A 72,089-nucleotide genomic window follows, 5' to 3' on the forward strand; every position below is an offset into this window, starting at 1 on the left:
TTTCTAGGTAGAGAAATTGTCTGTTGCCTATATTTTCACAAACTCTGGGCTGAGCAGCTCAGCTGGGAAGGATTGCGCAATTTTCTCAGTGAAGCTTGCTTAGTAGAATTGTGCAATTCTGGGGTCGAGTAGGCTACCAGTTAGGATTGTGAAATTTATATAGGGAAGGCTATTTTCCCTCCAGATTTGTGCAAATTTTTGTAGGAGCTACTCAGCCTGTTGTTGGACTAAGTTCGGATGAACAACATGTGAGGGAAATGCATCAAGTTTTGATCGATAGGCTATCTTTATACAAGAAAATGGCTGGAGATTGTGTACTTGACGAAGCAAGACATGCTGGTGTGAAGGTTGGTAGGGAGGCTCCAAAATGAAGCTAAGATAAAATTTGGAGGGTGGTTGTAGCTGCTACAACACTTGGTGACACACTGGAAGAACTCCATCTCTCTGGATGGACCTTGTTCGTGAAAAGCAAGTTTAACAGCTCCGGAAGTATTGTTCAGTTCTCAAATTGTCTTGGTTTCACCATGTCTTGATTGTAAGATGTAGCATCCGCCAAGCTCTTGGTTGATTGACACACATTGCAAGCCATTTCAACACAGTTTTTTTGATTGGGGTTGAGGGGTATATTGATTCACAAGAATTATAGTCGTCAGAGTCTTATTTTCATCTCTGTTGTTGCTTTGCTGCTAGCATACCTGGAAATTACCCCAGTGGTCACATAGGAACACAAGCATGGATCCTCTACCAGCGAGCCTGGTTAATACCCCAATGGAGTTACTTGGATCACCTCTCTACACAGGAAGCCTTTCTCTTCTTTCACCTTATTCATTTTCATTTTTTCAAACTTTTTTCACTTTTCATCATTTTTTTTTTCATTTTTGATAACTGTGCATAGCACTTATTCATTTCAGAGGCAGAAGAGGGACCCTGACTTATCGAGAGTAGAAGAGGTTGTTCTAGTAGAGAATTAGTTTATTATATCTCTAACGTGCCTGTTAAGGTTTTCCCCCTCACCTTACTCTACTTTATTGAGATGACAAGGGTTAACCCAAAAACAACTGACTAGAGTAGGTGATACTAGTTAGCGTGCAAGCATTGTGTTTTCACCAAGGTTTACTTTGAACAGTACATATTTTCCTTCGACATATCATGGACTAAAAGTAACAAGTTCTTCATACATAGATAGGATGACAGATAACCAAGTAGTGATAGCTGGACAAGGCCTCTTGTACTTTACCAAGCTCGTTTCAAGAGTCATACATGGTTTCATTTGAAACTAACCTACGAACAAAACAAGCAAACTAACAAAAAACAAATCAAAGAAAAAGCAGAAGCAAAAGAAAAAGCAAAGCTAGTAGGCAAACAAGCAAGCAAGCAAGCAAGCAAACAAACAAACAAAACAAGTAAGAAAACAAACATGCAAGAAAAAAAGTGAAAGCAAACACTACTCCTACTCCTAAATTAATGGTGCATAAGCCTGATCATGTGAAGTGATATTTCCAATGCAGCTAGCAGCACATTGGTTGACCCATGTTGGTGAAGGCTTGGTCCGTGAGAACCCCAGTTGTGCAAACCAGCAAGCAAGAAATATATAGCAATGAAGACAAACACACTTCATGTTTCAAAGTGCCCACAAGACATGAGTGGGTACAAGTGTATGACAAGCAACCTGTGGACTTATCATGGTGATCTACGAAAAAGCATTCAACTTTGAAGCATATGCATGCTTTTGACTGTGACATACAAGAAAATGAAAAAAACAAAGACAACTTGTGTCATGCACGTGTCCTTGCAATGTAAGATTCCTCCAATGCATGAGCTATGGGATCGTGTAGTTTGTGTGGAGGAAGCATGATATGTGCATGAAGTTGATCTTCAATGCATACAGATGAGTGATGAGGAGCCTCGGGTGATTGAACAATTTATTGATCGAAAGTGAAACCAACCTCGAGACAGCAAGGGCTTGACATAACCATCAGCTTGAGCTGAGGTGCCTCGACAGTCTGGGGTGTTTCGACTTCATTGTCAGACAGATCATCAAAAACTAGTGGGTTCGAAAAATCAACCGTGATAGAATCATGATCGTGATCGAATATGGGAGTAAACAAATCACGACAACCATGATTAGAAAAATCAATGATTTCATTGTCATCCTCACGATCTGATAAATCAAACAGAGGGGTAAATGAAAAGCGAACAAAATCATCCTCTGTGTTTTCGGAAAAGACAAATGAAGGATCAAGTTGATTTTCAATGAATAGCTTATCCTCTCTATTGTTGAATGATGGACCAACATCTGGTGTATCCTACGAGTGATCAACAATGGGTGCATCCATGGATGAAGATACACATACGAAATCATGGATGGCAGGTTCACCAAAGATGTCATGAATGAACGGAAGGGGATCGGATAGAAGTTTTGATGTGGGCAGCTGAATATTTTTACGGCTACAACCATAAAAAAAATGTTCCTGAAGCAAGATCGCAAGGATAATAAATTATCACCAAAGTAATATGGTCCTTACAAGGTGTTACAAAATATTGGTACTATGGCATACAAATTGGAGCTTCCCGCATCTTCCTGAGTGCACCTAGTTTTCCATGTTTCATGCTTAAAGAAGGTTATAGGTGTCAGGCTCCTAGTTCAAACAATATTGCCAAAATTTTACGAGGAAGGGAAAATAATATTGGAACCTGAAGCAGTCACAGAAATAAGAACTCGATAGCTACGAAATTGATCAATTTTAGAGTATCACATCAAGTGGAAGAAGTTACCTGCTAAATATTGTTGGCATTATGATACAAGTGTTGTCCTTGATGGCAACTCACACAGATGACAGATCATAGTGCAGGAGGTCAGTAGCAAAGAATTGATGACCAGACTACAAAGAATGAAGAAAGAAAAGTATACACGCAGGCTCACTATATACAAAGGCGCGTATACACGTGGGAATGCTGATCAAAAGTCATGTATGTGTATGCACACACTTTCATGCACAGAAAAGCGCGTACATGTGGGAAAGCTTATTTTAGGGTCCGTGGTATTTAGACCTATGGTTTTGGACCTTGGTATTGCGTCCAAAGTATTGAACCCAGGTATTGGGTCCCTAGTATTGGTTCTCAATGGTTTTGGACCATGGTATTGAGTAAGGCCTAAGATTATAAAAGGAGAAGAAGATCATTAGGCAAAGGAAATCAAGAAAATCTTGAATAACTGATGAAGTATGAGATCTACGATGCAGGTTATGGGTTCATGATGATTTTCTTGATCTGAGCTGAGGAAGAATCTCAACAGTTGATGGAGAACAAGATCTAAAGATATATCAAGATCTAATGGCTTGGAATGAATCATCTCTATACAGTTTGATCATGCTTATTCTAGATCTGTATATTGAGGCATGTAATGTTCTGTAAATATTATGATCTGGGTATAACTCAAGTTTGGAATAGCTGCAAATCATGAATGAATATTTACAAAAGTATGCACTGGTTGACTTTGATAAAAGTGCGTACATATGCAGGTTAGATACATCTGAATAGCGTATACCATATAAACTATGATGTTTGAAGTTACAGGTGGTTCTGGTTGATGATGGAAAGTTTGAGTTCTGGTGACTGTTTACTGGTGTCATTATTATGCATATTTAGATTGGTTGAATGGGTTTAGCTTTAGTGTTGATGGAAGAGATCTAATCATAATGACTTATCTTTATGTGATATGATGAACTAGATCTGGTTGCTAACACACGTATTATCCTTGTATATGTAATGATCTGGGTATGTCTGAAGTCAGGAAGTGCAACGAAGTTATAAGTAAGTAATTGATGACATATACGCTGGTTCACTTTGGTGAAGTTGTGTATACACACTGGTTCGGCACTTCCAAGTAGCGTATGCACTCTGATGCATGATTCTTGATGATATAGTTGGTTCTGAATATTGTTGCAGAGTTTTGTGTTCTGCTCTGTGTTTTGGTGACTACATTTTGTTGATAGGGTTTCAATGATTCAATTTTGGGTGATTCAGAGATTGATGATGCTATTGTTGATTGATTATGTGCTTCAATGATATTGATGGGTCTAGTATGAAAATTGGATGAAATGTGGCCTTTCATATTATGGTGTTGTGCTTCAGGAGTATCCAGTCTGAACATTTATGAAACGTGGTACCTGGAGGAAGAAAGAGAAGGTTGTAGCCTTCTATAGGTCGGCACCTATGTACTAGTACATCAGCTAGTACAAGAGCTAAGGGAGTGGTAGCTCCCTTCCAATAGCAGTTGGAAAACGAATGAAGGATGGAGCATTTGGTAGGCAGACACCTATGTACTAGTAAAAGGAGCGGCTAGTACAAGAGCTAAGGGGGTTGTAGCTCCCTTCCAGGAGAAGCTGGAGAACAAGAGAAGGTTGTAGCCTTTTGCAGGTAGATGCCCGTGTACTGGTATAATACTGCACTAGTACATAAATATTGTAAAAAGAAGTTTCTTATTAAAAGAAGATAGAGACGACTTGCAGTAGGTGGTTTTCACCCACATTGGGTTTCCACCTTATATCATGGTGTTCATGTGTGCTTCTTGTGTGTGATGATCTATTCTGTTTTGCTACTCCTGTTTACTGTTCATATGGTTAATAATTTTCTGATGCACTCATTAAGGATCAACTAATAGAATCATAAGTTTACTGGATATATGCTTGTTGCATTAAAAACAATTGCGTATACATGCAGTTTGACTTAACTGAAGTAGCATATATGAATCTTAATATGGAAATGAAAAAGTTATGTTGATTTGATAATACTGATTCACCCCCCCCCCCACCCCCTTCTCAGTATTATTTCCAACAATTGGTATCAAAGTAGGTCCTTTGGTAGAAGCTTGATCGCTTGAAAGAGATCCATAGAACAATGGGAAAGAAGCTTAAGAAGAACGTGCCTAAGAAGAAGAATACATCTCAGAAGAGCTATGACAGTGGGAGAATCGATTGGGGAATATGTGGAAGAAGCACTTCAGATTCAGAATCACTTCAAAAAGAAGATGAATAAGCAAAAGAACTATCATGTATGAATTTTTTATCCTCTGGTGATACATTTATCTATCCATTTAAAGATTATGAAAGTGATAGCGAAACAATTGAATTTGCTTTTATGGGTGAGAAACAAAGATATCAAATAGAGGCAGAATTTAAAAGGCTTACAGACAAAATTAGAGATCAACAAGATCTATTGCACAAAAGGGAATGTATCTCCAAAGAAGAAGTTACCAAACTAAAATCTCAACTAGGGGAAGGAAACAAGGTAAGGAAGCCATTCAAGGAAAGGAAGATTAATGTCAAAAGTTGTAGGATGAAGTGACATCACTAAGAAGTGAAGTAAATGAAAGGAGCACAACAATCAAGAAACTCAGAGAAAGATCCAGTTACTATGAAAGTCTTGAAGCTACGATCCTCTCGCTAAAGGAAGATCTTGAAGAATCAAATAAGCAGAATAAAGAACTACTCCAAACTCTTGAAAAACAAGAAAAAAAAGTTCTTGAATTAAGAAACCAGTTGGAAAAAGGAAGAAAAGCTGAAGAAAACATGAAGAAGCAGTATCGTGGAAAGGAAGAGCAACTTCAGGTTGAGGTAAATATTCTAAAAGATAACTTAGAAGAAAAGGATAAGCTCTTACGATTTCAAGATAGTACTAAGATATTGGATGATATTCTTAGTAGTCAAAGGTCTCCTGCTATCAAAACTAGCCTTGGTTTTCATGAATCTGTTGCAGGTGAATCTAGTTCACAAAATAAGATAAGGAACTCTAATGCTTAATCTGAAATACTCAACAAGGAGATGAGAGGTCAATCCTATCAACAACCAAGGAAAGAATTTCTTCAAAGAAAATATTTTACTCCTTCGATGAATAATGTTGAATGTTATGTATTTCATAATCTTGGACATGTTGTAGCCAGATGCAGAAGCAGAATGGTTCAAGACCATCACACAGAAAGACCATCACGTTCCAGGTACTTTAAGGGATATTTCTTTGCTTGCAATATGTTCGGTCATAGAGCTGTTGATTTCTATAGAAGGAATATGAAACATGTGAGATGTTATGCATGTAACAAGCTTGGACATATAGCTAAGGATTGCAGGAACAAAGTACGGGCACCATACCAAAAGGAGAAAACATCATCACACTTGAAGATATGGAAGAAGAAGGAAGGACCGTCAGAAAGATGTGGCACAACACAATGTATAGACATAACAAACTCAGAGGAAGCTGAAAGTGTAAAATTTCAGTGTTCTCAGTCTCATACACAAGTTTCATAAAGAGAATTCGCGTATATACGCGAGTTAGACAGTGCATAGTCGCATATATGTCAGTTTGAGAAAAACAATGGGACATGCTCAGGAAAAGGGTCTGATATGATTCAGTCCATTACTTGCTCTGTTTGATAATGGTTGCAATCTGCTGATGATGTGTGGAAATGTCTTGATACTTGTAAAATGTTTAGAAGTGTTTTGATTCTAACTTGTTGATGATGATACCTTGATACTTCTTGCTGATATATGCATGACCAGATCTGACAGTAAAACAAGATGGCACAGGTTCAGCAGGAGCATATAATTTTAATAATGCATTGTTGGCATTATGGTTAGTAGTCCTTGGTGATGATGCTTATATGGCTAAATGATATGCCTTGCTATGATATGGTTATGAGTTTTCATGATAAAATCTCATATGATTCTTGGGGTTACATAGTTGGTGTTTAGATCGGATTTGTGGTTGATTCTCTGATGATGCATATATGGTGCTTACATAAGGATAAGGAGAAGAACAAAGCTTGAATACACAATTTCATTACTTGATGATGAGTCACTCATATGTTGTTGTCGACATATAATACAGTTATGATGCAGGATTCCTATAGTTCTTGGCATTCACATGGATGAGGATTGTTGCTATTGATGATATCAAGAAGTCTTGACAAAAGATCTTGAGCTGAAGATACATAGTGCTATATACAGTATGCTGGATACATGGATGATTACTCAAAGTTGCATTGTTGGAGACATGATGATGATTATTTCTTACCCATACGATGACAGGTTGATACTTACATATGTTGATTGATACAGATGAGGGATGTCCCTGAGTGATGATACATGGATGATATATAAGATCATGCAGATCTTGATGTTGATGAGATGGCTATGGTGTCTTTCGCATATGATATGATGTGAATGATTTTATAATGCTCAAGATCAAGAGGATGAATTGATATCTATATGCAGACATATATTGTCACAAGTTGATGCTATCTACACTAATGGACATATACAAGTTGTTGGTCTAGATGTTGTTGACAGATGCTTAAGGAGCAGATCATATACACTGTGTATGATAGTTGCTGATGACTATCATGGTCTTATTTAGATGTTTGGTCTCTGTTATAAATTTCATGTATATCATTCAATGTAAAGGTCATATCAAGACTCATGATTTAATAGTTTGTCTCTATCTATTGTAGTCATTTGATGAATCCCTTTTGGTCATATTTTGTAATTTGTACCCCCACTATGCATGGGAAGGATGATGTAATATTTCAGTCATGTATAAACAATTGGTATCTGGTATATCCCCACTTGGTTGGGAGATGGATGTATATATGAGTCTTTGGTGATAGGAAGGTCATTTATGATAGAGTCATGTTCTTCTTGTAGAACATATTTTTGCAGACCTTGCATACAGTCAGGGGGAGCATGAACAACACACTTCAACAGAGCAGAGATTTCAACATGTACTCAGAGGGAGCATGGACAAATTAGTACAACTTGGCATATACAAAGGGGGAGCTCAATAAGAGATTTCAACAGGTACTCAAGGGGAGTATGGACAGCGGAATGTATATCAAGGAAGAGAATATCTTGGTCTGTCCTTTGCCCTTGATGTCAAAGGGGGCGAGTGAATTGGTATGGTTGTTGCCATCAAGTCCAAAGGGGGAGATTGTTGGCATTATGATGCATGTGTTGTACTTGATGGAAACCCACTTGTAGAATAACAACTCACTTATATATAACTAGATGAATCTACATAAGAGATACCAGATGTGACAGAATACATGGGATGCAAGACAACTCAAAGGAATCAGTTTATATGTAATGAACAATGACAACTCGTTAAGATGACAGTTCTCAGTATGGTAAGTTAGCTTTCCCATCATGTCCAAAGGGGGAGATTGTTGGCATTATGATACAAGTGTTGTCCATGATGGCAACTCACACAGATGACATATCATAGTGCAGGAGGTCAGTAGCAAAGAATTGATGATCAAACTATAAAGAATGAAGAAAGAAAAGTATACACGCAGGTTCACTATATACAAAGGCAGGTATACACACGGGATTTCTGATCAAAAGTCACGTATGCGTATGCATGCACTTTCATGCATGGAAAAATGCGTACATGTGGAAAAGATTATTTTTCGGTCCATGGTATTTAGACCTATGGTTTTGGACCTTGGTATTGCATCTGAAGTATTGAACCCAAGTATTGGGTCCCTAGTATTGGTTCTAAATGGTTTTGGACCATGGTATTGAGTAAGGCCTAAGACTATAAAAGGAGAAGATGATCATTAGGCAAAGGAAATCAAGAAAATCTTGATATCTATGAAGTATGAGATCTAGGATGCAATTTATGGGTTCATGATGCTTTGCTTGATCTGAGCTAAGGAAGAATCTCAGCTATTGATGGAGAAAAAGATCTAAGGATAGATCGGGATCTAATGGCTTGGAATGAATCATATCTATACAGTTTGATCATGCTTATTCTATATCTGTATACTGAGGCATGTAATGTTCTGTAAATATTATGATCTGGGTATAACTCAAGTTTGGAATAGCTGCAAATCATGAATGAATATTTACAGAAGTATACGCTGGTTAACTTTGATAAAAGTGTGTACATACGCAGGTTAGATAAATCTGAATAGCATATACCATATAAACTATGATGTTTGAACTTATAGGTGGTTCTGGTTGATGATGCAAAGTCTGAGTTCTGGTGACTGTTTACTGGTGTCAGTATTATGCATATTTAGATTGGTTGAATGGGTTTAGATTCAGTGTTGATGGAAGAGATCTAATCATAACGACTTATCTTTATGTGATCTGATGAACTAGATTTGGTTGCTAACACACATATTATCCTTGTATATGTAATGATCTGGGTATGTCTGAAGTCAGGAAGTGCAACGAAGTTATAAGTAAGTAATTGATGACATATACGCTGGTTCAATTTGGTTAAGTTGCATATACATGCTGGTTTGGCACTTCCAAGTAGCGTATGCACTCTGATGCATGATTCTTGATGATACAGTTGGTTCTAAATATTGTTTTAGAGTTCTGTGTTCTGCTCTGTGTTCTGACGACTACATTTTGTTGATAGGGTTTCAGTGATTCAATATTGGGTGATTCAGAGATTGATGATGCTAGTGTTGATTGATTGTGTGCTTCAATGATATTGATGGGTCTAGTATGAAAATTGGATGAAACGTGGCCTTTCAGATTATGGTGTTGTGCTTCAGGAGTATCCAGTCTGAAAATTTATGAAACATGGTACCTGGAGGACGAAAGAGAAGATTGTAGCCTTCTGTAGGTCGGCACCTACATAATAGTACATAAGCTAGTACAAGAGCTAAGGGGGTGGTAGCTCCCTTCCAGTAGTAGCTAAAAAATGAGTGAAGGATGGAGCATTCAGTAGGCAGGCACCTACGTAGTAGTAAAAGGAGCGGCTAGTACAAGAGCTAAGGGGGTTGTAGCTCCCTTCCAGGAGAAGCTGGAGAATGAGAGAAGGTTGTAGCCTTCTGCAGGTAGAAGCCTGTGTACTAGTATAAGACTGCACCAATACAGAAATATTGTAAAAAGAAGTTTCTTATTAAAAGAAGATAGAGACAACTTGCAGTAGGTGGTTTTCACCTACATTGGGTTTCCACATTATATCATGGTGTTCATGTGTGCTTCTTGTGTGTGATGATTTGTTCTGTTTTACTGCTCTTGTTTACTGTTCATACGATTAATAATGTTCTGATGCACTCATTAAGGATCAACTAACTGAATCATAAGTTTACTGGATATACGCTTGTTGCATTAAACATAGTTGCGTATACACATGGTTTGACTTAACTGAAGTAGCGTATATGAATCTTAATATGGAAATGAAAAAGTTATGTTGATTTGATAATACTGATTCACTCCCCCCTCTCAGTATTATTTCCAACAAATATTCCACACGAGACGATGATAATTTTAGAGAGAAGCATCCATAACTACTTAAGCATTGTGGAAAACACTTTTTTGAATGAGAGGGGCATGTTAGGTCCCTATAATTCTAGTGTAGCCCCCTTATTTTTATTGTTGTGCCCATGTGGTCCATATATTGTTATTTTTGTGCACGATAGAAGCCCTCTATTGTTATTATTGTGCCCTTACATTATTATTTTTATGTAGGTTTTGATTATATTGTGACCCCTTAGACTCCTATATATAGAAAGGAGGTCTTGTCATTTGTATCATCCAATAATTTTTCATTTATGTAATGTAAAGGAGGTTTCCCGTTAAAAGAGGATAATTTTCAAGTCGTTGATATGTTTTTTTTTAAAGTTGGTTTCATAAAATTTTATATCTCATTCATGTTATGAGGTTAATTGTTACTTTTACCTTCTACAACAAATATGCTAATTTCTATATTCATGTTCACCTTTGTATAATATGAATTTTGAGCTTAATCTCTATCAGATTTTGTGACCTACATAGGAATTCATCCTTTAGATGACAATAATGGTAAGAGCAACCAAAATGAAATGAAATCCTCATGTAATCTGGTGCTTGTATGTGCTTTAGGCACCTATTTCTATCTCCATATTTCAAGCTGACCCATAATCCATATTTATCAATATCTTGGATAAATATCTTAACACTGAGGATTGTAATCTCTCATTGACATTGAGGAAGATAATAATATTGTCTACTATTTTCTTAATCATAAAGTGATTTCAAAGTTCCAAGTGCAATATTACTAATTTTACCCGAAAAGGTTGGTCTAATTTCTCTTGCATCTAAGAGTCTAAACAAGGAAATTAGTTTTTCAAGAAAGCATCATATTTCCCAATATCCACTTCCATTACTTAACTCTCTTAACATCCTTATAAGTTTTGAAAATAAAATCCAACCATCCTTCAGCCTATATATATTACAAAGGCATGCATCCGAATAGGATTTTCCCAAATATATACTAACCCACTCATTTAGTGATTTATGAAGAAAATACCAACAACCACTTTCTCAAACATGTGGAAGATTAGGTGCTTCAACATTTTCTCACTAAGAACCAACTAAATCCATTCTTTCAATTTGACACAATATCTCTTCATTTTTACCATGCAGACCACTACCTCTTTGTCTTGGCCTTTAAACTTCACACCACATAACAAATACCCATAATGTCTAATTTCCTACCTTTAATGGAAATTGACCTAGTACCTCCATCAACTATAGTCCTAACAACAATCAATACTCTTATACTTGAGGAGTTGTTCAAAATTTATCTATAGAAACCCTCAAAGCTTCCCTTCCTTGCAAAGCCCAAACTTGTATCTTCTATCACGAGTCTTGGAATTTCTAAAATACCACAAGTGAAGGACTAACATGGGATTTCCAAGCTGATAGTGCCATGATTACATGAGTTGATATATCTAAATATGCTCTTCGCATTGCTAACTTTACTACCTTATTTCATAAGAACTATAGAGTTCACTGCACATTTTCTCATATAGTTTGAGAACCACCCTTGTTTATATAAAAAAAATCCTTTTAGAATGAAGGCAATCTCAATGTTCCTTTACTTTTAATAAAACACCATAAAATTGAGGACCCCAATAAACCCTTAGTTTCTTAGTCATAGCGAAATAAGACTTTTAAAGACAGTCATTCCTCTTCTATGTTGTTAATAGTTCTTTCTGGGTTAGGAACATTAATGATCCTCCACATATTTACTTTCGCTCTTTCTTATAGTCTATATGCTCATAGTCTTCTTCCATATAAATAAGTCCTCACATTATGCTATATCTATATTAAAATGTCTTGAATGTTATTGTTTGCATTCCACTACTTATCATTTAAATTAAAAATTATGGTTCAATAATTTATGAGAATATTGTATATACATGTTACCTTTTATAATAATTACACAGATATGCTTGTCTATTTTGGAGTGTCTATTTGGGAATAGAGCTTCAAGAATTTTAATTTAATTATCAATAATTAGTGGATGGATGGTGGGATTTAACCTCCATCGAATATCTTAGAATATTCTTAGTAGTATACGCAAATCAAATATTGAGATTTATCTCCAGAGTAGTTATGTTTTTTATGCACTATTAATTAAATTGATTAATTAAGAAAATGTCATATGAACATGTATGATATGAGTTTCAGTTATGGTTTTTTGGGCTTGGGGTATTGATAAGCCATGGTATTAGCCCATAATATTGTAACAATGTCTATTCACAGATTAAGAGTCTACATGGACAAATGAGATGACTCTCTCTCTCTCTCTCTCTCTCTCTCTCTCTATATATATATATATATATATATATATATTAACAATGTCTATTCACAAATTAAGAATCTACATGGCTAAATCATATGACTTAATATAATACATTATTATCCTAATGAGATGAGATGACTCAAAAAAGAGTTTCAATTCTAACAAATCTCTATAATATTTTAGTGGTAAAATACTAATACATAAATTTAATAAAAATATTAAATACATGTTCATAGTCAATAATAATAAAAAATTGAAAAAGAATCTCAATTCTACCAAAACTCTATAATATTCTAGTGTCCAAATAATAATCCATAAATTTAATAAAAATATTAAATACAAATTCATAGTCAATAATAAATAAATACATAAAAAGAATCTCAGTTCTACCTAGTCTATAGAGGGAAAATATTAATTCATAAATTTAATAAAAATATTAAATATAAATTCATAGTCAATAATTTAAAAAAAATCTCAACTATACCTAATCTTTATAATATTCTAGTGGCTAAGTACTACTTCATGAATTTAATAAAAATATTTCTGTGATCTTCAAGGCTTGACCTGTGGCTTGAGGAGCTTATTCTAATGGCCAAATACTAATTCATAAATTTAATAAAAATATTTATATTTTTTTGTTTGTTGAGTTGTCTGTGATCTTCAAGGCAGGGTTGACATGTGACTTGAGGAGCTTATTCTAGTGGCCAAATACTAATTCATAAATTTAATAAAAATATTTATGTTTTTTTGTTTGTTGAGTTGTTTGTGATCTTCAAGGCTTGACCTGTGGCTTGAGGAGCCATGACCAAGGGGCAATCTAATATTTCAAAGTCACTCGAGGATTGCACTAGCCGTAGGCCACACCAACCCTTAGTTGACTATATTTTTTAGCATGTCTCCTCCCCCTAGCACATGGCACAATCACCCCATTAGGTTTGATCCTGGTTCAGTTCGCTGATGAGGCCCATCTTCAACCGATCGTGCCATTAGGATTTGACAAATTTGATAAAAATATTAAATACAAATTCATAATCAATTAAAAACAAATCTCAATTCTACTTAATATGTATATTCTAGTAGCAAAATATTAATTCATAAATTTAATAAAAATTTAAACATGAATTCATAGTCAATTAAAAAATATACATATTCTCAATTCAACCTAATCTCTATAATATTCTACGAACCAAATACTAATTCATAAATTTAATAAAAGTATTAATTACCAATTCATAGCCAATAATTAAAAAATAAAAAAAATAATCTCAATTCTACCTAATATATAATATAATAGTGATGAAATTCTAATTCATAAATTTAATAAAAATATTAAATACAAAATCATAACCAATAATACAAAGAAAATAAAAAATAATATCAATTTTACTTAATTTAATATTTAGGCAGTGGCGACCGAATACTAATTCATAAGCTTAATAAATAAATTAAATACTAATTCATACTCAATAAACTTATTAATATTACAATTAATAATAACCTCTATTTTACTTAATTTTAATAATTTTAATAATATTTAGGCAGTGGGGACCAAATACTAATTCATAAACTTAATAAATATATTAAATACTAATTCATACTCAATAAAATTATTAATATTACAATTAATAATAACCTCAACTATTAAAATTACAATTAGTAATAACCTCAACTATGATTTTAATAATTAAACTTTAAGATTTTGTTTGATTCATTCGGGATTTGTATGGTGCTTCAAGAATATAATTTAAATGATATGATTTTAATAGTTAAACTTTAAGATTTTGTTTGATTCATTCGGGATTGTATAGTGCTTCATGTGGAATCTAGAACCAGAAAGTGGGTATTTCAGTTACTTGAACAGTCACAATTCATATTCCGAAGAATTAGAAAATGTCAAATAACCACACCAATTTTAATGTTTCAATATGTATAATAATTTATTTAATATGTATATTTAATATTTATTTTTATATTAATATAAATTATAAATTAAACAATGGGTAAATATGGATAGATATTAATCTATAACAAGTGTTACAATGAATTTTAGTGCGTCACTCATATCAAAATTATGAAAATTAGTGTGTGACTCATATCAAAATTATATTTATAAGGAAAATTTCAAATTAATGTGTGAAGTGGAAAGGTTGATTGGGTACTAAGGGATAAATATTTGCATAAATTTTGGTTAGTGGTAAGAACCAGTAAGTTTGTACATTTGCATTTTTACTAATTCTTATTAAAATGTTGAAGAAACATAAATAATGGTGGGAAGTAACTCCTAGTATGTATATTTATTTATATCTTGTTTTTATCCATTTTTTATGCAAATATTTGCTCACATTATGGGTGACATTATGGTGAACAATAATTGATATTTTTGAAAGATTTTAATTTTTAATTATTTTCCTATAAAACTTAACAATAAAAAATCATTGTACAAATAAAATAAAAAAATCCATGTCATAAATAGTGCAACTAAACCAAAAAATTATGGCAAAAAAATTGGAGGTAATTATCCACATTACATTTTATTGTACAAAGACTATGATAAAGCCTTCAAGTTATGATGCAATGAAATGTTTGAAAAATAAAATTAATAATATTGAAAAATAAATATTTATTTTGTATAAATAGACATTTTAATTTGTATTATTCAATGTTAAATTAATAATAACTAAAATCATACCTTGAACTAATAAAAAAACACAACTTATTTATGAGATAAACTACTATTTTGTTCAATTTAATCATGGGAAGTTTTTTAACTTATAATGATGTAAAGTTAATTAAAACATCGAAAATTTAATGTTGACTTAAAACTACAATATTCTTTTTTAAACTCACAACATATATTAATACTATTTTCCAAACTTTAAGATAACATGATAACATTAAGGAAATTCTATTTCTTTTTTCAGACCATTCTTCTTCAAATACATAAATATTAATTACATTTACAAAGAGCATACAAATCACATATTGTTATATTGGTATGGCTCATGATCTAGCCGACCAAAAGCTTAGCAAACAACGAATTTAATATTAAAAAGTTCAATACTTCTGGGCATCTAAGCAAGTTTGAGTGCTCGTATATTCTATTAAGAAAAATTCAAAATTTCAACACAAATGATAATATTTGATTGCTCACGAGAAATATATTAGTGTTGTAAGGTTCAATTATAAAGCATGTGATCAACAAAAATGATCCAAGTGGATGTTGGTGGCCACCCACCTATCCCATTTGCACCCCTACAACTATCTCTTTCAGCTTTTTCAGTTTCCTAAATTGTAGCACAATTTACTATTTTTAGTAATTTTTCGGGTCCTTAACTTCCGAAGCCGTTTTGAGGCCCTAAACGACGTTTTTTTGGAAATCTGGGGCAACATCGGTCCATGTATTGCCTCCCAAAGTGGTAGTGCTCGGATATATCTTTCTAACGAGCTATTGTACATGTCAAACGGAGATCGTATACCAAAGTTACAACCCTGGGAAATTGATGTACCAATTTACCCAAACGGGGCCCACAATTTGGCATTTCATTTTCTAGGGTTAGGTTTTGGAATCTTAAGGGTTTTCCATTGTTTATCAATAATAAATAGGCCTTCGAGCCTCATTGTAACAGAGTTCTTAACAATTCAGAGGCATGTAGCCGCCACATCTCTTCTCAGAGATAAGCTACCATCGCCCTAGCTTATTTATTTCCATTTCTGTTTGTAAGCACATTTCAGTATTTTACAGTAATGAAATGAAGTATTATTTCCGCTGCATCTCAGTATTTATGGTTATCTCATCTCTGTATTTATGGTTATCTCTGTAATTTGTTGCGTTCCTGTTTAAATCCGGATCAAAAAATAATAGTGTTTATGAATTTTTTTTCTTTAAATATTAACACAAATTTGTGCTACAACATTTCACAATTTTTAACTAGGTATCTATGTAAATGTGTAACATTGAAATATTAGAAAACATGTTGTGTAGTAATTTATGTTTAAATTTAATCTAAATAACATATTGATAATAAGAATTTATTTAAATAATCCAATATTATGTAGATTATTATTAGGTTGTAATTTTAATTAAATTTAGTGAAACATACGTTGCCTTATACTATTGATAACTTTCCAACCTAACATTAAAAAATTTCCCTAAAATATTTATGCATGTATAAATATATCAAACACTTGCTAAATTTCCATTATATATTTTTGAAAGGGAAAATACCATGAATCATAAAGAAATATGGATGCAAAGCATTTATAACATGATCAATTGAATTAAATTAAAGTAAATTTGTACAAGAAATCTAGAACATGATCCATCATAAATTTGAATGAATTAGTACTTTACAAATCACATAATTTTGTTTTTTTTCAAAAAGTTATTCTTTCTTGCACAACAACTACCTTGGTATCTTTTCCAAATACAGTATATGAACATATGGTCGCTGATCATTTTTTCGGAAAACTATTTTTTTTTCTTCACCCAGTGTATCGGCTTTTAACATGATTTGCAAAAATTCACACAAAAAAATAAATACTTGAATTTACTTACCTTGGCTTGTAAAAAGGGATAAACTCGAAGAAAGTAATCATAACAAGGAAACCCACCCCAACATAGGGGCTCTTAGTGGGGCTCATTATGGTTGCCTGCAAATGAAATAAATCTTTGCCCAAGGGCCCTACATTACATGAACTGGGAAAAGAATTTTTGCATTACTAAGATCTTAAAACAAATTGCCGTAAACCCTTCTCATCTCTCACCCAAATCCAATGCATAAACAAAATGCCAATGACATGCCCAATATTATATATTTTATTAGGCCCAACACTTAAAACATGTATTTGATCTGCTTACTTGCACATCGTAGAGTTAAATCATAGTATTAATGGATCCTTAGGAATTTGATTTATCCTTGCTTATTATGTTCCTAATAATATTTGTTTTTATAGAATATTGAGTAAATTATGAATGAGATAGTATAGGGACTTTTTCTTTGCTACATGATGGACTAAGATTGGATAATAGATGAAAAATATATTATGAAATTATTGAATATATTCTAGAGCTCCAATGATTGAACAAATCTAGGAATGTGCTCCCTGTCATTTAGTGAAGATTCCTATTGTTGGGAACAAGATCCACAAGGAATTTTAAAGGGAAAAGTTGCCTCATTTCAAAGAGGATACTTCCCCATCAATTTTTATAAGTATCAAATCAAATTTTCCTCTAGGGGAAGGTATTTGTTACTCTTCTTGTGGACAAAACTTGTTATTTAGTAGCTCTACTTTCATTTCTAGTAGGGACATACTTGGATTGATTCAAATAATGAAGTTTGGTGTCATTTTAAGCTTCTAAGGCTTGGATCCTTCATAGGTCTCTGAGTATCCTTGGGCTTGGCTATCCCAGGAGCCTTAGATCCCTCTTGTACAATCTCTTTATATTCCTTGAACATCTTGTTCACTTGCAATTCTTATTCTTGCATTTTTCTCTAGTTAATATTGATGCTTCATTTCTTGTAGGTTATATTTTTTTATATTATTGAAGTAAGTTGTTTTGTAGGTCATTTATGCAGATACAAGCATGGTGCACCCTTATAAAAGCTTTGAAAATTTATATTCATCATTGAGCTACTCGATTTGGTTTATTGGTTCACAATTTAGGAATTTTTGGTAGAATCGTGTAGAAAAATAATAGTAATTTTCTGCTAAATTTCAGCACTTATTAATAAGATTATTTCGAGTGGACTCCACTTGTTTTCAATCTTAAAAACATCCAAATTAATAAAAAAATCTACCCCAAAACATTTTCACTTGATTAGCTTTGGAATTTGGGTACTTAGATACGATTACTAGTTCATTGCTATGAAATTTCTAGTTTTTAGTAGTAATTTTCCGGTAAATTTTAGCACATGAATCAAATCACATTTTAGGTTAACCCGATAATGCAATATAAATCAAAGCAGAATACTATAACCTACTTCTACTATCAATTTGCAGAAGCTTAAAGATCGAGCTGAACAATATAATTAGAAGAAGAATAATCAATGGTACAATACACATGAAAATACTTTGGGGAAATCCTCAGCTAAAAACCCCACACTATTGTACTATCATACATGGTGGAAATACATAGGAATTATACAAAGCCTTAGCTCCCACAGCTAGCCAGCTCTCAGTACAATCCTCACAGGTTCTCACAGGAAATCTTGGATTCTCTTCAGCCTTCCTCTCTGCCCTCCAAGCTCCTATTTCCTTGCATTGTTCCTTGTGGATGATTTCCTATTATCAAGTGCAAAACCTCCTTCAAAACTACGCAATCCTCAAGGAAAAATCCTTGACTACATGCATGAGATTTCTCCATGAGAAAACACATGCAATTGAATGCACACTGTCCTTGAACATTAATCTCAACTGAGTCTTTCTCAGAATAGACATGCATGAGTTGTTAAGGAGGGAATATTCATTTAACTGGAGTAGCACTAGTTGAGTGCATTAATGCATCAACTGATTGTTAACTCACTATTAGTTCCTCAAATGATTTGGAACTAATTTAGCTGGACTTAACTTAGTAAATTGAGTTAACTAATTACAACTCAAATATAACTCAATCTTATCTCCTTAATTTAAGGGATAACTCTTGCATGACTTCTTTTTGCTTAAGCAAGAGTAGTGCCTTCTATTTCATTAAAACAAGTATAATTTATAACAATTACACCAAGCCACCAAACAGAGTGGTAAAGGGCTTGCAAGGATCAGACTCAATAGAACCTAAGACATCATACCTCCAAAAAATACCTTCTCCTCCAATGGGAACTGACAAAAATAAACCACGGGACCCACAGGTTCTGCGGACCTTACACTCAAAATCCACTTCAAGAGCAACCTAATCCTTCCTTGAGAACTCCACAATCTAAACTTCTCAAGAGATCAGGCAGAAACCTAAAGGAAAACCCCCCAGCCCTCACAAAACCTTTCGATTAATTTCGACCGTTGATCTGCTTGATCCCATCGGACGGTTGAACTGTGACATCACATGGCCGAAGTGATCACTCTTTATCATGCGATGGGGGTGGCTTTCAGACCCTGTCCTCATCCACGCATCAAGAGTTGTATGGAATCACTTCCCGAAGTTCAAAACTTCCTTCCATATGTAAGCAATGCGATTGCACCTAAACTGCTTTTGAAGTAGTTTATTGACCCGCCACTGAAACTTGTGAAACGTTTCCCACTGATTATTGTTCCATTCTTCCTCCCCGCTGAAAGAGATAACCCTGCTTTTGACCCCAGGACTATGCAAGGATAAGATTCCCCCAGAAGCAGAGGCCGACTCTAACCGGTCTTTCTCCATAGGTTTGACAGACTTGGAAAGAGAAGCGAGCCAAAAACCAATCAATGCTAATTAGCTTCTTGTGTTTTGTTCCTATACACCTCTTTGTCCTCTTCCACCTGAGTATAGCAGAGATCTTTTAGGTTGCTCAGCGGCATTGCTAGCCAATCCATCCAAACTCTTCTATCCTTACACCTGACACCTTGGTTGGCCAGAATATCAACCAACTTGTTGGAATTTTGACACACATGGATGAATTCAAGAGTGCGCAGTCCCTGAATTTTCTGGAGAACCTGTATTAGCCTCCAATGTTTTGAAACTTTCTCCAGTCCTGTTCCATGACTGATTCTTTTGGCTGCATTGATGACTAACACTGAATCAACTTCTATTATTACATTTTGGCAATTGTTATGTTTCAGAAATTCCAGGCCTTGTTCCAATGCCATTAATTCAGCCATGTTGTTGGTGGCTTTTCCTAGATGCCCATAGAAGAGGGAGATAATGCTTTTATTATCATCCCTACGTGCCCCTCCAAAGCCTGCTATGCCCGGGTTGCCCTTTGACGCCCCATCAATATTATACTTTAAAAATCCTTCCGGGGGAGGATTCCAGAACTCCTTACCTGGTTCCCTCATGTTTATTTTCCTGTCTATACCTTGCAGACTCAGCCCCTGCATGCCTAACTGCTTGAGAATTGAAAACTTGCGTCTGAGGGAGGATTTTTAGGGAGATCCCTAACTATAGTGCTGACTGTCTCCTTAAGTTGTTTTGAGATTTGCTCCAACACTCGAAGAGCAGACCTCTTCTCTTCTTTGAATATTCTTCTGTTTCGCTCTTTCCACACATTCCATATGATGAAACTTGGTAATAGAGCCTAGCCAGAGTTAAGAACTTCATATTCCGAGAAATTATTCCTCCAGTTGGTAAAGGTATTTGTGATGCTAACTTTGTCTCTATCTGACTGTTTGAAGATGGTGGTAAAGAAATCCCATAACGTGGAAGTGAAAATGCAGCTATTGAGAAGATGTTCGAAGGTCTCCTCTTGGACTTTGTAGAGCTGGCATCTAGAGGGTCCCAGAATACCTTTCTTCCTGATATTATCCTAGGTTAAGATTTTTCTATGGTGAACTAGCCACATAAAGAGTTTGATCTTCATCCAGCCCTTGTGCCTCCATAGCTTCTGCCAAGTTCTATCCGTAGCTTGGAATTCCATCCCAAGGAGAATCCCTTTTGCTTCCTTAATGTTAAAGTTGCCTTCATTGTTAATGCCCCATCTTAGTTGATCCTGCCCTTCAGTAACTAGTATCCTCCTCTGATCCAACAACCTCTTAAGGGTCTCTGCTTTACTGTTTAGGGTTCTATTATCTCTAACTTCTATTTCCTTCCATGTTCTCCATTTTTCCATGTTGTGAGAATGCTCCCAAAAGTCCTTAACTTTCCTTAATCTTTGGTTGTCTGTCTCCTGTTTTAGGTGCGTAAAATATTCTGTCAAAAGAGTTGGTTCTTGTTGCCATTTTTCCTCCCAGAATAGTGCCAGATCTCCATCTCTGATTTCCCAGAAATTTTTTTCTTGGACAACCTCTCTATTCTCCCAGGCCTTATTCCATATGGGCGAACCCTTTATATATCCAGACATTCTTATGATATCATGAGGAAGCCAGGCACTAACATATTTTTCCTTCCAGATGCTTGGCCATTGTGCCTTAGGATCCTTAACCCATATCCACCAAAGTTTGGCCCCAAGAACCTTACTTAGAATCTCTATATCATCTAATTTGAGGCCACCTTGTTTCTTGGGTTTACAAATCTTATCCCGTGAGACTAAAGCCCATTTTTTCCTTGTTTCCTCTTTTCCCCAGAGAAAATATCTTTGGATGTTTCTAGATTGCTATAAAACTCATTTTAGCGCTAGGAGAGATGATAACATGAAGACAAGGATAGCTTGTAGCATTGCCTTTGTGAGAACCAGTCTACCCACTAGATTTAGAGACCTCTTTGCCCATTTCCTGACCTTGTCTTGCATCTTGATGATTAACGGTTCCCATATGATTTTGAGCATAGGTTTAGCCGTTAGAGGAACTCCCAAATACTTAGAGGGGAGAGAGTCTCTTTGAAATCCAAGGATTCTAGAGACATTCCTTTGGATGGCTATATGCGTATTAAAGAAAAAAAAAATTGATTTGGAAAGATTAACTTCCATACCTGAAGCCGAAGCAAAGTCTTTCAAAATTTGTTTGTAAGCTAGCGCTTCTTTGACCGTGGGAATCCCTTGTAACATGGTATCATCTACAAACTGTTGATGCGTCAGTGCTTGTCCCTTCTCTGAAAGTTGTAGTCCTTGAATTTTTCCAGTAGCTCTAGCATATTTGATGGACTGCCCCAGCCCTTCCATCATGAGGATGAAGAGAAAAGGCGAGAACAGATCTCCCTGTCTGAGACCATGAGATGGCAGAAAAATTGTAGAGTGAGAGCCATTAATTAAAATTGAAAAGCTGGAGGTAGTCCCCAGGGCCATGACCCATCTGATCCAATTATGGTCAAAACGAAATGCACCAAGTACTTTCCTGATATATGTCCAACTTACTTTATCATAAGCTTTAGTAATGTCCAATTTCATTATCATGTCTGATTTCCTTTCACTGGTTAACAAGTGTACCACCTCGTGTGCTTGTATGATGTTGTCTAGAATTTGTTTTCCCTCCACATAACCTGATTGTTCCCTCGAAACCAATGAAGGCAATAAAGGTTTGATTTTGTTGGCCATAACTTTGGAAATTATCTTATAAAAAACATTGCATAAAGCTATAGGTTTGTACTTCTCTGGAGTTTGTGCATTATCCTTCTTCCGAATAAGGGATATAAAGGAGGTATTGAGAGCTCTCAAGATGGATCTGTTCAGCCCGGAGTCTTCCACAACCCTTACAATATCCTCTTTGACAATACTCCAACAAGCTTTGAAGAAATCTACATTGAAACCATCCGGACCTGGAGCCTTACCATTTTTCATTTCCTTGAGGACCTCACAGACCTCCTTTTCTATAACCGGTCTGTTGAGATTACCGTTATCCTCTTTGGATACCAACTTGGGGATATGCTTTATGAGGTCCTTGATGAAAGGATCCCTGTCTAAAGTGTTTTCCTGAGCAATACCTCGGAAGTGCTTAACTAACACTACTTCTATCTTCTCATGAGATTGATGTATCTGCCCTTCCTCATCCTTGATCGAAGAGATTCTGTTGTAAGTCCTGTTTGCTATAGTGGATTTATGGAAAAATTTAGTATTTCTCTCTCCTTCTTTTAGCCATTGAACTCTTGATTTCTGTTTCCAAAAAATTTCCTCTTGATGGCATAGCTTTTCCCACTCCTGGTGATGTTTCTCAACTTGGTCATTTTTGTCCTTGTCAAAACCTTCCTTGATCAAAGCTTGATTGAGCTCCATTATTTTATTTTCCACCTCTTTCTTTCCTGCAAAAATATTACCAAATTCTTTTTTATTCTAGGCTTTAAGCTTCAATTTGATGTACTTTAATCTTTTGTGAAGCAGGAACATTGTTGTTCCTTGGGTTTGCAGATCCTCGGCCCACCATTCTTCGATGTTATTGAGGAATTCTGGGTGAGAAAGCCACATATTTTCAAATCTAAAAGGTCTATTTCTTAGGGTTCCTATTCCCTTGATTTCCATTTCAACCGGACAATGATCCGGGCCTCCAAAGGGAAGAATTCCAGCTATTATTTCCTTATATATAAGCATGATATCGTTAGAGATCATGAATCTATCTAACTTGGAGGCTACCTAAGAGTCACCTCCTCGTTTATTGTTCCAAGTGCAACAACCATTATTTGTCTCAATATCAACAAGGTTCATGTTTTTTGAAAAGATTTGGAAGGCTAAGGAATCTTTATTTAGAGTTCTTGTGACTCCTTTCTTCTTCGATAGAGATCTGATCATATTGAAGTCTCCTCCTAGGACCCAAGGTAGTCCGGCATGTCTAGCTCTTAGATCCACCAGGGAGTCTATGAAATTGATTTTGTCATCTAACCTTTGAGGGCCATAAAAATTCGTTACTAGGTAAGTGTCCCTATCTCCTACTAGTTGTATAACAACTGATAAATAATTCCTTCATGCCTCCAAATCAATTATACCCATTTTTTGGGGATTCCAAAGAGTGAGGATGCCCCCTGCTGTATTTTCTTCTTTTACTTCTAGAAACTCAAATCTACTGAGCCATTTACTATGGATTTGCCTTAGTTTCTGAATGGAACATTTAGTCTCTTGGACAAAAATTATGTCAGGAGCTGCCCGTTTCATTCTATTATTCATCATTCTCTGTTTTCTCTTGCTACCCAGATCACTAATGTTCCAAGTTGTGAACTTCATAATTAAAGATTGGTAAAGGAGTAACTGGTTAGGTCTTTCATCTTACCTGAGTTCACCATAAGCTTTCCACATTCCATTAGTAGCTCGTTTTGTTTTTTTCGACCTCTTTTTTTCCCTGGATTTCTCGGTGCTAGCCCCGGAGTCATTTTCGCTGCTTTCATCTCGTCACTGCTCTGTCTTTCAATGTTATTAACTCCCTCTAAACCCTTTGCCTGGGTTTTCCATAAGAATAGCTGTTGTATCCGATTGAGCTCTTCTTGTGGTAGTGATTCTACCCCTCCAGTAGTCCCCTGAGCCAAGAATCCTTCTAGATCCAGGTTTTCTCTGTCCAGAATCTCCTGAAGCTCATTGTCCTCCATATCCATATCACTCTGGGTCATATCCTGATCCATTTCCAGCTCTGATTCATCCAACATAATCCCCTTCTGTTTTTCGTTTTCCTGTGTCTGATCTCTTTCTTTATTCTTTTCCTTCTTCTCATTCTCTTCATTCATAACTTGATCTTCTACTGCTATTTCTTCCTCCTCTTCAAGAACTTGGAACTAGTTCTAGCTACCTGTTTTACCTTCAGCATGATGTTGCTTTGTCCCTTTTTTTCCCCTTTTTCCTTTATGCACTACTTAGTGAAAGTTTTCTGTGTCTATTTTTGTGTTCATATTGCTTTTGTTCTCTGCTAGACTGAGGGGGCAGTCTCTTAGAAGGTGCCCATGTTCATGGAATCTACAACATCTAAAAGGAATATGTTCATAGTCTACTGTTTGCACTCATTCCTCATCAAACACCTCCAAGATGACTTCATCCGGGAGAGCTCCGGATAGGTCCATTTCAACACAGATCCTAGCAAAAGAAGTTTATTTTCCCCTTCTTGTTGCTTCAGAGGCTTTAATAAATCTTCCTAATTTATTGTCTATGGCCGCAAGGGAATAAGCTTGCCAATAGTCAGGAGGTAGAGAATAGAGTCTAACCCAAACCGGAACCGAAGTAAAAGTTTCCCACCCTGGTACAAAGTTCATCATCCAAGGTCTCATATAGAGCCCTGCTGCTACATGGAAGTAGGGCCCGCCTTCAAACACACTGTCCTTATCTTCAATGATAGTGAACACAATAGTGAAAAAACCTTTGGACCCCAGATGTAGATCAATGCTACCTTTGGGCTTCCAGTGGTATCTTATCCATGTTTGTAAAGATTTTTCAATGGGCAATAGTCCCATAAATTTTCATATGATTGCATAAGTATGCATGTACTCTCTGTGCTCCTGCAGCGCTGGATTATTTAAAACTACTCTAGGAGTAATTTCAGCTCTGGGTTTGCACTGACTCTTCTGATTTTTGTCTTTTTTTCCTGTATTTTGTCATTTTCTTCCTTGTCTTTTGGTGCCATCCTTCTCCTTCGCTTTGGTGTTTTCTGATTCCTTTTCTTTGTTATTTTTGCCTTCCTCCGCCTCATCGTTTCCTTTCTCCAGAGGCCTCTCACCATTGTTGGCAACTGCTTCCTTGAAGGAGGGAGTGGAGATCCCTCCTCTGCGTCGATCCATGGTGAGAAACTCACTGTAGAAGTCGTAAACCCTAGTCGCCTCTACCTTTTCTCTGCCTCTGATCTCCCCATAAGATCCTAGCTCCCATTAACTTCCAGGGTATTATAAAAGATCAACTCTTGCATGACTTCAAAAAGACTTCTAACTTGAATTTCTCCAACTAATTAATTCAAAATAATTAATTAATTATTTCCAAGTAGTTGTTAAGGCTAAATTGATTTCAATTCACAATTTAATTCAAGGACAAATTAAATTGGAATATTCTTGTTGCCATATTTCAACATTTGGTAGGTTAACTAGCTGACTAATTCTAGAATTTTTGGTTCTTAGAGTAGTATTTTTCTGCTAATTTTTTTCACATGTTAACAAGGGTAGTTTTCAATGATTACACTTGGCTTAAAGTCCTAGGACATTGTAATTAATAACAAAATTTACTCCACCTCATTTTCATTTGATTTTTTTGGGAATTTGAAAAGGTAACTTGAGAAACAACAATCATGTAGTAGTGTGTTTTTGAGATCTTCCTTGCCCAAATTCACTTTGGTTGAGCCGAGACTATGGATTCTTAGAGATCACTTGGGTTGAGCTAAGGCTTGGTTAGGTTACCATTTTTCTCTTACATTTCTTGCTTTTTGCATGTTGATTTCTGCAATTAGTCTATATTTACTTCCTAGCAAACATAGAATAGATGTTCTTATTGTTATTTACCTTTTGCAAATTATGATTGGTGGCTTTCCTAGATCTTTACTCATTTAAATTTGTTTCATTGTCTCTTTTCACTTGCATCAAAGGGAGTCAGACTAGGAAGAGGAAGGTGTATGTTGCACATATAGTTTCGACCCCTCTTAATTTTGTACGAACCCTGAGTTGATAAATTAAGTTGGTAACCTCGGGAGTTCCAACATTCTTGTTGAAAAACTAGGGCTCATCACCTATACCTCCAATTCCTACCTCAAATCCTCCTGCTCAATTCAACAAGCACACAAAGTAAAAGCAGTGTTTGAGATGCATGTTATCGATGTAACAGATAATAAATGGGGACTTGAAATTCACTTATTCTAATGGAAGATATTAATTGGAAGTATCAATATAGTAAAATGGAAAAAATTAATTGCAACCATTTTTACAAAACCGTTGAATAAAATTAGGGAGGGAGTTATCAACATGGTATTGTATTATGTGAATGCTGCAATAAAACCTTCAAATTATGTTTAATTCAATTATAAGATGTTTAATCATATTACAAGATGTCAAGCATGATCCCCATGAAAATTGTGAGTTCTCAAGGTGTCCAAATTTCATGGGTGACATGGGAGACATGTCAAAAACCCTGAAATAAGACATACAATTTTTTAAGCCAATCAAATGCTAACAAAATATTTTCTTTTTAAATTAAAATAAAAATTATTTTAATGATTTATAAAGTTAAACATTAGAAGTTTTCATAGTCAATACATTGCTAGAGTTGTGTATGGGTAGTGTCTAACAAGAAACATTAAAACATTTATTTCATAAAACACTTTACAGTGTTAAAATAAAAAATAAAAATAAAAATCTTAAAATTAACTAAATTATAACATTATTATTAATATAAAAAGGAATGTTTTCCCTATTTATTATCAGTATTCCTAATTGCGCCTTTACAATTATGTAATGTAAGTAAGTAATGTAATGTAATTTTGTCAACATTTATTAAATGTGGGGAATATATCTATATATCTATATATATATATATATATATATATAGATAGCAAAAAAAATTAAGTGTAGACTTCATTTTCAAATTAAAACATATATAAATGTAAAATGTAATGTAAAATATAAAATTCAAAATGTATAATGTAAAGTATAATGTAAATTGTGATACAAAATGTAAAAGGGAAAATCCATATAAATTACATAATGATTTTGCAACTATATTTAAATTTAATTAATAAGCATGTAAAAACTCAATACGTACAATAATCTTACAATACAACAAGATTGTTAACCATGCATATTCACTTCCACTTTGCCATGGATATTATTAACTTGTAAATGGGCTTTGTTATAATACAATGGGCTAATACCATGGCTTATCAATACAAAATACCAAAAAACGATATTTAAATTTAATTAATAAGCATATATAATCATAATGCTTACAATAAACTTACAATATAATAAGATTTTTAACCATGGATATTCACCCCACTTGTAAATGGGTTTTGTTACAATACCATGGCTTATCAATACTCGAAACCCAAAAACCATAACTCATTTTTCAATCAAAATAACTCAATCTTGTAACATTTTTAAAATTAAATCTAAAACAAAAAAAGTTATCATTACTTTTTAGATATATTTACACCCTTTATCCTCACAACCACTAAAAATATTTCATAGGTATTCTAGAGAGAAGGATAGAGGGAGGGAGGGGGAGAGAGAGAGATGGAGTTGAAGGGGGAGAGAGAGGGAGGGAAGAACAAAGACATATATAGGTATAATGTCTTAGGAAGAAGGGACCCATCTATGGTTAACATTGCTATGGGAGAAAAACTATTCTGGAAGGTGAAATCCCATCTTGACTTGTGGTGGGTACAAATTATGAAGGGAAAATAAATGCAACATAATAATATAAGCTTAGAAGGAATGCAAGGATCCCCCATATGGAAGTTGATAGCCTCCTACTTGGCTCTAATTTAAAATCACCTATGTTGGATACCTATAAATGGGAGTAAAATTAACTTATGGGGTGATTTTATCCTTGGCATCAGCCACTGAGTTAGAATAAAACTTTAAGAGAACTAAGAAATCATCTAAATCAAGTAGGAATCAACACTCTTTCCCATATCTAGAATTGGGATGAGACATAGATACAGAAAAGAATGGAAATTTGATGTAGCACTCGAGAACCTATGACCTGATTTAAAGATTTGAAAAATAATGTTCAAGGTTGTGCCCATCTATGACAGTCAGCAGTAGATAAAAAGGGTTGGAAGAATTCAATATACATAATCAAAGAAGGATACAACACCCTGCCATTCCAATCTCAAATACCTCTAAAATATTTGATATGGAGCAAGCTATGGAGATCAAATGCAATCCTAAATATAAATTCCTTCTGTTCGTTATTATTACATAAGAAAATTTGAACTTCTAAATATCTCAAAAAATGGATAATAGTTGGCTCTTCTAGATATCCCCTGTGTGAAAAATCTGAGGAAGCTATCTCACACCTTTTTCTATAATGTCCTTATACCTTTTTAGTTTGGACCATAACTCTTGGCCCTCTCTTTATAAAAGCATGTTAACCCACTGATATTCAAAACCTTTTTTCAACTTGTAAAAACCATTACCAGGCCTCCCTTAAGACCAAACCTTCCTTTAAAGATATCTAGCTAGCCCTACCGAAATGCCTTTGTTGATAGATTTAGCTTTCGTTCTACCTTCAAATTTGTTTCAATTCTAGCAAGATATGTGACTATAAAATCTCTATCCTTCTACTTTGAGATCAAGCTCCCATCCTTTGACCCATCATTAGATCTACAAGAACATTAGTTGCTCTTTTCCTAGATCTCTCTAGAACCTTTCTCTCCAAATTAGTGCAACGCTTGATCTGGGTGGTTGCAATGTCTTTTAGCGAAGGAATTTATAGGTTAGAGGAAGAATGTTAAATCTTGGGTATTGTATTTCGATGGAGCTTCTAAGTGAATTCCAGGGGTAACATGAGGGGGAGGAATTCTCTTGAATCTCGAATGAATAATAGTAGATAAATACTCATGGGGGATTGGTATTAAATACAACAATCAAGTCGAGATGTATGGTCTTTTTTTTAGGCTAACAATAGTGAAAAAGAGGGGCATAAAATATTTAACTATCTCGTGAGACTCTTTCCTAATTATTCAACACCTAATATCTAAGACTCTCCCTATAGGCAATATGATAAGATTGTTATTCCAATTTATCACTGGTATTTTTAGCTCTTTCTCGAGCTATCCCTCTTTCCACATTTTTCAGAGTCTCAATAATGATGTTGATCTTATGGCCAATAAATCCTACATCTTGAAATAAGGGACAACATAAATTAATGTTTTGGAAGGTCAATCTATCATCCCCTAATTGATTTTTATGGACTATCTATATTCCCCCTTCCTCAACATGTGCCATCCTGATCTCATGAATCTAAGTTATATTTTTGTCATTCTTTCCGTCAAAATTCCTCTTTATTCCCATCCCTTGCACCTTTTTGTTTAATCATTAGACATAATTGTAAATTGGTGACATTTGAAATGATGTTAAGACATGTTCCATATTAGGGGATTGTGGCAACTATTTAGTATCATTTGCATGTAATTGTGCTTCATTTAATGGCATTGGCACTGCCTCTATCCACCCTTCATTCTGTTTCTTTGACATCCCTTCTATTTATCCTCTCTAGTGTGCCATAGAAATGGGAAATAAGAAATATTATACATAAGTATGATGTAGATTTCATGGCATATAAGGAAGGTATATCTTTTGTGTATGGGGAGATGACAATCTAGTCTTCGGACCCTGGCTCAAGTGATGTGAGCCTACAAATTTGCATGGGTTCTTCCTTTAATATTGAGATTAAAGGGTGGAAAAGAGATATTTTTTCCTTAATTTTGAATGTGTAAAGATGGTTATGTTCTAACCATTCTCTGAGCCTTGGGAGAAAGGAGGATTTTCTAGTCAGGGTGGCGAGAAATCAGAAGAAAAAATGGAACCTCACTATAAAGCTTCCAAAGGCTTCTCAGATTCTATTGTACTATTATCTTAGGTCAAGAATCAAGCTATATTGTATCAAGATAGGGTGGAAATATATTCCTTCTAATTCAAAGGTAAATAAACCCATTTCTTATCCAATTTATTTGGTGCATGATAGGGAGTTCTCTATTCATATTAGAAAATTTGAGACATAGTCCAGAATAAAGAAAAAATTGACATTTTTTCTCGGGTAGTGTGGTTGTTCAGTAATATTTCCATTCAGTTGGGTATCCATTTCCAACTCAGAAAACTAGTTTAGATAGCAGTCAATTCTACCGCGTAAGAAATAAAGATGTTTCTTTTTAGGTCAACTCAGTCTCAACATATTTCCTCTTCATGTAGCTTGCGTCTTGGCATATTCTTTTCATATATTCCACCTCAGAGTCTAACTCCTCGGCTTCAACTGTCTATGACCTGTGCTGAAATGCAGAAATTTATGACTTGCAGGTTCTAATGTATCAACAATATAAATTGGATATATCCATAGTAGAAATAGTAGAGGCTCAACAAAAGAGAATCAGTCCTTTGGAGGACGTGATGGAAGCCCTGCGTAGCATTATCATGGATTTTATTTTATAGATCAATCATCCACTGGGCCTAACAGGGGAAACTCCTAGGGGCATGGAGCTTAATCACCTTTTTGAGGGATCTAATCAAATATAATTGTAATGGTTAGAGTTAATTGTGTAATGTTGTTGTTCCAATTTTGTCGCATGTACACTTATAGGATAATAAGATTATTGTTTGGTTTTGGGACTTTGCTGTAATCAGGGATGGGGTAAATAGATGTAATATCACAATCTAGATTCCCATAAGAAAATTAGGATTGTAACTCTCCAGAGTATTTGTCGCAACTGGGTGTAGAATTAAGGAAAAATACTCATTTTTGTTTAAAAAAGAACAAACATAAATATATTCTAAAATACATCTTCAAATTTACTAACTTCATTAATTATATATACCTATAGCACATATAAATGTCATTAGATAGCATAGAAATATAATAATTTAACAGGGCGCCATCATCGTAATCACATCTAACAATATCACATGCTAATTATATTTCTTTTTATTCGCCTTGTTGGCATTTTATATAATGGGTAAGATATTAAATTAAAATTAAAATTGGTAAGAGTTGCTATTATTAAATTTAAGTTACATGAAATTATGATAACTTTAGTGATAAATTAGATTTTATGAAAATACAATTATTTAAGTTATATTAAATCTAAAATAATTATAGTCAAGTCCCGTTGACACCCAATCAGAGGGATTGGGTGTACAACTGTAATTATTGTAAATAAATTATAGAGAAGATAGAGAGTCATCGGGAGATCAATCGAATAGTCACTCCCTCTTGTATATAATAATGAACAATTTGAATGAATAATATGAGTTTTGATTTGAGGAGTTACCTCCTAGTCTGACATGGTATCAGAGCAGGTGCCATTTTTTGGCTGCCTTTTTAAGTTGTAATTCCTATTTTGTTTTGCCTTTTTTTTGCATCTTTTGCAGTTTGATATCTTTGTGAAAACCCCATGAATCTCATTCATTGTTGTGGCGTCGAATGGTGCATTGAAGCCGAAGAATAGCTTTCATTCATTTATCATTTAATACATTCGTCGAAGGTACTGTAATGACTTGGATTTCCTTCTGCTCTGAGTATGGTATATATATCCTTTCACATTGAAAAACCATATATCCTTTTTCGTATTCCCTTGAGCTGGATCTCAAAGTATTATAAACCCACATATATAAAAATCGTCTGGTCCTCTTTTTAATCGCATATCACAAATCTCTTGCCCAAATAAATACCACTGCATGTCTGCGATGTGATCATACCCTTCATTAAACCCACTCGGATACATTTCCCTAGGTTTCACTTTATCTGGCTCGTTCTCCATGGTTGATCTCAACCTCCAGATCCAACGACTGACATTGATTTTGGAGGGGACCACTTGCTTAGTGGTTACCTGCCCGAAAAGTTCCTTTTAATCTCCACCATTGATCATAACCTCCAAATCCGACAGTTTATAGCGATTTTAGGTGCATTATATGCACGAGAGTTCCCTGCCCGAAATGAGCAGTTTTTTCTCTCCTCTAGTTGCTACGTGTCCATAATTTAGTGGAATGGGGCACTCCCCTCGCAATACCACTTACCGTTTTTTATCCGCCTAAAATCCCACTCGTAACCTGAAATATGCCTTTAGCCATGGTTATCATCCTGACTTGTTTTTCTTGCGATAACCGTTGATCGCTTACCATCGACGACCCTCCTCCATTCATCTCCTCCACTCATTTCCTCCGTTCATCTTCTTCGCTCATCTCTGTCGTTCATCTTTTAAACGTCAAATTCTTGTATACGGGTGAAAGAAGGCGATACCACGTTGAACACTGTTGGTATAACACTGGTGGTATAACGATATGCGTTCAATCATATCTATTGTGGGAATAGTTCTCACTGGCAAGGAGAATTATCCTGAATGGTCATGGAAAATCCAAGACACTCTCATTTTTAATGAGTTATGGAAAGGAGTTTGTATTGGAGAAGGAGACAAAGTGTCAATCTAGCCTACCTCAGACAAGGATCTCACCATTTGGGAAAATAAGAACAGCAAAGCCTATGCATTGATTGCAACGTCTGTAACTGAAGAGGTGAGTCGACACATTTCACCATTTTCAAATGCATTTAAAGCCTTACAAAAGCTGAAGGAACTCTATGACTCACACTCTGCACTTGAAGTTGTTCAACTCATGATTAAACTCTTCACCCTTGAATTACAAAATAATGATCCTCTTTCTCTTACATCTGAAGTAAAATCTATAATGCATGATATCAAAGTCACTAAGGTTGAATATTATATTCCTCCGATCGATTTTTTCAAGGAAATTTATCCTACTAACTCTAATTACCTTAAGTCATTGCAAACAAATGGAAATATCAAAGATATTACCTTTGACATACATGTGAAAAAAAATTCTGAAAGAGAGAAAGCTTTTGGAAAGAAGACAACCCCTGAATCCTTTGAAGAGGTTGTGTGCCTTGCTCATAAAGGAAATAATTGTGCCCAAGATTCTTTTAGAGAAAGAGGTGGTCGAAGAGGAAGAGGAAGATATTTGAGAGGCAGGGGGGGGCGACACTCTCAAGGAGAAAAGTCAGATTTTCACTGCATACACTGCAAAAGAAATGGATCACATGATGCCTCCACATGCAATTTACCTTGGGAAAAAATTGATAAGTAAAGAAAACAACCGAAAGGTAAAACTAATGACATAGGCAAAGGTAAAGCACCTAAATCCGCTCATTATGTTGCGGCACAATGTAATATTGGAGTAAACGAAGACTTATTTAATGCTTCACTTGCTTCTTCGAAAAATGAGTGGTTGCTTAATTCAAGAGAAACTTGCCACATGACTCATAAAAAATATTTTTTTGAAAAATTTTCTGACAATGTTGATGGAGCAATATACTTTACAGACCAATCAAAAATCAAGCCATCAGGGCTTGGCACAATCAAGCTTAAATTGCCTGGTCTTCCATACTTTCTTCTGCATCATGTTCTATATCTCCCACAACTGAGGGGAAACTTACTGTCCTTGGTCCACATCTGCTAACAAGGTCACTCCATTCATATGTTTGATGGAAATCTTGAGGTAATAAAAGCATCTGACCACTCACTTGTCATGACAAAGATAGAAGAAGAAAGGCTTCTCAAGCTGCAAGGTACCTCTACTTGTGCACAACATTTCTCATACAATTCTCATTATGAAGAAGGTACACTTCCATCAAGTTTATTATGGCATGCTAGATTTGGACATTTGAACTATGACAACCTCCGCTTGTTGAAGAAAAATGGTGTTACTGATTTGCCTACAATTCTTAGGGAGCTTAAGCAATGTGATGCTTGCATTATAGGAAAGAATAGCAAATAGTCCTTTCTTGATTCACACTCTAGAGCACATACAAAACTTGAACTCATTCATTCAGATTTATGTGGTCCAATGCCTGTTCCTTCTGCAAATCGAAATAAATATATGATGACATTTATTGATGACTACACTAGAATGTGTTGGGTTTATTTATTGAAGAACAAATCTGATGCTTTACAAACATTCAAGAACTTTCATACATGGATTGAAAATGATGCAAAATCTCATATTGGCTCTATTCACACTGATAATGGAAAAGAATACCCTTCAAATGAATTTGAAAACTATCTTTGCCAACATGATATCAAACATCAAACAACTGTGCCTTGTAATCCCCAACAGAATGGTGTAGCTAAAAGAATGAATAGGACAATCTTAAATATCGTACGCTCCATGCTATTCTTCAAAAATGTAAAATTGATGTTTTGGGATGATGCAGTTCTATGTGATGTATATATAAAGAATAGATGTCCATATAATGCTATCAGAAACAAGACTCCTTATGAAATGTGGTATGGGAACATTCCTTCGGTAAAGCATCTTAGGGTCTTTGGTTCCACCTGTTATGCCTTAATACCAAAGGTAAATAGAAACAAACTTGGTGCAAGAAGTTGTAAGTGTATCTTCTTGGGGTATTCAAACACCTCCAAAGCATATTGTCTCTATGATGAATTCAACAAAACGTTTGTTGTATCTAGAGATGTAATCTTTCTTGAATCATCCAAAACTAACAATGTTGTTCAAAGGCAACTTGATCACTTGTATAGCTTCAAAAATGCAAAATAATTTCAAGAATTTGATAATCAAATTCCACATCTTGAAGGGGGGATTCATATACTAGATCAATTTGTATAATCTTCTTATGAAACACTCTCTCCACTACATGAAACTCCAACAACGGATGATACTTTGAGTGATGTGATTGATAGAATTGGGAGACTCAATATTGATTCAGTCCCAACTCAATCAACAGAGAAGCCTGGAACATCTGAGAAAGGTCCCCCAAAGTGGCTGACAAAGACACTTGAAAGTGTACATCCTGATGAGGTTGGAAAGGCAGGAACTAGAAATTTAAATCGGAAAAATGGAGGTAATTGTTACACTAAAAAATGTCACCATGGCTATTTACAGTCGGTATGGCTCTATCAACAGTCATACTACCCTCTTGAGCAAGTATTATGCCTCAGCTATTCATGTCAAACTCCAAGAAAGAGAGAAAGTCTTTATAAATATGTTTATCTCTGGGTACGCAGGTTCTCTCAAGCCTTGCCTGCGGGTACACACCTTTTGTTCATAAGGTCTGCATCCAAGGACGCTCTGTATCTAAAGGGGCAGGTGCGTCCCTCTGAAAAGGTTAAAATGCGCAAGTTTTATCTTCAAAAACTTACTTGTGGTCATTTCTAGAGCATTCTAGAAGATTCTTGGATGTGTATTGAGCGCCTCCAGATGGTTCATGCACTCCTATCAAAGAGGAACTTATCCCATCAATAAGGGAGTGATCCCATCCAAAGAGGGGACTATCCCATTGATGGTGGACCTGATTAACTTCCTCTTGAGCACTATAAAAAGAGGCATTGAGCCAGAAGGAAGAAGGTTGAAAGCTATAGATTTCTAAGGGTAAATGCTGCAGGAATTAGGACTCCCATTTAGAAGCTTGTGAGGAGAGATTGTCATCTTTACTTGTTCTATTTGGAAGTGGGTGAGCTTTGTCAAAGTAGAGGAAGACTCTTGTGGACCCTGGGAGGAGCTTGCACAACACCAAGGCTCAGGTTGTAATGGTTCCTTTTGATTACCTTTAATTCAAATTGGTCCATTCTTCTCAATAACTTGTTGTTTATGGGTTATTTCATGTAATCCTTGGTCTATGTGTTGAATATGATTTGTTTTATGTTATAATCAAGTGCTATTTAATTGTTTGACTGTTGGTGATTGCAGGTTTTGGAGAAAAGGAGGAGCTCATCCAGATCAACAAAGCTTGGACTTCTACAACAGCGTTTGGACAAAGGTAAGAACGAAACACTTGATTTCTCATATCATAATGTATGTTTAGAGAAGGATAGCTCCAGTTTGTTTTGTTTGTCATTAGAACGTCTTAGACTTCTAGGAAGGTCAGCTGTGTCCGCACCCTTGACTGATTCCGTGTGACAAATTGGCGACTCCGCTGGGGATAGATTCCATTGATGAGAAGAGTCTTTTCTTTTGTTTGAACTTTGCTTTGAGAAAATTGGTTTATTTTTTTGGTTTTGGCTCTGTGATCTTGTCTCTGGGTGGGTTAGCTTAGGATTAGTTTTATTTTAGGTTTTCTTGAGTTTTTCAGTAGGACGCACCCTCTGAGTGATGCACAGTGCGTCCCTGGACGCACTTTTGCTGTGTGCACAGAGCGGGTCCGTACCTGTGCTAACGGGTTGCCTGCGTCCCCTGCCAAAATTTAAGAAAATTCCACTTTTTGCCTTTTTTGCTCTTGGATTTTGTTTTTTCCTAGTTTTTTCTGCCCAGATTCATCAGTCCCTTGTCCAAAATCTTCACCTGAACTGGTTTCATTAGCATTAAGTGTTTTAGTGGATTTCGTCGAAGTGTAAGCCCTAGGGTTTGATTTTCGAATAGGTCTTGTAGTGACTTTAGCGGTAGGAGTTGTCAAGCCTTAGATCTCTCTGGTTTTGTCAACATTCTAAGAAGTCAGACCTGTCATAAAGTCTACCTGTAGAAGTAACTTACCATCAAGTTGTCTTTTGGGCCATTTTCGAAGTGCTTGTTGTTTAAGTCTTGAATTCCATTTTACGAAAAGAACAAAAAGATTTGAGTTTTGTTTTGACTAGTCTTTTGATTCTGCATTGGCTGGTCCTTGATTTGATTTTGATCAAGTAAAACATCCTAGAATCGTCTTTATGAGATTTTGCCTTGTTAGGTTTGCTTAGAGTAATCTCTCTTTTGATTTGCTTGTGAGTCAAGTTTTCATAGTTTTGTAGCTTTTGAGATTGTTTTTTGTTAAAGGTAGGTTTACATGCTTTATTGAAAAGAGAAAATACAAAAATATCTCCTTTTAAAAGTTTTGTTTCAAGTAGCTTTGAAAGTTTTGAAAGAAAAAGAGTTTTTCGTGCAAGTAAAGAGTGGTTATGTTTGTGTGCTTGAAAAGAAAAAGAGAATTGTTTCTTTGATTGTCTTTTCTAAGGAAGTTGTTTTCTCTAAAAATTGCATTCTCTCAACTCTCTTAGTTAAATAATTTCATTGAAAAAGAAAAAGTAGCATAGATCATCTTAGGTGCATCTTTGTAGTGGTTGGAGTCGAGTCTACATACCATTGGTTTCACTTCCATTACCTTGTGACTTTAAAGAACAACCATAAAAGTAACGCTTAAAGTAAAATTGAACTAGTAACTTTTATTTTCTAGGGCTCTAAAGCACCAACATAGCTTAGGCTAGTGTCTTGGAGTAGGTGAGTACTTAACTCTCCAAGGCAGTAAAACCAAACAAGTAGTCGATCTTGTGATAGAATCAAATCCAATTGTTACATTTACACTCTGGGAAAGCTCCTCTTAAAGGAGAAGCACGAGCTCGTGTTCGAACCAGTGAGGGGATCATTCCCCCCTCGTTGGGAACGACGCCAGACACTACGTATTACAAACGGTAAACCTCGGATTAACCATTGTCGAGGAGCCAGGGGTCACTTATCGGTAAACCTTGGATTACTGTCAAGGAGCCGGTAAGGGGATTGAGCTTGCTACTCTGCCCTTGCGTGCTGTCGGAGTTTAGACTATTCCCCCAGGTGTACTTGTGGCCATTGGTAACCTTAGTGACCATAATCTCTAGGATTCTACCCAAGGTGACGGTGGAGGAAGGTCCCACTGTACCTGGAGCAGACGTCGGCTATACTCACTTGGATTTTCTGGGGGGTTCACTTCACTCGAGACGGTTAAAGTGGAGGAACTTGGTCCCGTCTATTCATTAAGCAGGTTGTCGGCGTAACTGTTCCACCCGCCATTTCTGTACTGAATCCTGCGAGGTTGGACCTAATCACCAACTAGCGCTTTTGGTCCGGAAGAATACTGTTTGTGTTTGGTTTGACGCCCTAGATTCTTTAGGCGTGTGATTCAAATTTGTTGGTTCTTTAGAGACTTTAGGTGGTTTGATTTGAAATTTTATTTTGTTTTCGTGTGTATTAGTTAAAAGTTTTTAGCTGTGGCAGAATTACCGAGACAGTCCCGTAGAATTCGGGGCCAGTCTCCTGAAGTTGTTTATGTGGCCGAATTGTTGAGAAGATCCCGTAGACTTAGGGGAGAACCTCCTCAAGACGATTCCAGTCATTTAGAAGGTTTAAAGGTCCTTGTAACTCCTCCTAGTGGCAGTAGAGTAGGTTCACCTGAAGAAGGAGAATCTTCCTTGGTAGTCCATCCAGATTACCAAAGTTTAGAGACAGGTTATAATCCCGAAGCTGTTATAGTTTCTGAGCTTGTTGGTAGTTTTTCGTCTGCTAGTGATACAGGCGAAGAACCAGAAATATCCGAACCTGTTACTCCGACTCCTAGTGTTCCTGATTCACCGAGAATAGAAAGAATTATCACCGAAAATCTTCCTGTTGGTTTGATTGCTATTGAAGAACTTGTTCCAGAGGAAGAAATAGGCGTCTCTGATCCTGAAGATCAAATCACCCTTGATCTAAGGGAGCGTGAATCTATCTTTTACAGTCCTCCTAGAAGTACTACTTGGTACCTTTCGTTAACCAATTATTTAGACAACTTTGGTTTTTCCACACCTCGAACTCCTTTTCCACCTGGAGGAATTCATACTCCTGTAAATATGTCTGGTCAGTCATCTGTGTTTACACAAAGTCCTGAATCTTTTTTACATGGCGGTCCTTCTGTTCCTACTGGGTATCAATCTCTTTCTGGTACCTTTGCGGGAGCATCTCCTCAACCCATTGATCATGGGTTATTAGTTGGAAACAATGGTAATGTACCATTGAGTGTAGGAGACATTTACATGATGTCAGGTTCAGTTCCCGTTACCCAACCTCAAGGTGGCCAATTACCGCCTGGGGGGCAGCCTTCATTAATGCCTGGGGGGCAAACTCAAGGTACTTCATTCGTGTCTGGGGGGCAACCTCAAGGTCAGTATGCTCCTATGGGGCAATACATACCTCAAGGTCAACCCCAGCCTCAATATGTACCCCAAGGTCAACCTCAGTATCAATATCAACCTCAAGGATGGCAACCTCAAGGATGGCAATCCCAAGGGTATCAACCCCAAGGGTATCAACCTCAAGGATACCAACCTCAAGGTCAAGGTCAACCCCAGTACCCGTATTTACCTCAAGGTTATCAACCTCAAGGTCAATACTCAGGTCAAGGTTATCAACCACCTCAAGGTCAATCATATGGTCAAAATATGGGGACTGCACCTTACAATTATCAATCCTATCCTCAATCCGGCTATGGATCTCAGTACCCTCAACCTGTTATGGGTCAATACCTTGGAATGTTAGTGTGGGATCCTTCACAGGGTTAACAGATGTTGCAACTAAGTATACAGTCGGTACCTCAAGCAGGACAACCTGTAGTTTCTGGTCCACCCTAGCAACCGCAACCTGTCCAGTCAAGTGTTCAGACCCCTGTAACTTCGGTAGTTACTCAGCCGCCAATTGCACCTAGTACTCCATCTCAAACGGCTGCTGCAACTACCGCCACATCTACCATACTTACTTCTGGAGTATCGACAGCTCCGGTTTCTACTGTCTCTGTAACCACTCCTCAGACATCTGTACCGTTGTCTGGATCTACGATTCAAACCACAGTCCAGATGCCTGTAGGCCAACCTGGTATAAGTACGGTTGTTACTACTCAACCTCAATTTGTTCAACCTCCGTACCAGGGACAGTATCAACCTGGGCAAGCTGTCCAACAACCGGTTTACCAGTATCAACCGTATCCTGGGTACACTTATCAAGAACCTCAGCAACCCCAGTACGGTCCGGTTAATCCTGGTTTTCCAGGAGGATATAATATCCCAAATGCGACTCCTGTTCCTAGTTATCCTGGATATCCTCCTCCTGGGGCCGGTATTGTGACCCAGAGTTTTAGAGATCCTAACCGGCAATTACCGTTTATCGCAACTTTGGATTTACCAGACTTGACGCGCCTAACGAACGATCCAATTTAATAACTTCCGTTCTGGCCGCCAATGCCAAATAAGTTGCCCAGCGATATACCCAAGTTCGAAGGTAAGTCTGGAGAGGATCCGTCCAATCACGTGATGACTTACCACCTCTGGTGTGCTTCAAATTCCATTTCGGATGATTCGATCCGCTTACGTCTTTTCCAGCGTACACTCATTGGTCTCGCGACCAAGTGGTACATTGAGTTACCACGAGCCTCTTTTTACAATTTTAGCCAGTTAGCTACCTCGTTCTTAACTCATTTTCAGTTACCAGTCAGATACGATAACGAAACGGAGTTATTAACTTCACTAAAACAATCAACCTCCACGTATATTTCAGATCACATTCATGAGTGGAGACGTCGAAGAAGGCTAGTGAAAGTTTTTATCCCGGACCAAATCTTAGCTGAATGGTTTGTTAAATCATTATTACCAAGGATTACTGAGGATGTAGCTAAGGCCGGAGTAGTTACTGAGGAGCAAGTCATTGCTCAGGCACAATACCTTGACTTAGTTTACACGCAGTCGGGTACATTACACGAGAAGATTCCGGATCTTCCAAAGTCGAACCAAATCGCTGCTGCTCCTTCGGGATCTCATGCCGCTGATGGTATGATTGGTATCGTGAATACAAAGAGCAAGAAGAAGTCTTCCAAGGCTTCAACTACTCCTATTATCACTTTGCCCGATTCCCCGACAGGAGAGTCTTCTCCTGAACTTACCGCCGATATTCACGCTGTAGAGTCATCTACGGCCAAATCAAAAAACGGTGGAAAGAAGAAAGGAAAGAAGAAGGCTAAAGCAGACAAGGCTCCAAAGGAGAAAACTGAAAAGTCGGAAACCAATGACGAAAAGCACAAACCTCGATATCCTTGTCTTATTTGTGAAGAGGATCATTTTACGAGGGATTGCCCTCATCGGGCCGAGGTAGTGAAAATAGTCAAAGGTTCTCCCACTCCTGCTGTGTTAAAAAATCCATTTCCGGAGCAGGAGAATAAGATGATAGGTTCTTCCTCAAATGCCAGTGAAGAACCCATTTTGATGATGTCTCATGTGAGGATTGCGACTCGATCGCAAGATTATGGTAGTAAGAATCCTGTTGATGGTAAGGAAGCAGAATCTTCTCACTCTAACCCATCAACCTCAGCTCCTGGTTCCGATCCACTACAGATCGAGAAACCTAACCCAGACTTAGTAATTAAACCGCCTGCCAAGGGTGTACTTCGAAGGTCTGCTTTCAATCCACATGCGAGAGCAGCCCAGAATTACAACATTGTTGAGGACTTAGTTGTTTCACCCTCAGCAATGTCGGCGTTAGAAGTGCTGCAATCATGCCCAGCACAACGAAAATTGCTTTTGTCGGCTATAGGAGCTGTTGACGTTCAGGATCCGAATCTAATGATCTTCGATCTAGAAAATAGTACACCACGACTCCCCCATCAAATGGCTTTCCAAATTCCAGTGATAGTCAAAAACAGGCCTATTCATCGAACTGTGATTGATGAGGGAGCTTCTACGTGTATTATGTCCATTCAATGTTGGAGATCCCTTGGTTCTCCTTCGTTGAACCAATCCCCCACCATCCTTAAGGCCTTTGATGGCCGTGGGTTCCGTCCGTTTGGTAATCTACAGGAATTGCCTATAGGGGTAGAAGTAAAACCGTTAGTCTGGATGTGGAAGTGGTTGATGCCCCTCTAGACTACAACCTTCTTTTAGGTCGAAGTTGGTCATATGCTATGACAGCGGTCGTTTCATCGGTCTTCAGAGTAATTAAGTTTCCACATAATGGTAAGATCGTGAGTATTGATCAGCTGACATACTTTTCATCCGACCCAGCCTCTTCAGAGAGTATCCAGCATGTCGGTAAGATGACAATCCCTTATCGGGACGTTGGTGTAGGTTTAGTTAAGGATTCCGGTTTACTGGGAACTTTTCCTCTCCCTCCACTCAGCGTAGAACCTTCGTTTGCAACGATTCATATGATTATGTCAGAAAACGTTATTTATGATGATCCTTGGTATGTTCCATCTGACTCTGAGTTAGACTCATTCGGTAATGCTATGCCCTTGATTCCATATGAAATTGCTTATGAAGCTCTCATGTCTTTTACCGACTTTCATTCAACCGAAGTCGACCAAATGAATGTGGTCAGTGAAGAATCACTTTTCACCTCAACCTTAGAACGGATAGCGTTTCCCGAAGTCGTGTCATCTGACGAACAACTTCGCGAAATCCTAAGTGTAGACGATCTACCATGGGAAGATCTCCATCACAGATCTTCGTTTTTACCTAAGGATGATGCATTTGAAAATGATTTTTCATCTATCTTTACCGCTGAATATGTCAAAGACACTCAGGATCCAACGAAACATTCTGATTCAGAGTTGAATTTGGGGAATATTTCTCGTACTATTCCTCTTGATATTTCAGTGAAGCTTGGAATTGAGGAGAACATTCATATAGGTGCCGCCTGTACAGAAGAAGAAATCCAAACTTACAAGGCCCTATTCCAAGAATTCCGCGATGTGTTTGCATGGTCTTACGAGGAAATGTCGGGAATCGATCCTGCCATTGTTGTTCATGAAATCAAAACCTACCCGGATGCTAAACCCATCCGGCAACGGTTGCGTCAGATTCACCCTCGAAAAGCGGCTGCGATTAAAGCAGAAGTCGAAAAGCTGTTGAAAGCAGGTTTCATTTATCCGATCCCGTTAACGGATTGGGTATCGAATATTGTTCCCGTCAATAAAACACAAGGAACAATAAGAATCTGTATCGACTATAGGGATATCAATCGAGCTTGTCCAAAAGACAACTATCCTACGCCTTATATCGATCAAATTATTGATGATTGTGCCGGAAGTGAAATGTTTTCCTTCATGGATGGTTTTTCGAGCTATAATCAAATCAATATTCTACCTGCCGACCAACCAAAAATGGCATTCATTTGTCCATGGGGAACATTTGCTTATTGCAAATTACCTTTTGGGCTTAAGAATGCCGGGGCTACTTTTCAACGGGCGATGTCTTACGCATTTCACGACATCAAGCACATTGTGCAACCGTATCTCGATGATTTGCCTACTCATTCTTTACGACGAGCTGATCACCTTGACCACCTACGAGCAATCTTTATGAGGTGTAGGCATTATCGAATTTGGTTGAATCCCCAAAAGTGTGTTTTCTGTATAGAAACAGGTCGATTGCTGGGATTTGTTGTTTCAAAAGCAGGCATTCGCGTCGATCACTCGAAAGTCGAAGCGATCATCAAATTGTCTTCTCCTTCGAGTTTGCACCAACTCCAAAGTTTGCAAGGGAAAGCGAACTTTTTATGTCGATTCATCCCAAACTACGCCGATGTCACTAAAGGTTTTACACGGTTGTTGAAACAGAACGTTCAATTCTATTGGGACGAGATTGCCCAACAATCTTTTGATGCACTTAAACACGCATTGACCCATGCACCGTTGTTGCATCCTCCCAACTACAACCAGGACTACTTCTTATACCTCGCAACTTCACATTCCACCATTGGGATGGTGTTAGTTCAAGAAGATGAATTCGGAGCGGAACATGTGATATATTATCTCAGTCAAACCTTAAATCCCACTGAGCTAAAATATTCGCATGTGGAGAAATTGGCCCTGGCAGCCGTTCAAGCTGTCCAGCGTTTTCGTCACTACATTCTTCTCCGTAAAACTACAATTATTTCGGATTGCAACCCTATGATTTACATTTTGACAGAACAATTGCTAGGGGACAAGTACTCTAAATGGATCGTTATCCTGCAAGAGTTCGACTTGGAGTTCGAGAAGTCCAAGTCTAAGAAATCCTTAGTTTTTGTGGAATTGATGTGTGATTTCCCGCGTACTGACACAGAGACTGTGGCAGAAGAGTCCATTGCGGACGAATCTTTGTTTCTTATCAGTACTTTAGATCCGTGGTTCGGGGATATAATCATCTATCTCCAAACCCAAACCTTTCGGCCTGAAGCTTCCAAAGAGGAACGACAAAAAATTAGGTTTCAATCCCAGCAATACAAAATTATTGGAGATACACTTTATCGCCGGGGGGCAGACTTAGTTTTTCGACGTTGTCTAACTCACGAAGAGGCTGAGAGAGTTTTGAATGATTGTCACTCTGGAGCATGTGGCGGTCATATGTCTGGGTATGCCACAGCTCAGAAGGTGTTGCACGCTGGTTACTTCTGGCCATCTATGTTTAAAGATTGTATCATTGCAGTCCGGAAGTGCCACAACTGCCAAGTGTTTGATCGAAAGATGCGCGCACCACCTGCTCCTCTCCACCCTATAATTGCCGTTGGTCCATTCGCCAAATGGGGTATCGACTTTATTACTTGTAACCCTCACTCGGCCGGGGGGCATGCGTATATCATCCTCGCGGTTGATTATTTCACTAAATGGGCCGAGGCGATGCCTACATTCGACGCAAGCAGCAAAACAATTGCAGTTTTCATATTCAATCATATAATAACTAGGTTTGGTGTCCCACAAGCAATTATTACTGACCATGGGAGCCATTTTCGAAACACCATGATGACTGAACTTACAAGCCAGCTTGGTTTGCGCCATGACAGCTCTACTCCTTATTATCCACAAGCCAACGGTTTGGTTGAGTCTATCAACAAAGTTCTGGTTATCATGATCCGACGAACCATTGGTATTCATCGGTCGAATTGGCACAACATGTTATTTTCGGCGCTATGGGCATACCGAACTGTTGTGGGGAAAAGTATCCGATGCGGATGACACTAACCCTACTCTAAAGGTGACAGTCTTTAGCAACAACTGAATGTAAAGTTTTCATGTTCCACTTTATGAAAATACAGAGAGAATGGAAAGAAGATCAACCAACCTGGTGTCTTTCGCTTAGTCGATCCTTGTCCTTCTCTCTTTGTATCTCGTTCCCAGCTCTTCGCTCTCCTAGCCGATCCAGCTACACACAGATCCTGCACAAAACAAGAGAGCAAACTACAAGATACATGTACTCATAACTGAAGCATGGATTAGGGTGCATCAAATATACATGTAAACACAAAACATCTATGTAAAACAAGTATATAGGAGAACATGCAAACTTTATTGATAGAAAGTAACAGGGTTCCAGAGGAAGTTACAACCAATGATGATGGCTCCAATCCAGCAGCACCTCCTCGGCAGCAAGAACTCTCCTCTTCACCTCTAGTAAAACAATCACCCAATAGCTCTGACTGCAAACCAACAGCACCTCCTTGCTTATACAAAATTCCAACCTCCCTAGACCTCATAGAAGAGCTCTATATATAGGGTAGAAGAGGAAAGGATGAGTCAGCTTGAGACTGACATGAAGCTGCCTTGTGTCCTCTCCCTCTTCAGTTAATCTTCAGTTCCTGTGTCCACTTGGAGATCCTTGCTTACACATGGTGATCAAGTACCTCTTACTCATCACAGGGCGAATCTCATGACCCAAGTGTCAGTTTGGAAGCTTCCTGGGCAGTTGACACCTTGCAGGATGACTGTGCCACTTGGCCAATCTCGCCCAGCGCAGGTAGCCTTCAATAATCTTGACTTCCAGCGCAGGTACAGAGTGGGACAGTTGCATTCCAGCGCAGAAGCTCAGTTAAGCAGCTGACATGATCCAAAATAAGCCTGTTTTGAAGTGTTTTCAGGTGGAGAACTGATTGGAAGTGCTGTTGATTGATGACCTTGTTCTTTTAGGGGTAAGAACAACATGTTTAGGGACTGAGGATCCCTGTAATTATTGACATTCCATGCTCCTTGACGTGAGGCACAAAAATGTCTATAACAGTTGCCCCCTAAAGTATGAGGCCGTTTATCGGGTGAAATGCTTTAGCTAGAGGGTCTGAAGTTCGTTCCAGTGCTGAGGAGAGTGCCCTGTAATACAATACAATACAATACATTATCTTTCATTCAAATTTCATGGTCTAGCTGAGGCGGGCATTCCCATGCTCAGCTTTTATAAATACATTTTGGTACATATGACAGACGATCGTCTGATGTCAGACTGATAATCTTCCGCTGAAATTATCATCCTTTGATAGGATGATCATCTGCTGCAATGATGTACATGGCAAATGTTTTTATATTTCCTGAATATATATCGCAGCCCGGATGGATGAAACTAGATCCGGGGTCTTCAAACTCGTTCGATCTTCACTCTAAGTACAAGTCGATCCATGTGAGAATTGCGCTGAAGTCGAACATGGAAAGACATCGCTTGATTACCGGTCAATAATGAAAACCGTTAACAAGCGCGAGAGGAATCACCAATAATGACGATGACCCTCAAGGTACTGGAGTACAATTCACGTGGCGTGAATAAAGGACTTGGCGTCGAACGCCACGCAAAATCTTCTGGTCGAAGGTCATTGATGTATACCTGTCGCCGGAAGTGAGAAACTTGCCATTGAGGCATGCAAGCTTCAAAGTACTGATGGGGGTGTTCCTAGATCAACTTCTTGGATAATGAGCTGAAGTCGACAAGAAGCGATCCGTCAAAGGAGGGCCTTAATGAATCCCACATCAATGACACAGAACGGAGCTAATGATTTAGTGGAGGTGGAAACAAACTGTGACATATGATTCAGGGTGGCGATCATGAAATGGATGAAGGATAATGTATGGCAGTGGATGGGACACGGTTGACACTTTCAGAATGACCCCTCTTGAACATGTAACGACACTGATGCGATGGATCGGTAGCATTACCCCAAATGTGGATGGTGTGGCGAGGACCATGGTGATGAGACCGGTGAATGAAACAACCCAACCCGATGTGGTACGGAGGAAAAGTGTCATGTTCAAGAGTGACTTGCTACCTTTAAACTTTGATGTTCTCCCAATTTTTCCCCAGTCATTTCTGACCAGTACCTCTTTATTTTTGTCAAGCTTGAGGAGGATAACATATGCTTGTTCTATAACCTGCCCTTCGGGCAAGCCCATCGCTAAGATTTAACGAGCCTAGCGATAGGGAAACTCGTTCTCGTCTAAAGACAAGTTTGTCGCTACTTAATCATTTTAACGAGTCTAACGACAAAGAAAACTCGGTCCTTTTCATTTTTAGAGAGTCTGAAAAGGTACAGAAAGTCAACTCCATAATTCCTTTTTCGTCAGCATATCCCTTAAGTCTGAAAAAGTATAAAACCATACAGAAGGGATGGCTGTTCGGTACTTTTAACGAGCCGAACAAGTCAAGCGCTCGATCCTTTTGTGCAATAATCCCTCAGGTCCAAAAAGATTAAAATTTAGAGGAGGGATAGCATTCCGGTCATTTAACGAGCTGGAAGGCCAAAACTCGGCAAACTTTTCATATTTTACGAGTCAGTGAAAAGAGCTGAAAGAAGACTCGTCTTTTGAGGAACGAGTGATAAACAGGGATAGCTACAGATTCCAGGTACAGGTTGGAATTTTCCAATCACGGCAGTGTCACGAGGATGGCTAGGTGGAATCACTCTTCGCAGCTGTTTCTCAAAAGAGGTAAACACACAAATGGAAGTGAATGGATCGGCCAAATGAACGGTGGAGGTGATGGATGACAACACGATCAAGGCTCTTATGGCTGATGAATTTACGATCTCAAAAGGTTATTTACCGGTTCATTTTTTCCATGAGCTTGAACTCTGGGGGAAACTTTTGCTCACACTTTTCTATTTTTTAACGAGCATGGATTCAGACCTAAAACTGCTCGGATTTGCGTTTATTTTTTAACGAGCATGAACTATATGCTAAAACTGCTCGATATACCAGTCATATGAAGAACGCCTCTCGTAAGGACCAATTTTTATAGAGCTTATGCCTTACCACAGCTATGCTCTTAATTTTGGCAAATTTTACTTTTGCCCCACAGGCTTTCTTTATGCAAGTTTGGATACGGCTAATCCTACGAGTTTAACGGGTTAAACCTACGGGTTTAAAGGGAGGACCTAAAAATTTAAAAAATAAATAGTCGTCCCTTGCTTGCATTCCAAAAGGTTGCATGCCCCCAGGTATAGGATAGAATTTCGAGGCTGCCCCTCCTCTCCCTTACTTCTGCTTTTCTTTGGGTGTTCACAGTTACTTGTCATCTTTGCCAATCTAATGTTAACGATACTAGTCTTCTCGTTACTTTAAGGGGTCTTACGCAGTACTCAGACTTCCTGTCGGCCCACTTTTAACAAACAGCTATTTGTGACAATAGAAGAACACTATTCAAAGACAAAACATTGGTATTATTGAGGGAGGCTTGCCTCTTTCTTATTATCCGAAGAGGGTTCTATTCGCTGCCGCAAATCAATCTCTTTCTTCGGCGGTGTCTATCATTGGGTTGCCCAAAGATGGTTACCCTCTGTCACAACAATACGGTCCCCTTCTTTGTAGGTTGCCCCTGCTTATCCTTCAAAACACATGTTTCGATGGGCGAGGCTTGAATTCAAAGATGATGACTACTTGTTGCAATAAGGGAATTCCTACTCGGGCATTGCCCACTTTTTAGACAAAGGTGAATGATTCCCAGACACATAACTTTAACAAAAGATTATTATTCTAGAACAACCCCACTTCCTACGGACGGGGTACGGACTAGTCATATTCTTCTGCGGAAATTCTTCCTTATACCCGGAGTTTCTTCTGCCCGAAGCAGACCAGGGTGCATGCCCCCTGGGTCCTAGTCTTTCTTTCCGAATTACTCGCGCTCATCGGGAAGTAGGACCGGGGTTGGAGGCGTATCTTGAGTAAACAGACCATTTAGGATTGGTATTTGACTATTTGCGATGCGAGATCCCGGAAATGAAAGTTGGTCTACGAGCTTGACCATCCTTCCTTCGTGTGGAAAACACATTACTCTAAAGAGTGAGGAGACTATCGCTCCCATGCAATAAATATAGTCACGTCCAAGGAGTAGGTTATAATCCAAGGGTCCTTGAACGACCAACACGTTCATCTCAACAGTCTTCTCCTTTAATGTAACAGGTACATTGGGGAGGATCCCTAATGGTCGACTGGTTCCTTTATCAAAACCTGAGAGATTTCTCAACTCAGGTAAAAGCGCTGGGGAACCCAGTGCTTTCCAAGCAATAGAGGAAAGGATACTCACAGACGCCCCTTCATCAATGATAGTACCAGCCATAATCATTCTATAGATCTGGACAATGATTCTGAATGGTATACTGGCTGGTAACCGGGGTCTGCCTAGTTGATTCCAATCAAAGGATACAACCAGGTTGCTTGGTGGTGGGACCGAATATACGGCCGGATATGACCCTGATGTTGTTCCTTCCTGCGATAAAGGAATGGGCGCATTGCCCAGATTCTCATCAGAGTCGGCGCTGATATAAAGAACCTGGATGGTGTCATCTTTATTCTCTTCAGCTAGGGTGTCGCTTGAAGACGGATCTTCAATGACGGAGTCATTAGACGATAGAACCTCTGAAGGAAGAACCGGGTCAACTGCCGTTTCGACCTTTAGACTTTCGTCTGGTCTAGATTTGGTAGGTTCATTGTCAATGACCGACACTTCAGCTGACCACTTGAGAGGGTCAACTAGATTTACAACTATTGAGGGATTAGGCGCGAGTTTTTGATATCCAGGCGGAAGTCGCAACGGTGACACCGGGCGATCTTCCAAAACTCTCTTGGCCTCATCTAAGAATGGACATTTGTGGATGGCATGATTACCTTCACACAATAGACAGGGTGATCTTGGTCCCCTTCTTCGTCCTTCACTCTCGCTAGTTGACGGAATGCAATCAACTTGACAACCAGAGGTTGATGCTACCGGATTGTGCAACCTTGGGGACCAGTCCTTCAGCATCCGGGGAATACAAGGACAATCACGATGGAAATGGATCCCTTTGCAAATGACACATGGCGATTTAGGCCCGGTCGGTGCAGTGTGTGGGTTTTTGTCAGTTTTCTTCTGCTTGCCCCCAGTCGCCTTCGCCAGAGGCTCCTTCTGCTTCTTTCCTTTCTTCTTCTTTTCCTTCTTCTCCTTGGGAGGCTGACTTTTGCCGGCTCTACCTTGCGAAGATGAAGGATCAGAGGAAGTATCATAAGAAGTGGAAGGCTGGTGGGTAGTTCTAGATTGTTCTGACTGTTGATTCGACTGCTCAGGATTAGTGGCGATTTGGACTACATTAGTTGAAAAGAGCCAAACAGGGAGGCCAATTGTCAATCCTGGAAGCGACAATGTAGCCATATGAGGCGCACCAACATCTCCCCAAGAGGAGAAGGGATTTGGACTTCCGCCAAGGTTACTTCCTTGGTTGGTGGGCTCCATACTTTTCAACTGAAAGATCAACGTGGGAATAATAGGTGATTATGTTCCGCTTTAAAATAAATTTTATTTACGACGCTTTTAGACACAAACTTGCTTTTTCATGTTTTAAGAGTTGAGAAAAAGCTAAAGATGACTCTAGTCGCCTTCGATGTATTAACGAGCCCGAAGTGACAAATGCTCGGTTGGACTTTTTCAGTTATAGAGTTTGAAAAAGGCCAAAAGAAACTGCTCTGGAGATCTAGGCAGAGGGTGTGCCAAACCTTTCGCGAAACCACAGAATACGTTTTACGGTACGGGTGGTCGATCTTCGTGAATGCTGTGTTCACTGCATCGCGATCAGTAGGGCGGCCGACACGGTTTCCTAAGGATAAAGGATAAAAGCCTATAGGGGTCTCCCAATATACTCGACGGTACGCGGGAGCTCAAGTCCGTGTTAGTGCCACCGACTCTCAGGAGGAATCACCCACCTTCGTAGAGATCGACAGTCACTATGTTTAACGACGCCGGAACACGTCTCTACCTAGACCTCTAGATGTTTGCGTTAAATTCCAAAGCGTTGTTATGTAAATTGAGTTTATTTTAATGTTGATCTTTCTTAACAGTTTGCCTTTCAGGTTCGCCACGAGATGTATATATACAACTTCCTATATGCAATCTAAGAATGAGAAGCAAAATCTTTTCAATCTTTCAACTTTGAAAACCTTAATCTACTTGAGGGAAAAGAAAGACACAACTTTTTCCACAGATCAAAGAACACACACTAAAATGCACATTTTCCTAAATCATCAAGCATACAGTCAAATGCAAAATGCACAATGCATGTATTTCTTTTCGTTATCCTTAATGTTGATGCTAACAAAAGGAAACTGTTGTATGATTTTTGAATGAACTTTCAAGTAAAAATAAACAAGTTTGTCCACAATCAAAAAGACACCTTATGATAGACTTGTTTAAAATACAGGAAATGTATAGATTCAAACCATAAAGTGAAAAGCAAACAAACTCAAACAGCCATGAACAGTAATAAAACTAACTCTTAAGATCACAAAGACACTTTTACAGTTCAGGATCTAAGAGGTCACAGCTATACTGGTTCGCTTTTCACAATGGGAAACTGGAACTGAAACAAGAAATACTGAAAGAACATTCACAGTTTCATCACACAACTGAGGCGGAATAATGTCAAGGAGAAGTGATCTACAGCAAGTACAATGACCAGCAAGCAATCAGCAAGCAAAACAGTGAAAACAGGGCCAAGACACTAAAGGAAAGCTGAGCTAGACTAAGGCTAACTGGACCAGCGCAGGTGCTAGTCTGCCAGTTTCACTCTCAGCGCAGTTCCCGAAGGGAGTACCTGCACTGTAATGCAGACTGCCTGTGGACAGCCTGCACTGACTTACGAGAGTTACGTCTGCAAAGAATTCCGGGTCATAAAAAGCTCAAAAATGCACTGTTTTTGCTGAAATAAAAAGCTATAGGTCAAGTACAGGCTAAGGGATGATCAAGAGGATGAAGATCTATCACAAAGAGTAAAGATTCTTTTGTAGATTAGCTCTTTAAATCTTGAATTTGCTCAGCAAAGGAGCAAGAGTAACAGACCCTCTACTTCGCTTTTGATATAGTCAAAAGCTTTTCGATTTGGTACTCTTTTCTTCAAGAAATGAATAGCAAAATACTACAAACAACAACAACAAGATACTGGGTTCCCCAGTGGAATCGCCAGTTTGTTGTGGGGAAAAGTATCCGATGCGGATGACACTAACCCTACTCTAAAGGTGACAGTCTTTAGCAACAACTGAATGTAAAGTTTTCATGTTCCACTTTATGAAAATACAGAGAGAATGGAAAGAAGATCAACCAACCTGGTGTCTTTCGCTTAGTCGATCCTTGTCCTTCTCTCTTTGTATCTCGTTCCCAGCTCTTCGCTCTCCTAGCCGATCCAGCTACACACAGATCCTGCACAAAACAAGAGAGCAAACTACAAGATACATGTACTCATAACTGAAGCATGGATTAGGGTGCATCAAATATACATGTAAACACAAAACATCTATGTAAAACAAGTATATAGGAGAACATGCAAACTTTATTGATAGAAAGTAACAGGGTTCCAGAGGAAGTTACAACCAATGATGATGGCTCCAATCCAGCAGCACCTCCTCGGCAGCAAGAACTCTCCTCTTCACCTCTAGTAAAACAATCACCCAATAGCTCTGACTGCAAACCAACAGCACCTCCTTGCTTATACAAAATTACAGCCTCCCTAGACCTCATAGAAGAGCTCTATATATAGGGTAGAAGAGGAAAGGATGAGTCAGCTTGAGACTGACATGAAGCTGCCTTGTGTCCTCTCCCTCTTCAGTTAATCTTCAGTTCCTGTGTCCACTTGGAGATCCTTGCTTACACATGGTGATCAATTACCTCTTACTCATCACAGGGCGAATCTCATGACCCAAGTGTCAGTTTGGAAGCTTCCTGGGCAGTTGACACCTTGCAGGATGACTGTGCCACTTGGCCAATCTCGCCCAGCGCAGGTAGCCTTCAATAATCTTGACTTCCAGCGCAGGTACAGAGTGGGACAGTTGCATTCCAGCGCAGAAGCTCAGTTAAGCAGCTGACATGATCCAAAATAAGCCTGTTTTGAAGTGTTTTCAGGTGGAGAACTGATTGGAAGTGCTGTTGATTGATGACCTTGTTGTTTTAGGGGTAAGAACAACATGTTTAGGGACTGAGGATCCCTGTAATTATTGACATTCCATGCTCCTTGACGTGAGGCACAAAAATGTCTATAACACGAACCTCAGTGAAAACCTCAACAGGGTTCACTCCTTTCCAGCTAGTTTATGGCTTCGAAGCAGTGTTACCCATTGAATGTGAAATCCCATCACTTCAAATGGCTGTCGAATTACTTCCAGCTACTTCCGAAGAGGAGAAACGTTTATTGTACTTAGCTAAATTAGATGAGACTCGACGTGACGCTGCATTGGCAATCGAGACTCACGCGAAGCGTATGAAAGCTCAGTATGATAGAAATGTGACCCCTCGAAGTTTTTCGGAGGGAGACCTAGTGCTCTTATATGATCAAGCTAACGATAAGCTAGGTGCTGGAAAATTCGTTCCTATGTGGCATGGACCCTATATTGTAAAGCGAAAGCTAGCAAAAGGGGCTTATGAGCTAGTAGATTTTGATGGGGACTCTTTGGATAAACCCAGAAATGGACTTTACCTAAAGAGGTATTATGCTTAAATGATGGGTATGGAGAATTTTTAGTTAGGTTAGGTTTTCTTTCTAGCTAGTATGATTTTTAGTTAGTCAGTGTGCTTAGCTTAGTGAGTGTGTTTTTCGTCGTTATTCTGGCTTATCTTGGTTTTGCTCTTGATATTATAGATGTCGACGCCCCTCCAAACATACATTGGATTTGATGATGATGCTTGTCGTAGTACACGGAATATCTCTTCCGCAGCTTGGGTTATCTATTCACCCTCTGACGAGTTAGTTTCTATGCATGGGGTAAGCCTCGGTCAAACAACGAATAACATTGCAGAATACAGTGCAGTGGTTGAATTATTATCCGAATCTATTTCATTTGGAATTCGACGTTTGATAGTGAGGTTAGATTCTGAACTTGTTGTATTACAGCTTAATAGAGTTTATGCCATTAGAAATCCTGTGTTATTAAGGTTGTTTTTGAGAGTGCGTCTCTTGGAACGTGAATTTGATTACATTGAATATCAGCATATTCCAAGGTCCTTAAATACATTAGCAGATGCAATTGCTTCTCGAATTTTGGACATACATTTACGATAATCATGCAAGTAAATTTAAAAAACATTTCATCATACATGTTAAACAAGATAAGCCGGTAATAGTGATATATATATAGATAGAAGTGTGTCAAAAAATATACATCGTCTTCGATCATAGGTTTAAAAACACCTTATGATCGGCAAAATGATAAGTACAAAAAGTCAAAATGTCACATGTGTCTACAAGTGACTAGCCAATCACTGGTGGTGCTCCCTGTACGAAACCACTGCACGAGCTACCTTGCGCAAAAATCTCCTCAACGGTCCAGGGACCGCGACTACGTAGCGCTGAAGTCTGATAGGAATATCATCCATAGAAGTCTCTGGTATATCCGCCGTCAGACGCTGTAGATCATGCTCCAACTCAGTCAGTACCTCCGCAGCCGCCGCGTCCTGTGGGGCCGGTAGCGGTGCAACTGGATGTCGCCTCTCGAAAAGCCGGAGGTTGGCTGGACGCTGTGGACCAACATCTGCATTTTGAAAATTTTACTGTCAGTTTTGAGACGATATATATAAAAAACAAAAAAAAAATACATAATTTGAAAACTCGTGAAAAATAAAGTACCTTTGTCATCCCATTGTTCTCCCTGTGGAAGAACCATGTCCGGATCACCTCGAAAATCTATTCCGGCATACGGAAAATCCTGAATCGCGAACACCTGGTCCTCTAACCAGTGAAAATAACTGTCAGTGAATCGAACAACTGCCGCACCCTCGTCCGGATGCCGGGCCATCACAACAACCCATCGTACTAGCTTTGGCTCCTGAGGACCCGAAATATCAACAGTGAGATGCTGAGGGATAAGCATTGGTATCCTCTCTAAGGCAAAGCTCACGACTATAGGCCCATATCCAAAGGTCTTTAGTTTGCCAGTCTTTGCCTTGGTCAGTTTGGCTTTCAAGTTAGCCAACAACGCATCACACCAGTTGAAAATTGTGCCTTGGAGACAATCAATTGCCATCCAAAATTGAGACCAGTTAGCAATATGTAAAGTGGTTGAGCCACAAATTCTGGTCACAGTGAAAGCTAAGACCATGAGTTCACGTTGAGAGACATATTTGATCTCTATGCCTTTCTTGTGCTCTCGATCAGGTAGGCACCAATCTGCTCGGAGACTATCAAGGGATTGGCCACCCGGCCTAGTCCCAGCCAGATTGAGTTGCTCACCTCTGTTCGGCAAGCCAGTAAGAAAGTAAATGTCAGCAGGCTCTATCTCGAGTTGTTGCCCGCCGATATAAAAGCATTGTTCTTGAACGTTCCATCTCTCGACCAGCCACTCCAAGAACCTTACCTGAGCTCTCATACCGGGTATGGACCAGTATTTGTATAATCCACATCCTCTTAGGGCATCGAGGGAGGGTTGATAATTGATTGCAGCTTCATCAACCTCCTCATGCTCTCTTTCTCTCCAATCCAGCATGATAAGTGCCCTACACATGAATAAACAGGCATTAAAATTAGTTTTCAGAAATTTCAATGGTTGGTTTGGGAGTTTGGGGTTTCAAAACCCGTGTTTTGCAGAGGACGCACCCCGCGTTTGGCGCACAGTGCGCCGGGACGCAGGTGGCCTGAAGGTAACCTGCGTCCCCCGACCTTTTCCCTGTGTAGGAAAAAGTCGGGGGACGCAGGCCAGCCTTTAGGAAACCTGCGTCCCCCGCAAGGCGGTTTCCAAAACCCAAAACCCCCCAAAAATAAAAAATGAAACTTAAAACAAAATTCTAAACGGATGAAATTGACAAGGAGGATGTTGTGAAATACCTGGAAGAGACGGCATTCAATTCTAACGGTCGGATTTTCCACAGCGACCACGGGAATTTTCTTGTCAAAAGCTCCTATTTCAACCTCAACAGTCAAACGGTAAAAATGACATGGTAAAAAGTCTTTTTATAGGTTTTTTGGATGAATTTGTTCATTTTTCACCTTGGAAAGATGTTTTTCGATGAATTTTTACCTATCTTAAACAGGTATGAGTAATGTGTCGCTTTTGTGCAGGACAAAGGGACTTAGAGGGAAAATTATCATTTTTTCGCAAACAAAATATCAGAGTCATCTTTTAAGCCCTTTTCTGACTCCTAAAACATGAAAAGATTGCCGAGCATTTCTTTTACACTCGTTAAAACGGAATTAAAAGATGGTCCCCTTATAACTCTTTTCTGACCGTAAAATCAGGAAAAGATTGCCGTGTTTTTGTCGTTTCAAACTCGATACGGAAATAAAACGACGTGTCCTTGATCGCTTTTTACTTTTCAGGTCAATGACACTAACTATGAAAGTACTCCTTGGTCGCAAGATCAAGCGTTTCCCCCAGGTATTATTTTATACTTTTTCGGGCTTGAGGGACACAAATTTATGAAAAAGTTCAACTTGGAGTTTCCTTAAGTTTTTCAGACTCTCTAAAATTGAAAAACGCCGAGTTTCTCCTATACTGGGCTCGTTAAACATTTCACAGTAAAGGACCTGTTCAATTACAAACAGGAACGAACCACTCCTTCCTAGGGTTCGAATCAAAACTGGGTTGGACTCATCCGAAGGATGAGCTTATAATCAAGCATATGTTATCCTCCTCAAGCTTGTTAAAAATAAAGAGGTACTTGCCAGAAATGGTGGGGGAAAAGAGAGAAGAATGAGCCTATTTGTTACCTTTTGTCTCAAAAGAAACTTTATTACCACTCTTGGACACGACACTTTTCATTCACCTGGGTTGGGAAATCTTTTACCTCACAGTCAATCAAACCACTTTTGAAAGTCTTCAACCGGGTTCCAGGGATTAACTTTGAGTTATTTAACACCAAACCATCTGTCATGTCGTTATGTGTCCAAGAGGTCTGCAAACAAAACTTTCATCTGCAAAATACTTGTCATCCATTTGACCATCCCTGAGTCAGTCCTTACAGCAATATTTCTTCAACTTGAACAATGATTTTGTGTTGCGGGCTTGCCCGCAACGGGTCACTTTCTATCGACATCAACACATTAAAACCAAATGAGCATCTTGTAGAGGAAAAAAATGGCATCAGAAGAAAAAGCATGCCTTACCCTTGGGATGGGGTCAGTTACCAAATTATCAAGTACATTTCCTATGAAGGGAGGTATAACATAGTTTATGGTTACCATTTCAGACTTCTGCATGAGCTGAGACATGGCATGGATATTCCGACACCCCAAAAGCTCAGCATTCCCTATTTTTTCCTACAGTCCCTTATGGACTCCATCATTAAATTGAAGGCAGGAGGTCCAGATCAATTGGCTCACCATGGATTAATTAAAATACTGGTGGAAGAATCCCTCCACACCTTCACAATCCCCATAGCCTGGGAGATCTTCAGAAATATGACAGGAGAAGATGATATAAAAGCCCTCACATATGACCTCAGTCCTTCTAAAAATGGAGGGGGAGAACGAAAAGGGGAAGATGAGGAGGAAACCAAAACAGAGAAGGAAGAGCCTAAAACAGGGAAGGAAGAGGCTAAAACAGAGGAGAAAAATACCAAAGCAGAGAAGAAGGAACCTAGGATGGAAAAGAAAAAGACTAAACTAGAGAAGAAAAAGACTAAAGCAGAGAAGGTAGAAACTAAACAAGATGATAAGGAAACCAAAATAGAGCTAGAGGAAACAAAGCTAGCAGAGGCAGAAAATACAAAAGAAGAGGAAAAAGGGGGAAAGAAGACAGAAGTGTCCCTTGAGACACTGAAAGGGAAGTAGTAGTTGTTCTTGCTACCCTCAACACCCTAATTAAACCCAAACAAAAGAAGAAAAGGCCACCATCAATGTATTTCAAGGCTTGAAAAAGCACAAGAATAAAAATAGGGAAGCCACAGCCATCCTCAAAAGAGCCTATCATAATTGAAGATTCCCCTAGTGTGAAAATGGAAGAATCGCCATGCAAAACCCCCATTACTTATGAAAGAGTAAGTCCTAGATCTTCAACTTGGAAGGAAAGAATAAAACTACAAGACTCAAAAACAGTCCTACAGGAGTCACAGAATGCTCTACAAGAGACCCTAACAAAGCTAAAGGAGATTGAGAAACTTGAGAAAAGGGTAGAAGAGTAGACCAAGGGGAAGGATGAAACTACAGAGATTCTAGAACCTGACCCCCAGCCTTGTTTGGGCTCTTATTACAATCTCCTTGAGGGGGGAATATCATCCCACAGAAGTTTGCAGTCCTACTTTTCTTTGAGCTAGAGAAAGAAAGAGTAAGGATCCATAGATGGATGAAAATTGCCAAGTCCAAAGGGGTGGAAGACATTGGCCACATGGAGAGCAAGCTTAGAGAAATGGGTCAGGAGTTGATCACTGTAAGACATACAGAAGCAATTAGAAGATCTCACTTGGAAGCAGAAAATGAAATGTTAAGAAAACAACTGCAAGGAAAGGACACACATTTGAAATGCATGGCCAATTGGTCTATGGAGGCACTACAATGCAGGAAACCAGCAAAATCATATGGATTATACCTCAAAGACCAGTAGCTATGGTTTCAGATCAAGACCTTGGAACAGAGAGGCACCATGCATTTTTCAGGATTATAAATAGTTTACAGACCTATGTGACCAAAGTTTAGCAGAAGACAAGGCAAATATAGTAGAGATTTATTTGCATAACTTGAGCGTCACTGATATGAACCTATGGGACCCCAATGCTAGGCTAGGGGACTTACAGCTGATGGCCATGGAATCATGGATGAATCATGAGGAGAAAAGGGCGATATAAATCAAAAATTTGATGGAAAAGGAGAAAAATGAACCCTTAATGATCCGAGCTGAGCCATGAGACCCCATGGCTCTCATCAATGTTCACCAGCTACTTGCAAATAATCCTCAAAGTGCCCCTAAGTATATTAATGAGCAGGCCCAAGACATTGCACATTTTGAAGACATGGAAAGATTACTTGGGGAAGACTGTATTCATGCTTGGATGAGGAGGTGGAACAATCTCCCACACTGTCTGGAAATCAGGGAGAATCACTGCCAAACAAGGATGAAAGAAGCATTAAGGAGAGTGCCAGTGTACAAGCACTCTATGCAGAGTTTGAAGGCCAATTTGATTGGCCTCAAATTGAGTCCTCCATTGCTGCTAGGCCTACTGGAAGGTGTAAAAGAGGAAGAAGAAAAACAATAGTGGGAAGAGGTGGATAGAAAGGTAGGATTCCATGATAAAGAAGAGGATCTCACATCAGAGGCATGGGATGTCAGGGAGACCATCAGGGCCATCAAAGATGAGGAGATAGACTAGTTGCTCAGAGGACGAGCAACACATTCAGTACGGGGGTGATGATGAGCCCCATAAATGGGTAATTATATGGGATCATTTGGCCTCCTAACTTAGCTTAATCCACCATTCTCGTTAGTTTATTGCATGTTTTTTATTATATTTATGCTAATAGTGTGAGTTGGGTTAGTCATTATGCCAGGAAGTCTAATGTGTGCTTTATGTAGATTTTTGGTCAATTTTAAGACAAAGTCAAAGGTTCAATGAGCATTTGGTAGGCAATATTCGATCAAAACAAGGGAGAGGATTTATTGGAGGGTGTCCCCCTCATTGATGACTCCCTACTTTGAATCTTCCTTCAGAAAGCTTGGAGCACAAGAAACCACATCAATGCATCAAAGAGGCAACTGAGCAAGTGAATGTTAACTACTATCTATCTCAAGTCCTGGGAGCCAAGCCTCCCTGATTTTAGGAGAGCTGTTGGGAGGTCCAGTTGCATAAATAGAGAGGCCTAGGGCTGTAGTAGGTTGTTGGATGTTAGTCAAATTTTTTCACTTTTGTTGCAGCTTTTGCTCAGCTCATTTCGAGCTTACTTTTGTGGACAATTTTATGTAATGTGACTATTATTTTGATAATGAATATGAGATATTTTCTGAGCTAGCACGAAGTTCTTCCTGAGGGCTGAAGCTCTTGGGTTAGGGCCCAACCCAAGCTATCCAAAACCTCTTATTTTGTATTTATATGTCTTGTTGCAGTTCATGAATTAGTTGCTGTTAGATAGATTTCTTCCTTAGTAAAATAGGTTTCCTTTTGGTGATTTACATAGCTGTTTCCATTTCAGTTTGCTGAAGTAGGTTAAATAGTGGTAAGAGAAAGATACAAAATGGCCATGAACGGATCCTTGAACTCCTTTCCTCCCTTTGGGACCATGAGCTGAGGTCAAGACCCTCTTGCTACCACCAAAAACACAGTTTTTCCTTCTTTGTGCAATTTCTAGTGTTATAGTTTGATTTAGAGGTTAATGCTTTGCTTCAGATCCATTTTTCCATACTCATTTATATTTCTACAATAAATCTCCATTCATGCTTTCCTTTCGATATAACATTGTTCAACATTCTATTTTCCTAGATCAGAATTTAGGTTAACATGAGGTACAATTCTTTTTTTTTTTTGTGCAAATAGTTTCTTTGCTTTCTTAGTTTCACTATTTGATTTGCAGCTCTTTTTCAGTACATCTCTGCTCATAATAACTCATTAAATCATGCATCACCATCTCTTTTTCTACATGATCCACAGGTCATTCACAACCCCTCATAAATCTGCCCTAATTTGTTGTGTTTTTCTCATAAACTTTCCTCTCGTACCTTGAAAAAATCCAACCATCATTCTCTTTCCTAATCCTTCTTGATGAACCTTAGACACCTTAACACATCCCTCTAGTCTTTAGCTACCCTTTCCCACCATTTTTCCACCTTCAAAACTTCTAAAACAACTCTCAGCATCCTCCTGTAGATCCCCAACAGCCTCCTGTAGAAATTCCTGTAGGTGACTTTTTGAAGTCTGATTGCAGGTAAAACCTCTAGAATGTTACTAGAGGCCTCCTAGGAGCCATCCACACCTTCCTACACCTTTTCAAACTCCAAATACACCATCCATCACCACCTAATCACTGCCACATCCAAAAGCAAATAAATTATATGCATGACAATCTCACATAAAATACATAAAAAAACCCAAAAAGTTGTTTTTTTTTCTCATTTCCTTCTAGAAATAGCTTGAATAGATTTTGTTTACTTCCTAAGTAAGTAATGGCATTCATTTTATGGTTTTCCATCTCTCTTTCTACCAAAGTATGGTTAGTTGGTTAATTAGGGTTTCCTAGGGTTACTTCACATTTCAGTCTTCTTTTCCTTTCTGCAACTAGGGTAGCCTCTGTAGAGTGAGCTTTCCTCTCTTTCATCACACATAAAGCTTCTTCTAGAAATCATAGAAGTTGTCTTCAGCTCCTAGTGATCTTGCTCCAGCCAACCAAGTGATAACCTGCAGTAAGAAATAGTACTTATGCATATAGCACTGTTGCTTCCAAGTTTGTTACGAACTACTGGGTTGATAAAAGTAAAGTAGGAAGCCCCAGGAGTTGCAGCATTATTGCTACAATACTGGTGCTCACCAGTAGGAACCCAATCTAGGTTGTGGGTCAGGCTCCTGGAGCTCTTGGAGGTCATTTCCAACTTATTTTCAAGTGGTTTCTTCCTTATGTAGCTCCTTTTCTGCTCCTTTAGCTGCCCCTGTTCCTCTTGTAGTAGACTCTGTCTGGGCTTGTAGCAAACATTGTCTCTCTTGTAGAAAAACCTACCTCTCTTTTATAAAAAGATGTATCTCCTGTAGATTCTCTTCTTCTTCTTTCTCAAAGGAAGCTTGCTTCCTGGGTTTCTTGAAGGTCACTGACCTAGTGGTGGGCCTACCCATAGATGGTACAGGTGACTTGGTTATGGTTTTAGGAGGAATGACCTCCTAAATCTTTCCTTCATTGGGTCCTACTTCTTCCTTTTTACATAGTGATTCATCAATAATGATAGGGACCTTTGCGGGAGCTTGTAGATTCCCTTGTCTAATTCTAGTGGTCTTCCTAGTTTTGAAATATAGAGGACCTTGTCTTGGTTGTATCCTCCTGGGCTTGATAGGAGTGCCCAATGTAGCCAATGTTCTAGCTACTTCTTGTTCAGTATTCCCTAGAGATAGACTTGTTTGATGTGGTTGTTTCTCTTCTTTGTGGGGTTTAAAAGTCTCCACAAGGCTTACTCTTTATTCTATATTCTTCTCCCTCTGTTCTCCTTCCTCTACCTTTGCTGCCTCTGGTTCCTTTGTTTTTGTTGCCTCCTTTTCCTATATTTTTATGTCTTATTCTTATGTTTGTGTTGCCTCTTCATCCTCTTTTTAATCCTTCTTCTTCTATTTTTCCTTCTTTACCTCCAATGCTAGAGTTTGGTGTTTCTGTAGGTGTGATGCCTCGGGTGTCTATGAAAGTCTCCCTATCCATGTCCACAAATTTATTACATAGGATAGGGATCCTCAAGCCACTCAAACCATCCATCACTATTAACTTGATGAGGACATGGTGAGCTAACTATTGGTGCTTTCCTTCCCTTACCTTCTAACCCATCTCCATGATTGATTGTAGGAGGAAATGGGGAACACTAAGTATTTGAGGGAGAGGAAATTATGTCTTGAATCTCAACTCATGGAGCAATCTGAAGTGGTCTTCATAAACCACACTCAATCTCCCTTCAAAAGATATAATTGAAGATATGGTAAGCTACCTCATCCCAAGGGTAAGGTAGGATTTCTCTTCTTACTCCATTCTTATCCTCGAGAGGCTTCTCTTTCAAAATGAAGAAGTTTTTCCTAGCTCTGACACTCATAAACTTGTCTCCTTTACTCCACCCAATTCCTAGGGGTAAGGTTGTCACTGTTCTTATGGTTTTAAGACTTATAGAGATGGCTAACCCTATGGAGATAGTAGTGGCACTATCTTCCCCTTGAGAATGTAATGCCATGGAAAATTCATGAGTAAGATCATCATCATACCCCATTAAAAACTCAAAGAAACCCAACCATTGGTGTCTTTTGAAGATGTCCACTATAGGAGGGTGTTGTTGAATCCACTTGGTTTTTAAGGGTTCTCTTATGTTAAATCCGCCCCCCCATTTGTTCTACTTTCCCTCCTTGGTTCTATTTAGGTGTGGAATTCAATTTTTTTTAAACAATCTCAGTAGTGAAACAATATTGAATTCCTTAGTAGTAGTGAGGGAGAAGGGTGTTCTAATTGATATCAACCATCCTATTTTTCTCTTATTCTAACCACAATAATTTCTAAAGAGACGTCCTATTTCCTAATTGATTGTTCTCGGTTATCAATTTCAAGAAAATTTCTGATGTAAGTGGATGTAAAAACAAGGAAGGAGGGTGTCACTTACTTCTTTCCAAAACAATTATGTGTGTGCATCATGATTTTGAGACAATTTCGAGCCATTTTGGCTCCTTTCTCACCTTCCAATTTCTCACATAGCTCCTTCTTGGCCCTCCTGTAGCACTTGCAAGCCTTCCTGTAGCAGTTGCAAATAGGGTTTGAAACTTCTCGGTGGCACCCTAGGTGGTTTGATACAATAACTTGTCCTTATTCTACCTATTTTGGAATGGGTGATGGTGAAAATGAGGTCGAGCCCAGTACATAATATTATTTTTTGGGGTAAAATCTCGGAGCACTCTAGTGATATGGAATTAGCATGAGTTTCCTTCTTCAGATTATTTCCTCCACTCCTTGTAATCATTTCTCTCTCATGATTGTTAGCCCGCTCTTCGAGGACTCCACCTCACTTTGAGTTGACATCTCCATGTTTCATGGGTGATTAACACAAACTTAAGTTCACTAGCCAAGGGTGGCCAAGTTCACTAGCCACCTCCATCCTATTTAAAACACCCCTGTCGACCATTACACATTTTAATTATTTTATACATAGGGAAGAGGTGAGCATTTCCATACCTAAGCCTACCTATGGATTGAATTTCTAGAAATAGTTGCATGCTTGAGTTGGTCCATATAACATCATGATCAAGGGAGTTGACTCATTTACTTGTTTCCTGTGCATTTCTTCATAACTTGATCATACCTTGACCGATGAATTTATTATGTGTGTAGGTACCCATATGATGTCCAAGTTGTTTTTGTTGGTGGGATGCCTTCCTAAGGAGGATGTGTCCCTTCTTGGTTACATACAAGGCTCCATCATGCCTTCTATGGGTGGAAGAAATGATATCAGGGATTTCTGTTTTGACCACACAGGCTGCTACAGGAGAAGTTTTCTTCCTGTAGCAGTCTTTTGATCCTCCCTTGAAGTCTTCAGTTTGCATGATGGTGTTCAGAGAGATGATGGAAAACCATGAGAAAAGGTTTAGATTCATCGAGAAGTATTCCAAACATTGGAGAAATAAAAAAAATGGCTTCTGTTTTTTTTAGAGGTAGGACAAAGTGGAAATTTTGAGCTAGTTATGGTGAAATGGAGTGGATTGGTGATGGATGGATGATGAGTAAATCATTAGAGGACACCCTTTATCATTTCATAGATTCATCATGGTATTTTGAGCCATTATTCTCATTTGATCCCCCTTCTATAGATTCACAAGCTCCGCTTGTAGCATTATAGGACCTCCTATTGCAATACAAGTCCTTCCTATAGTATCACAGTGAGGAGGTGAAATTTGAATTTATTGTTGATTGGATGGTGGAGAGAGATGGTTATATGAGTGGATAGTATGGAGAAGAGGTGTATGGATCGAAATATGAATGATAGCTTGTAGGTTCTGTCATGTAGCTATAAAATCAGCCAACTATGTGCAGTCCTACAAAATAAGAGAAAGGTTAGCGGGAATGGTGTAAGCTTATTCCTTGTGTTTCTATTTTCTCCTTTTTTTTGGCTTTTCCTATTATTTTTTTCATATAAGTAGGCTTCCTTTGTGGAGTTTTTCAACTTGCATGCCTTGCCTAGGTGCCTTAATGGAGGTTTTCACCTGGGGATCTTTAATTTTTTCTTCTCTTTTCTTTTGCTCCTGGGTTTCCTTAGAGAGGGTTTCAACCTTGGAGTTGGCTTTATATTCCTCATAGAGTATCTCATACAAGAATTTTTATTATTCTTTATTTTTTCAAATTTCTAGAAATGGTTTGAACTAGAAGCTATGAAATTCCCAATCACATTTAATTCTTTGCTAACTGAACTTATAAATTATTCCTTTGACAAAGGTTTTCTATATAGCTTCAAACTATAAACATCTACAAGTAAGGGGATACCTTCCACATCAATTGTTTTGATATGCACATGTCCATTTTCATAACACTTTTCTACTAGGTATGGACCCAACCATCTTGTCATTAGCTTCCCTTTGAAAACTTTGAACCTAGAATCATATAACAGGATCAAATCTCCTTCTTGAAAATTCTTTTCCCTGATATGATTTTCATGCCAAACCTTTCATTACAGTTGTATGACTTCAATGTGTAGTAGAGCTTGCATCCTGACATCATCTAAGCCATTAAGTTGGAGAATCCTTTCTTGTTGTGTTGTACTGATGTCTAAGTTGAACTAAGCTTCCGTCCTCAAAGTGTTATATTCAAACTCAGTAGAAAGAAAAGACATATTCTGATAAACCAAGACATATGGAGTGAACTTAGTAGTTGTTTTCCAAGTGGTGTTGTAGGACCAAGTGGCCTCTACTATTATTTTTTCCTAATATTTCATGTTACTGCTAACAACCTTGGTGAGGATTCTCTCTAATGATCTATTTGTGACCTCTACTTTGCCATTTTCTTGAGTGTGATAGTAAGTGGATGTCTTGTGCTTGATATGATGTTGTATCATGAGATATCTAATTATATTTTATGTGAATTGTGCTCCTTGATTGGTGACTACCTCCCTTGGATACCCAAACTTTTAGAAGATATTTTCTCTTAAAAAACCAGCCACTTTCCTCTTAGTTTCTACTTTGACTCACTTTATCTCATCCCACTTTGTCAAGTAATCAGTGCACACAATGATGTACCTCTTTGGTCTTGATGGTTGATCAATTGGCCTAATGAAATCCATGCCCCACTTGTCAAATGGATCTAAGTCCACTCGAGGTTGTAGGGGAATTTTATATATAGGTGTGGGTTTTCCCATCCTTTGGCATTGATGACATCTAGTGGTTTATCTCCTTGCACCTTGATGTAAAGTGGGTCAATAGTAACCAATCTGTAAAATTTAAAGGTTGTCCTCTTAGTAGGAAAATGACCCCCACAAGTTCCATCATGACATGATGAGAGGATGTCAAACACCTATTCTTCTCTTACACATATCCTCAATATATGATTTGGTCCTAATCTGAAAATATTTCCCGTAATCCAAGTAAAAGGAGCGATTTTCCTTACAATCTTGATTTTCTCTCTCAATGATAGATTAGGAGGGAACCTCCTAGCAACCAAGCAGTTGGATATGTCAGAAAACTGAGAAAGAACCAATATGGAAAAGAGGTGTTCATTTGGAATTTGATCATCACCATCTCCTCCTTACCTGTAGGTAAGGTTAGTCTAGATAAGAAATCTGCAACAACATTTTCTTTTCCTCATTTGTCAATAATAGTAAAATCAAACTTTTGTAACAATAATAACCATATAATTATCCTAGCATTGACATCAGGCTTATTCATCAAATATTTAATGGTTTCATGATTATTATGAAATTTTCTTTGTTACCTAGTGATATAGTGCCTAAATTTGTTTAAAGAATGTACTACAACTAAGCGTTCTTTTTCAGTGATAGTGTAATTCAACTAAGCTTTAGACAAGTTATTACTAATGAAATAGATAGCATAATATAGTTTATCTTCTACATTTCCTAAGGTTACCACCACAATTTTATCTAATGCATCAGTATGGATATGGAAAGGCAATGTCCAGTTAGGACCCCTAAGGATGGGTGTAGTGATCAAGTTTTCTTTCAATGCTTCAACGACCTCTTAATCCAAAAAAATGTGAAGCCACTTTACTAAAGTCTTTGATGAATCTTCTATAATACCCAACTACTCCCAAGAAAATCTTAACATATCTTTGCTTTTGTGGGGTAGGGACCATTTTTTTGATGGCAATCTTGTTTGGGTAAACCTATATCCCTTCCTTGGATATGAAATGGCCAAGGATAGTCTCTTCATTCATCAAGAATTCACATTTCTCAAGGTCAACGAGAGATTAATTTCAATGAATTTCTTTAAAACATTGCACAAATTAGAGAGAGCTTCAAGGAAGTCACATCCATGAGGAGTGGAATCATCTATGTGTATTTCAATAGTGTCATGAACAAGTTCAACAAAAATAATCAGAACTTCCCTCTAGAAAGTAGCAGGCACATTAAACACACCGAATGGAAGAAATATATAGGAAAAGGTACCCTAAGGACATGTAAATGTGGTCTTATATTTGTCTTCAGGGATGATATGGATTTGGTTGTATCCACTAAATCCATCAAGGAAGCACAATAATTTCTTCCCTGTAAGGCCATCTAGGACTTGGTCAATGAAGGGCAAAGGAAAACGCTCCTTCTTTCTATCCTTTCTAAGTTCCCGATAATAAACCCAAATTCTTCACTTCCCATTCTTCTTGGGAACTAAAACAATAGTTGACACCCACACACTATCTGAAATGGGGTATATGAACCCTACATCCATTAGATTTAGTAGTTCTTCTTTCACATTGTCCTTAAGAGTTGGGTTGATCCTTCTCTGGGGTTGGTGCATAGGCTTGCATCCCTCCTTGATTTAAATATGATGATACAAACTGAGGGATGCACAACCTTCATTTCCTTATAATCCCAAGTAAAAGCATCTAGGTGTTGCATGGTCAAATTGCAAAATTGTTCTTTCAATTTGGCCAAGAGAGACGGGTTCATCTTTAAAGTTATGGATGGACCAAAATCTACAATATTGACATGTTCTGGACTTGAGTTAACATGGCATAATTCATTCCAATGGCGAATCCCAAAATTTTTCATCAACTCATCAATTGGTATGGGAGTTGGAGGTTGGTTCTGAAGGATATGGTCAATGAGGTCATCTTCATCAGGTTTCCCCCCTCCTATAACAATATTTAGAGTGCAGATTGGGTAGGGGTTGTGTGATACAATTCATCCTCTTCCTCCTCTTCTAACCACAAGGCTAAGTTATGTTCAATAGAAGGCTGAGAAGAATGATACAATACCAGTTGTTTTGATAAGTGTCCTTTCTTAATAGTCATGTTCCCAACCCTACAACTAATGTAGGCATCATTAGTGGCCATCCAAGGCCTTCTTAGGATGAGAGGATAGCCATTAAACTTGGTTTTGGGATGGAGAACCAAGAAATTAGTAGGATACTCCCAAGAGTCAACGAAGACCATAACATCTTCAATAATTCCCTTAGGAGCTATTGTGGACCTATTTGAAAGTTGGAGCATTGTGGTGGTATTCCTCAAAGCCCCTTGGATATTTAACTTTAGCATGGTTTCGTTAGTCATCACATTGATTGTAGCCCCAAGATCAATCATGGTATTAGGGACTATAATGCCATCAATGTGCACATCCACTACTGGGCTTCTAGGTTCTAGATATTTTGTGAAGATCACCCTCCCAAGCATTAGATAAAATAGTTCCTCAGGGGTGCCTCTTTTTCTTCTCCCTGGATTTTTTAGTTTTTTTCCTTGATAAGATTATTATATATGGGAACATATTTAATGGCTTAGAGAAGCATGTTTTAACACACAAATTCTTCAATTCTCCTAGAAGTTCAACCTCTTGTAGGGTGTACTAGCTAGGGTGGATCAACCTCTCAGGAAAGGGAGGTGCGTTGATTTTAGGAGTAATCTATTCCCTCTCTTCTTCAAGATCTTCAGGTGGAGAATGTGGGTTATTATATGGGATCACACTCCCAGCCTGAAGGTTGATCTCTTGGATTTCCACAACATAAGAAGGATAAGATGTCTCTCCATCGTAGACCTATTGTTCTTGCTTGTTGTTCGAGTTTTGATTGGGTTGATGAGGCATTTTAGTTTGCTTAGGTGGAGTAGGATGAGTGAGTTGTGGCTAAGGTTGGGTTGGAGGTAGTAAAGTAGGAGGTTGGTTGACTTGAGGCCTCAACCCTCATGATGGGTTTCCCCATTAAGAAGATTAGGTTGGATATGGCTGAAAAGGATGGCTGACAGTTTGAGGAGGATATGGAGGAGAATAAGTCTAATAAGGAGGTGTGGAACATGATGGATTAGTGGAAGAATACTGAAGTTGAAAAGGTGAATTCTGATTTGGATTGTAATAAGAGTAATGTGCACCTTGCATGCCTTGTTGATATGCTGGAGGTCCTTAATGCCTTCCTTGATTAATGAAGACAAGTTTCTCTGACCCACCTTCTACGCCTTGGTATACATATTTTAGGATGGGAAAAGGAGGAATATTTGTTTGTTGCATGATTTTATTCATTAACTAGGCATACTTCAATGACATCCAATGACCATTCATTCTAGGATTACTTTGGGTGCATCTAGGGTATAACATAGTTAGTACCCTCTGTACTTCCTCCTGCTTTGTTTTGATTTGCATGGTATCATTTTGAAATGCAAAGGTATTCAACATTTCACTCTTGAAATCCTCCAACATTTTCCCTATCTCATTCTTGATGGATGTTGTGGAGGGAGAGGAACTCACCAAACTTTGACTAGCCCCACCCTTCTTCCTGGAAGCCCTAGAGTGATTCTTGAATATGATTTTGATGTCATCATAGCATAATTGAGATATATATCCTCTAGATAGCATGTTCAGGGTTTCCAACATATCCTCCCTGATCCCTCATAGAAGGACTAAGTTGAGTGACTCAGGATCAAGAGTATAGTTGGCCCTCCAAGGAAACTTTTAGGGGCTAATATTCATAGATGGGCTAATTTTCCATGCTTTTTTCAAAAAAAAGATTCTCTATTTCCCATTTTTCTAAAAATTATTGCCCAAATTGTATATGCTAAAATTATTTCAATTCAAAAATCGCAAGAAAGTTATAGAGATTATATAAAATCATTAAAAATTTGAATGTTTTTACAAAAAAATATCACTAAACATTTTTTACTTTTGATAATACGGCCTAGTAAGAGTCACCAAGGTTTCTAAACTTTCATAAAAAAATGCATCCTTAAAATTTTCCTTGTGGCCCTCCTATAAATAAGTTGAAATCTCTCCTCATAATCCTCTAGGGATTAATGAGGTCCAAGAGTCATCCTAAATATTTATTCCCTAGTTTCTTTGGACCGACATGTTGACAGTTCTGGACCCGCCAACACGTAAGGGGATCTCCCCAGTAAGAAGTCCCAATTAGACCTTAGACCATTTGGTGTAGGAGTCCCAATAGTGGGTCATATGATAATGCCTTGATCGCAATTTCCCACAGAGGCAAGTAAGATAAATCTGTTGGTAGAAAGGGTGTGACAACTGTAATGAGCCAAGGAAGGTGCATGAGAGGTTCTAACACACAAGGGTTGAGATGAGTGTGCCCCTTGGAAGCCTGTAATAGTACTCGGCTTGGAAGGGAACACACGAGCGAAGATCCATCACAATCTAGAAAGGAAGTTAGTGAGCAATCCAAAGTGATGGTTAAACCAACAACACATTTCAAAAATATTCATACATACTTATATAGAATAGTCCATACATGCATGCATAAGAAAACAATACATATACCATTTAGACTAAATGAGATAACATAGTATATAATATAACATATGAATGGAACATGTTGGCTCTATTATATTAAGAGTGTAAGTTATAGTCATACAATACATCCATGTCTAAACAATACTTCCAATAGTGGAATGTTACAGCCACAACCACCTGCTCCTACAAAGAGATTTACTAGCTCTGCATAGTGGAGAAGCCAATGTGTGTTACAATACTATCCAAGCCCTGTCTAAGATAGTCTTATCGGAAGCTTGGCTAACCAAAATACTTTAGAATGAGTTATGAGGTTCTATTTATGGCAAAGGGTGGGGTGAACCTTGACATTCCCCTTTGTGACCGTTCATCTACCCTCATGACTCTTCATCTACTCTATGACTATTACATCCAACTATCGACACTTGAACTTCCACTTGACAAGATGTTAGATTACAATGCACATGTTCTCATGTGAGATGAAATGGTTTGAGCGAGCCATGCAAGACATAATTGACACTCAGTCCATTATGGTGAGACCAACTCTTTGACATGCTTGTGATGGTGAAGGTGGTGAGTTGATGCCAATCTTGGTCATCTGTGATGGTGTACATCCACTCCATGGTGACACTTGCTGAAGAAAACTCCTGCCTCCTTTGCATTCAGGTGCATTGGTGTGCCTCCTTCATCCAACTCATCTGCTAACATTCACATGGTATTCTTGGTGCAACTGAACCTGAAACACACTGATGCATAGTGTCCATGCTAATCTTCCAGTGTGTGTTGGTGGTCACGCACATCAACTATCAACTACATCCTCAACTCCAATTAGACTTGCTTCTTGTGTTTGCCTTAGCGAGTATGCTAAATGGGTTGGAT

This window comes from Pinus tabuliformis, chromosome 2_2 (assembly GCF_031772625.1).
Source record: "Pinus tabuliformis cultivar Carrire ecotype Pingquan chromosome 2_2, CPIR1, whole genome shotgun sequence".
Taxonomy (NCBI): Eukaryota; Viridiplantae; Streptophyta; class Pinopsida; order Pinales; family Pinaceae; genus Pinus; species Pinus tabuliformis.